Source organism: Geotrypetes seraphini, chromosome 3 (assembly GCF_902459505.1).
Source record: "Geotrypetes seraphini chromosome 3, aGeoSer1.1, whole genome shotgun sequence".
In the NCBI taxonomy this organism is placed as follows: domain Eukaryota; kingdom Metazoa; phylum Chordata; class Amphibia; order Gymnophiona; family Dermophiidae; genus Geotrypetes; species Geotrypetes seraphini.
This window is the reverse complement of record NC_047086.1, coordinates 219,008,493-219,080,581: the sequence shown is the minus strand read 5'-3', so window position 1 is coordinate 219,080,581 and position 72,089 is coordinate 219,008,493. Positions and strand designations below refer to the sequence as shown.

The 72,089-nt window shown below is 43.7% G+C and overlaps 1 protein-coding gene across 1 annotated transcript; it reads left to right on the top strand.

Moving 5' to 3' along the window:
* Positions 1–29,631: 29,631 nt before the first annotated feature.
* Positions 29,632–61,086, top strand: LOC117357249 (tubulin alpha-1B chain-like; the record flags this gene model as incomplete). The annotated part of the gene is made up of 3 exons (XM_033937620.1): positions 29,632–29,869; positions 39,832–39,980; positions 60,139–61,086. Coding segments are annotated over 3 exons (1,335 nt in total), but the record flags the coding sequence as incomplete, so codon positions are not given.
* Between the last annotated feature and the right edge of the window lie 11,003 nt (positions 61,087–72,089).

Below are 72,089 nucleotides of genomic sequence, written 5' to 3'. Positions count from 1 at the left end.
GCAGCTCTACTCGCTCGAGGAACGTCGAGAGAGGGGAGATATGATCGAGACATTCAAATATCTCACGGGCCGCATCAAGGTGGAAGAAGACTTCTTCTTCAAGGGTCCAGCGGCAACAAGGGGGCATTCGTGGAAAATCAGGGGCGGGAAACTGCACAGTGACACTAGGAAGTTCTTCTTCACTGAAAGGGTGGTTGATCGCTGGAATAGTCTTCCACTTCAGGTTATTGAGGCCAGCAGTGTGCCGGATTCTAAGGCCAGATGGGATAGACATGTGGGATCTATCCGCAAAGATAGATAGGGAGGGTCACTGGAGTGGGCAGACTTGATGGGCCGTGGCCCTTATCTGCCGTCTATTTCTATGTTTCTATGTTTCCTGCAGGGACAGGGATAAATTTGTCCCCGTGTCATTCTCTACTTTCACTTTAGGTTTGGTTCAGACATGTGCATGTCTGTAACCTCCTGCCTTCTTTTGAAGCTCGCAGGGGATTCCATCAGTTTGCAAAAGGTGAGAAACTAAGTTAGATCTCAAAAACCAGCATGACATCCTCTCTTTGAACCCTTGTATACAACCTCAGACCTGGTGAAAAAAATGCTCATGTGTTGTCATAGTGCGTTTCTGCAGGACTGAAACGACCTACTGTAACTGAAAAGGGGACCACTATTACTACGTGCCCTTTTTAAGGACAATAGGACCTTGAGGATACTTTGCAGAAGGTCTATCAAAGGGAAATGACTGTAATGTTAAAACTGTTCATTTAATGGCCTCTTTTTACTGCTTCCTTGAGACGCTTTAGTTTTTGCAGCGATCCTCGGCAAACACAATATACAGGCACTTTGTCACTTCATTTTTTAATGGTATGTCCCAACCTTTTTCACCATGGACCCCTGACGAAGGTTTGTCCGAAACACGGACTGTGTCGGGTCCCTTGATTAAAAGGGTTTTGTTTTACTTATTTGCATTTTAATTTTGGTACAATACATTTTTGCCTGCATCTTGTACACAGTCTGCAGTTTTGTTTGTTTCTCCTGTTCTTCCATTTAATGGCAAGACAATTTGAGAGATAAAGGAAGATCACCTTTGTGTTAATGAGTCCTGGAACAATTCACCAAGGAAACTAGAAAAATACATTTTGTCAGGTGTGAGCAGAAATTAGTGTAAGGACGTGATCAATTCTGAAGCAAAACCTAAGAAACTAGGTGGTTCTCAAAACTCACTTGCTTGGGACATAATCTCTTGAGTTCCATTTCTAAAGAAGTGCAAACTCTTTCCCCGGAAGGGGTAAAACGCGAACCTGACGGACCTCGCGGATCTAAACCCGCACGTCCTTAAAAATCTGAGGTCCGTGCCGCTTGTATTTAAGTTTCTGGCTCTGACAGACCTCGGTGACAATTTAGCGCTGACGGATCCGTCTCAGCATAGGGAGGGAAAAGTATTAGGATCCGTCAGCGCTACAATGTCATCGAGGTCTGTCAGAGCCGATTTACTGGGGCTGCAGGAAACCAGTTTAAAGGATTCGTTTTAGAGCCGCTCCAGCACTAGTCTCTGGCTCCGACAGACCTCGGTGACATTTTAGCGTTGACGGATCCTAATACATTTCCCTCCCTATGCCGAGACGGATCCGTCAGCGCTAAATTGTCACCGAGGTCTGTCAGAGCCAGAAACTAACTCCAAACGGCACGGACCTCAGATTTTTAAGGACGTGCGGGTTTAGATCCGCGAGGTCCGTCAGGTCCGCGTTTTACCCCTTCCCCTCTCTCCCATAATGAAGGAAATTTTCCACACCTTCCTCTCAGGACTTATATTCTAAAATATAAAGTGGTAACATTCAAGTCATATCCTTGGGTACCACAGCTGGACAACAAATCTTAACATCTATATATATAAAATCGGAGGTATGTATGTGTAAATGTATGTATGTGTGTGTGTATGTGCTGCGATCACGCAAAAACGGCTTGACCGATTTGAACGAACTTGGTATGCAGATCCCTCACTACCTGGGATGATATGTTCTGGGGGTCTCGTGGCCCACCTGCACATGTGGGCAGAGCTACAAACAGAAAATCAGATTTCACCCATTCATGTCAATGGAAAAAATGTAAAAAGCTGCCATTCTCACAGTAATTCAAAAACGGCTTGACCGATTTGAACGAAACTTGGTATGCAGATCCCTCACTACCTGGGGTGATATGTTCTGGGGGTCTCGCGGCCCACCTGCACACGTGGGTGGAGCTACAAACATAAAATCAGATTTCACCCATTCATGTCAATGGAAAAAATGTAAAAAGCTGCCAATGCAAAAACGGCTTGCCCGATTTGAACGAAACTTGGTATGCAGATCCCTCACTACCTGGGGTGATATGTTCTGGGGGTCTCGTGGCCCACCTGCACACATGGGCGGAGCTACAACCTGAAAATCAGATTTCACCCATTCATGTCAATGGCAAAAATGTAAAAAGCTGCCAACGAAAAAACGGCTTGCCCGATTTGAACGAAACTTGGTATGCAGATCCCTCACTACCTGGGGTGATATGTTCTGGGGGTCTCGCGGCCCTCCTGCACACGTGGGCGGAACTATAAACAGAAAATCAGATTTCACCCATTCATGTCAATGGCAAAAATGTAAAAATCTGCCAACGCAAAAACGGCTTGCCCGATTTGAACTAAACTTGGTATGCAGATCCCTCACTACCTGGGGTGATATGTTCTGGGGGTCTCGCGGCCCACCTGCACACGTGGGCGGAGCTACAAACAGAAAATCAGATTTCACCCATTCATGTCAATGGAAAAATTGTAAAAAGCTGCCAACGCAAAAACGGCTTGCCCGATTTGAACGAAACTTGCAACACATCTTCCTTTTCAGTTTAAGAGCTTGCAAATTCCAGTGAGACTTGCATTCTCTATCACAATCAACAAATCACAGGGAGAGACTATTACATACTGTGGAGTGGATTTAAGATCCCCCTGTTTTTCCCATGGTCAACTCTATGTTGCTTGCTCAAGGGTAGGTTCACCCAAGAATTTATATGTTCTTGCTCCTGGAGTTGAAACTAAAAATGTTGTTTATAATCAAGTTTTGTGTTAGTTGTATTGTATTCATTTTGTCAAATATTTCACATTATAATTTGAATATTGTACTTTTTATAAAGCTGTAAAAAAATAATTTCATTCACCACTATAAAGTATCTTTATTTGAATCCATTTACAGTGTTATTGCTATAATTAAATACCCGTGCAACGCCGGGGCATCAGCTAGTATGCTACTATGGTCATTGGCTTGCCAGCCCATTACAATGACTCTAAAGCAGTGGTCTCAAACTCAAACCCTTTGCAAGGCCACATTTTGGGTTTCTAGGTACTTGTAGGGCCTCAGAAAAAATAGTTAATGTCTTATTAAAGAAATGACAATTTTGCATGACATAAAACTCTTTATAGTTTATAAATCTTTCCTTTTGGCTAAGTTTTAATAATAATATTGTAATTTATAGCTTAAGAGACATATGGTCAAGAAACTGCTTTATTTTACGTTTGTGATTATGATAAACATACCGAGGGCCTCAAAATAGTACCTGGCGGGCCCGCATGTGGCCCCCGGGCCGCGTGTTTGAGACCACTGGTCTAAAGTGAAAGCTGTAAAAAGAATGAGACCTCTACAAGGAACATAATAGTTAAAAAGTTGAGTCTGTGATTCCTTGAGCTGTTCAGGTTCAAGCAAGTCCATGGGAAACAATAGCAGCCAATCTCAAGTTTGTAATACATATAGGGCTCGCTTTATCGCACGCACCTTTTTAGCACGTGCTAACCCCCGTGCTAGCCGAAAAACTACCACCCGCTCAAGAGGAGGCGGTAGCGGCTAGCGCAGCTGGCAAATTAGCGCGCGCTATTACGTGTGTTACACCGCTAACACGGCTTCGTAAAAGGAGCCCTTAATGCAGTAGATAAGCAGCAATTCTCTGCCCAGTTGAGTTGATTCCTTTACGCCTTCCTTCCTTAACCTCCCAAAATTTATGATCTTCAATTTTATCACCATTACAAAATGTTTTATGTAAAAATTTCATCATAATTACAACTGTGAGAAATTATATAAGATGGTCCTCTGTGGTCTGTGAAAGACAGACACTATTCAACAAAACATGATCACAGCCCGAGTTCATCACAGAGCGTTTAAGGGGCCGTTAGTGGAATTCTTGAGACCGCTGATCACCTTGACTCCCCAAAGCAGCAGCATATTCCAGCTATCAGCTGTGACCCTCCATTCATTAAGCTGGGGGACAAGTCCCACCCACGCGGAACCGCACTGCAGTAGCGCGCCGCAGATTCTTCCATATAAGGAAAAGGGTTCTGGCTTCGGCGAAAAGTCCGAACGGGACAAATAGAAAGCTAAGCGGCCAAACTGTGGGCCAACAGGATGCGGCAGAGGTAACTCATCAGGCTGGGTGGGGCCAACAGCCTCACGAGTATTGTTCAGTGACGTTAACGGGCAAAGTAATATAAAGAGCCCCTCCTAGCCCCCAGGTTTGATAAACATTTCATAGAGACTCATAATGGTCGCAAGGTGAGAGGCTCCTTCTAAGCCACCGAGCACCAGCAGCTGCAGCATTATGGTGAATATGAGCGAGGGGCAGGGAAGGGCGGGGTTGCTCCCAGGGTCCATGGGAAATCCCGGCCCGGATCCCGGAAGTTCCAGGGAGCTCATTATTACAGGGACTATCACGTGACTAAGGCATATGGGGCTAGACTGGGGACGGACAACTGGAGTTTGGCTATTGAATTCTAAGCCTTTGTTATTGACAATTTATTGGATTTACAGGTCAATGTTGTTCATAGTCATTTATGTATAGCAAATATGTTTATGCGATTCAGTTGATTAAAGAAGTGGAGGAAGACCACAGATGTGGATGATAAGGATTCTTATTTAGTAAAATCTGGTGAGTGTGTAGTATTGGACTTCTGGTAATACTGCCAAGGACATTGGGGATGCTTTTACTCAGGAAGGCTTTGGTAATTATTTGATTACATTCACTATTAGCTTTAGTGTTTGACAATTAAGGTTGTACCTATCTAGAGAAGACCTTCCTATGCACGCTCCTGGACAAGTTTTGAATCTGTATTCAAGTCAACCAAATATTATATTCTCTGAAACCAACTGATTCTTCTCAGGATTCTGCTCATTTGTTCTCCAAATGACTTATTGGACCTTTGCTTACTAATTTGATTAATCAGTCACCTCCCTCTGGGATTGTTTCTGACTAGAGAGTTGCACGGGGACAGAAATCCCACCTGTCCTCGCCCATCCCCACCAGGATCCTCTCCATCCCCGCCAGGATCCTCTCCGTCCCCACCCATCCCCGCAAGGAATTACCTCCATCCACGCCCGTCCCCATAAAAAGCAGCAATTACTGCTGACGATCATCAATTCCACAGTTTCTTTTGTGTTTGCGCTGCTGTTTTCCTTATGGAATCTCTTTGGTGGAACCCTTTTTTTGTTTTTTGTTCAGGTAATTAACTTATAAACCCCCTCTTTTACTAAGGCTGACATGTCCATTATATTATATGGATGAACCCTGCTTCCAAAGCCTTCCATCCCCGTGGGAGTCCCGTTGGCTAGAAGGGGATCCCCCATGGGAGTCCCATGGGCCAGAAGGGGGTCCCTGTGGGAGTCCCGTGGGTTAAGGGGGATTCCCACGGGATTCCCGCTCCTGTGCAGACCTCTATTTCGGACTCATTGAAGATTGTTGCTATATTTCCAGTTCCTAGAAAGGTAATCTTGATCTTTGGAGTTGGTTTCAAATTAAAGACTGATAGCCTCCCTGCTGGTTCTAACCAAACTTATTGAAACTTACTGAGTATCTGGATAAAGCAGCAATACTGGATCATTTTCAGTGTGGATTCCCCAAGGCACATAGTACAGAAACATTGTTGTCTTCTATTGTCATCATTAGATAGACTGCAAGGGAGTGCTGAAAAGTTCTCAGCCCAACCAAGACGAGAATGACATGGATATGGTTCGATCAATGATCTGAAACAATGTCAAAACAGAGAATTTGGTTTCTGCAAATTGGCACAACAAAATAACACATTTTTCAGCTACAGTGGCAATATAACGCTCAAAATTTAGGAAGTTGGTTGGTTGTGCTGAGACCTTTTCATGGATCAATGCTTTTGATATTTTCTGGTTTTACTAGGTATTTCCACTGCATTTGATATAGTTAGACTTCTTTAAAGACTGCCAATGTTTGGATATAGTTTTGAGCTAGTTTACATCTTTTATGACGAATGGGGTCATTGGTCATATCAAAAATAGATTACTGTAACGCATTATACAAAGGAATAACATTAAAGGAACTACAAATAAAGGAACATTAAAGGTTACAAATAATATAAAACACTGCAATAAAAATAATTACCAAAAAGAAAAAATTTGATCATGTTACTCCCCTTTTAAAGAAAGCTTATTGGTTACCCATAAACCACAAAATCACTTATAAATCAGCACTACGGACACATAAAACATTAATGAACAAAGCTCTCAGATTCTTAGAAAGACTCCTGATTCCATATGTTCCTACTAGATCCTTAAGATCTGAGGAGAAATCTCTCCTTTCAGTCCCTTCCTTAAGATTTACTTACACGCGGAAGGACACGATTCTCTCCGTTACGGCACCACAAACATGGAATTCACTTCTGATATATATCAGGGAAGAAAAATTGCTTAATAAGTTCAAAGGTCTTTTAAAAAGCTGGCTCTTCAAGGATGCTTTCAATTGAGTTTTTTGAATTCTATAAAACTCAAATATTCCTCAGTGAACTAATATCCCTTTAAAAGAAAATTAATGGGTAACAATTCTCTATCCTAATGTTCTAACCCTATATGTTCTCTTTTTTGCTAAATATTGTAGTTCAACCTGTTTCCCTCTTGTTTTATGTATTGTTATAGTCTTAAAGTATGGTTTGTTTGTTGTTTTTTGTATTTTTTACTAAAACTTTGTTTTTATATTTGTAAATCGCATTGGATCACGATATTGCGATCAATTCAAATTTTAAATAAACTTGAATTGGAAACCTGTTCTCTTCCCCTAAACCTTTACATATGGAAGTTCTGCAGGGTTCCACGTTACTAGTGGTTCTTTTTTTATATATATAAATCTTTATTCATTTTAAAGCCAAAAATAAGTGCAACATATATATTATACAGTCATTTTATACTTTAACAGTACTTAAAATCAATCAAAAATATATTATATGACAAATACATTTATCCCCCCCCCCCCACTACATATCCAACAATTTGCACTCAAATAAAAAATATATCTTCCCACCACTCTGGACATGTATTATCAATGGGCAAAATCAACAATCACTACATACAGAAGTTTGTCAATGGCTCCCAAATATCCATAAACTTCCTATAATGTCCTTGTTGTATGGCCATCATACATTCCATTTTAAAAGTATGACATAGATATTCCAATCAAAAAGTATAATTTAATCAATCCCAGTTTTTCCAGTTCCTCAAAATAAGTTGTATGGCAACCCCTGCCATTATAAAGAGAAGTTTGTTATTCCAAGCAGATATTTGGCTTTTAGCCCTCATTAATGTACCAATGTACCCCCTCACTGCTGTCAGATACCTATACCCACTATAACCTCCCCCAACCCTGAAATGTCCTGTCTAAATTAGATTGTAAGCTCTTCTGAGCAGGGACTGTCTATTGTATATTAAAATGCACAGCACTGTGTACGCCTTTCAGCGCTATAGAAATAATAAATAGTAGTAGTAATAGTAGTGGTTGTGTGTGATTTAATGATAGTTAGCAGGTGTCGTATTATGTTATTGTACCTCTATATTAATGCGTGGCCATTATTGAAAAATTCTGAAAATTGACTATTTTACCCTATCAGAAAAAAATGACCTTAGCATATGAGAATAAGGGCACTAAGAACACTTTCTACCACTGATTGGTAAAAGGGCCTATGCAGGGCTATGGCCACAAACATGTGTATGTGTATATAATAAAAATGTCACCAATTTCTTCAAATAATAACAAATTATTACTTATAATGACCGGGGTTGCCATTCAACAAATTACGTACAATTGGAAAAACTGGAGTAGACTAAACTATAAATTTGGGTGGAATTCCCTATGTCATATATATAAAATGGAAAGATATATTGCAATACAGCGAGGGTGTTTTAGAAAATTTCAAGATGTGTGGGAGCCATTAACAAAATATTGCAATGATTAAATGATTCTTTTCCCTTGATTTACAGGTTCAATTATGAGGGGGGAGGGGGGATAATTTTATTATTTTATTAATGTATATTGTACATTGTACAGTATTTGATTATATAATAGGAAGGGTTGGGGAGGGTGGGGGTTAATAGCATTTTATGTGTACTCTTGATGACTATTAAGTGATATATTTATGATCTATTTGTTATATTATATTGATGCACTTATTGTACGTTTAAAAATGAATAAAGAATTTAAAAAAAAAGTCACCAATTTGTGCAAAAGTACACAGTTTGAAATGTATTTATTTAAAAAATTTATCAACCGCCTATTCTTAGGCGGCATTACAAAAATAACATACACAGAATAAAATACACAAGACTTGTACAAACATCTTGAATTACAAATGGATATGTGGTTACATCTTAGGAAGCCGTAATGAAATGATGACGTGTACTTTGCCAGTGAGTACACATAGGGGTAGAATTTGGATGGAGTATGCTACAGTTGACGTGAAAAATATTGGTATGGACATCTACATTCTCTAAGGCTGGTATCCTTGTCCATGCCTGCACACTTAGGGCTCCTTTTACGAAGCCGCATTAGCGGTTTAATGCGCGTAATAGCATGTGCTAATTTGCTGGCTGTGCTAGCCGCTACCGCCTCCTCTTGAGCAGGCGGTAGTTTTTCGGCTAGGGCGGAGGTTAGCGAGCACTAAAAAATGTGCGTGCGATAAAGCCGCCAACGCAGCTTCGTAAAAGGAGCCCTTACCATGTGGTTCCAGAAAAAAGAGGATGGAAGTAATACTCGGATGTCTCAATCCGTCCTCTTTTTTTATTTTTATTTTTTTCTGGAGCCATATGGTTAACCCTACTTACAACAGTATTATATCAAGACAAGTAGGTGCCTAGCTTTCTTTTTTAAATTTATTTATTTATTTATCATTTTTCAATAACATATCAAGTATCCACTTCTACAGAAAGGTAAAGTTAGACAGAAAATAAAGTACAATACAAATTATAATCTACTAACCCATTATGTCTTAACTTTAACTCAAGTCCTCAATCGGATCCAAGATTAAAATCAGTGAGCATTTATCAAAGAAATAGAATTTAAAAAAACCTAACAATATGTTGGCTGAGACAGGAAATCAAACAATCTAAGAGTACTTCAAATTCCTTCTCCTATTTTCAGTCGGGCAGCTGACAAGAAGGTTGTCAGTTGGCTAGGTTCAAAGAAAACATATTTTTGCATTTGAGAAACTATCACACATTTACATGGGTGACAAAGAAAATAAGTTGCCCCAAGAGCAATAACACCTGGCTTTAACAATAAAAATTCACAACAACGTTTTTGTGTTTCTCGTGACAGATCCGGGTACATTTGTATTTTACACCCTAGAAATTCTTTCTATTTCTAAAGAAAAGTCTTAATAACCAATTCTTATCCGGTGCTAAGGCAACTATAAGAAGAAGGATTGCCGGTTTTGTGGCTTCCCTATCTGAAAGTTCCAGCATTGTGGAAATATTAAGCAATTGTTGATCATCTTCCTTTAGCTTTTCTTCCCTTTTAAAAGGTAAATAATAGACTTGGGTGAATGGCGGTAATAGGTCTTTAGTAATTTCCAGCACCTCTATCATATAATGTTTCAACATGTCTCTCGGAGTTGCTGAAGCAACTCTGGGAAAGTTAATCAGTCTAAGGTTATTGTTACGGGAAAAGTTTTCTAAAGATTCCAATTTTCTTCTTAAATTGATATTATCTCTCACCAGTGTTTCTGTAATTTGTTTGGAAACTTTCATTTCTTGGGAAGAATTTAATATCGAGTTTTTCAGGTCTTGTAAATCAACTTTAATATTCTTAATTTCATTTTCTTGAGTATTAATTTTATGCTCTAATTGAGAGAGCTGAGGATTAATTGTTTTAGCTAAATCCGCCACAAGATTCCAGATAGATTCAAGGGTTACCTCTTGGGGTTTTTTCACTGTAAAAGAAAGTTTTTTAGAAGAAGTCAATGTTCTCACCTCCCTCTCGGCTGCTGCTCTCCCGCTCACAAACAAGTTGTGGTGCTGGCAGGTCCCCAGATTCTAGAGGAATACCCTGTAGATACAGGGATTCCACCTCCTAGCTCCTCTCTATGGTCCCATTAGCCTCCGGGGAGAGTCTCTCATCGACCTCCGATGGCTCCTCCACCCGCGGGGAGCTGGAAATCCAGGGAGGAGGGGGAGGCACTCCAGCGTTGGGACTCAGGGTGGTATCTAAGCCCAAGGAGGATTCCCTCATCTTGCTCCGACGCGTCTCCAGCGGGCGTGCCGACGCTCCCGTGATGTCCTGCATTCAGTGCAGGAGCTCGTCTATATTACCAAGAGGAGCCAAACCCGATCGCCAGGAGGCTCCAGTGGCACTGCGCCCTCTCCACTTCGGCATTTTGCAGGTATTATAAAAGAAAACAAGTTTTGATGAGCGCTCTGAAGCGGAACGCTCAGTCCAACGGATAATCTACCATCTTGGATCGCCGCCCTTACCGCTGACTAGGTGCCTAGCTTTCATGATAACATAGGCACCCCATTATAAAATAACCTCCTTACTGTTTTAATCAGAACTGAAACAATATTTCCTGCTTTATGAAAAGCCTGAAACAGCAGTCAGTGTGAACAGTCTTACAGAGCATCTTTGCTAGGAGCTAAATGGAGATCTTGTATGTGTCTTCAAGCATTGATTGTAATGGCAGAATATTATTAACTGAAGCATTTTGGATAGAACTAACCTATGTAGTAATTTTCAGGATATAGAGTCAATTTTTGTATGACATGTTTCTGCAGCTATGAATGTGATGATGTATGATACTGCCAAAAGGACATTTATTTTACATTCATAGCCTGACATGGACCTACATCCCTGACAGTACAGACTGACAGGGACATACTCTCAGCTGGCAGGCCAATGTGTGATGAGGAATATTTCAGGGTGATTCCCTGTCACCACTTTTGCTCTCACTGATGTTAAACCCACTAAGCACTCTTATTAACACTTTGGGCCTTGGGTTTATTCTTAATCCTAGAGGTATTGATGAAGCCCAGATAGCAACATACCTACCGTTGGTGGATGATTTGATGTTGTATAGCTCATGTTATCAATTTGATGGAACAAATGTGAGCAGTGAATAGTTTCTCCGATAACATCGGGGTGATTCTTGGTCTGGACAAATGTGCAAAGACAGACTTCAGTAATTGAAAACTCCTCTCTAACAGAAGACTAGTATAAAAGAACTCGAACAGGAAACTATAAATAAATATCTAGGCATAGAAGAAGGTTCAACAATTCAACACAAATTATTTAAGATCAACAAGGAATAACACAGAAAGCTGAATCTGATATTTGCCCTCATTCATTTTTATTGTAAACTGCGTAGATCTGCTTTGATAAGAGGTATAGCAAATAAAGGTGAAATGTGGCATAAAATGTGAAATATTGAAAAGTGTTCTTCAAAGCACAGCATAAGTTTAAAACTAACAATCAGCTTGCTATCCCTGTGCTCTCATTTTGCTAATGGAATTGTAGATTGTCCTCCTAAAGATCTTGGAAAATGTGTTGTAAGAACAAGAAAACTCCTCTCTGCCCACCAAGTAATCGATAAGAACCAGTGTAGGTTACAATTGTGTATCACAGAAATAGATTACACATAAGGGCTTAGTTTAATGTGTCTTTGCAAAATAGGCTTCCAGATGCAGCCCCAACAGAGAACAAATGCCAACACACATTTACACCTACTTCAAAGAAGATATAAATGTGTGCACGTATCAGTGTATACACACATTTTATAAAATATGCACGTACATTACAACCCCGCTGCTGCCCTGCTCAAACTATGCTCCTAGGAATGTCGGTGCTCAGCTTAAAAGTAGGTACACATTTTCCATGCAGGCACGTGATACATGCATATGTGGTTGCACAATATTATAGAAAATATTTTTCTATGTAACATGGGCTTTACATATTGGTTGGTTTTTTTTCAAGTTTATTAACTTTTAATATACCGACCATCAACAGGTATCTGGCCGGTTAACAATAAAATATTAAAAAGAAGGAAAAATAATAGATATTTAAAAATGATGAAAGCGAACATCAAAGACATTAACTGGACATACTTGAATGTGAGGGTAAAAAGGGAAAGGAGGGGAAAAGTTACATATTTTGAGAAGAGAAGGAGAAAGTGGGAGTAGGGTAAAACATATTGGGTGGGGTCGCTTTTTTAAAGCGGTTGATTGAGTAAGAGAGGAACAGAAAAAAAGAGAGAGAGGAGAAAAAAAAAAAGAGAACTCTAAGCTTTCTAAACATTACCTCTAGAGCAGTGATCCCCAGTCGGGCAACTCGTGGCTTTCACAGTCGGGTTTTCGGGATAGCCCTAATGAATATGCATGAGAGAGAGTTGCATATAGTAGAGTTGACAGGCATGCAAATCTTCCTCATGCATATTCATTAGGGCTATCCTGAAAACCCAACTGGCTGAAAGCCACGAGTTGCCCGACTGGGGATCACTGCTCTAGAGAGCTACCATCTTAGGCATACTTGCTTAACAGCATCAACAACCACAGATACTCAAAATTTGCTGAGGTATGAAAGCAAGGAGTCGGTCTTCATCATTACACTTGGACAAGCTTCCTGATGAGCAGAAGGAATAAGTGCAGAGTCTTATCAGCAGATGGAAAGAAAGGCCTGGCAGTATTTGAAAAACAAAAGAAAAATTTATTTAAAGAATTAGACTAGCAAAGGAGGTAAAAAACCCAGCTAACATGATTTCAATAGTGAGAGAGACAAGTTCTGCCGTACTCCAGGGTAGAGAACGACCCGGGAACAAATTTTTCCCCATCCCCGCAGGAACTAAATTTTCCTGTCCCGTCTTTGCAAGTTTTGTCGCTGTCCCTGTCCCTGCCCCATTCCTGTAAGCTCTGCCTTAACTGCACAAGCCTCGAACACTTATGATTTTAAAGTGTTTGAGGCTTGTGCAGATGAGGATGGAGTTTAGGCATTGGTGGAATGAGGCATTATGACATCACAGTCTGAGCTCTAGAATGTTGCTACTTAGGATTTTAAAGCGTTTGAGGCTTGTGCAGATGAGGACAGAGCTTGCAGGAATGGGGCAGGGGCAGGAAAAGAACTCTCCGGGATGAGATGGAACAGAAAAATTAGTTCCCGTGGGGATGGGGAAAATTTTGTCCTGTGTCGTTCTCTACTCCAGGGAACCTGCCTGTGCAATCGAAAATGCAATAGCGAAACACCACCCCTAGGGTTACCAGATTTTGCCCTCAAAAAAGAGGATGTGTGGCCCTGCCCCTGGCCCCACCCCATTCCACCCACAGCCCTATCCCGTTCTGCCCCCTTACCCTGGCCCCACGCAAACCCCCGTCTCTTCGGGGTGCATCTGGAGGACATCTACGCATCGCATCACAGTTGCGTATACTAGGATGACCTCTAGACGCGGCCCCCAGCTTGATGGTTTTCAAATCCCGGACAAAGTGCCGGGTTTTGAAAACCCATCCGGACGCCTGGACAATCGTTTAAAAAAAGAGGAAATGTCCAGGTAAATCCGGACATCTAGTAATCCTAACCACCCCCCACAGACACCCGCTCAGCTTCGAGGGAACAGTGCAAGATAAACACTATTCAATAAATATGTGCCTAGGTAGAATGTTGCACAGAAACGCACCTATATGCTAGCAATCTAAACGTTTATCTGGTTGATATTAAAGACAATTTAACTGGCCAGAAACAGCTACTGACCAGTTAAATTACTTATTGGGGGCTATCTACTAATTTTCAATTACCGCTGAAGATTAGCACTTAGGGGTAAATTCTCTATTACTGCGTTTAACTTAGGCGTGCTTTGGACGTCCGAAGTAAGTGAATAATTACAGAGTTAAGGGTCTTAATTAATGTTAATTGGGAAATAAACGGCACATAGACGTCCCTAAGAGGTAGTTGACGGACTGATGTCTATAGAAAGCATAGTCGCGTCTCCAGCTTTAGACGTGGGCGTTCCGTGGGCGTGCCATGGGCGTGACAAATGGAGACGCTAGATAGGCGCTTCCTGAGCGGACGTCTGCGTCTAAATATCGTGTATTATGTAGGCGTAAGAAACCCTGGTCTAACTTGGATTTCAGTGCCGTTTCAACTTTCGTAATTGCGGCTCTTTGTTAGACGCGAGGCAGACGTCCGCTGTGTTTTTTCATCAATAATTCCAATAGTGAGTTTGAATATGTAATTTTCATCTTTTCTCTGTCCTAATAAATATAATGACACCATATCAATGGAACACATTATATTGCATGGATAACAAACCACATTTCTGCCCAAACAATAATATAATTTACACATGGCTTTTACAACCCCCTTTTTCTTCTCAACAAACAGCACTGCAATCGGCTCTCTTTTGAAAGCAAAGAAAAATCAGCACACATTATCAGCACTTAAAAAGAGAATAAACAGATACACACCTTAACATTCAGCTTCCCTCATTGCAAAATGGAGGTCTTCAGTTGCACAAAACTGACCTCATTGTGACCTCATCAATCTGCACCTTCAAAGTAGTATGCCACAATTAAAAGATGTGCTGGGTGTAGAACTCACAACCTCTGGATGTTAGGAGCACAGGCTCCTAACACATAGAGCTACAGCTGCTTCTACTTAGGTCCATCTCACCACCCTTTCATATCATACTTGACTAAGATTTGGAAGGTTTTCAAGTAGAAAACAAATATCAAATATGTATTAAAGAATTGCAGCACAAATGACGCTGATCGGTAAGGGCAAAAAAACACCACTTTTCCGCGTATGACGCCTAAACGGAACAGATTACTTACAGTCATATATCCATTAGTACAGTGCTTAGAATGAAGATTAGCGTGTGAGAAAAATGGAGCTCCACCTCACATGTATTCAAGCACACTTGGGAATATGGGTTTGGGGCTCAGTGAAAGCAGTGCTTTTAACCATTGAGCTACCACTCTTTTGTCTCAGCCTACTATGACATTATAGCTAAACTCCTTTTCCCTTAGCACTTCACTAAGATATGATATGACAAGGGAGCCAGAGACATTGGCGCAAAAGGTGCTGTAGCTCAGTGAGGCAAGGCACTCTACCAATCTTCTGGGCTTTGAGGGTTCAAATCCCAGCCTGTATTTTACTTGTGGCATATCTACCTTCCAGGTGCACCTTGATGATGCTTTCCACTTCTTATAGGAGTTGAATATAACATTACTGTACAACTTTGCTGTGTAGCAGAAAAATAAACTTTTCCCCCTTCCATGCTAAGAATTTGAGTTCAACTCATCTTATATTTCTCCTTTTAAACATGGCATACTTTGTTAGTTTTTATCATGGTAAAGTATACATTTCTGAAATGGTGAAGAAACAATAATATACAACTGCAGTGTTTTGTCTCCTAGCAGAATTAACTGCCTATAAGAAGCGGTATAAGCAAATCAAAACTGCTATCAGCACAAGAAAGCATTTCTAGCTCAACACGGTAATGCTCTTGTTCTGTGCTCTGACCTCTGAAACTCCCTGTTTCAACTCCCACCTTTGCTCATTTTAATAAGGTCCTAGTTTTTTCCTATTAGCTCTTATAACAGGGTCTACATGGTAGACTTTGCCATTTATAAGGTGCACATTTCCCTTTCCAGGCAAAACTAATAGAGCACGTAATAGAGCACATTAACCAGGTGATCCACAAATATCATCTTGCTGTCAGATGAAAGGTTTCCTCTCATCACTGCTTAGGATGTCCGAGCCATGGTAAGTTGAAAATAGGTTTGCCTGGAAAGGGAAATGTGCACCTTACAAATGGCAAAGTCTACCATGTAGACCCTGTTATAAGAGCTAATAGGAAAAAACTAGGACCTTATTAAAATGAGCAAAGGTGGGAGTCAAACCAGGGAGTTTCAGAGGTCAGAGCTCAGAACAAGAGCATTACCGTGTTGAGCTAGAAATGCTTTCTTGTGCTGATAGCAGTTTTGATTTGCTTATACCGCTTCTTATAGGCAGTTAATTCTGCTAGGAGACAAAACACTGCAGTTGTATATTATTGTTTCTTCACCATTTCAGAAATGTATACTTTACCATGATAAAAACTAACAAAGTATGCCATGTTTAAAAGGAGAAATATAAGATGAGTTGAACTCAAATTCTTAGCATGGAAGGGGGAAAAGTTTATTTTTCTGCTACACAACAAAGTTGTACAATAATGTTATATTCAACTCCTATAAGAAGAGGAAAGCATCATCAAGGTGCACCTGGAAGGTAGATATACCACAAGTAAAATACAGGCTGGGATTTGAACCCTTAAAGCCCAGAAGATTGGTAGAGTGCCTTGCCTCACTGAGCTACAGCACCTTTTGCTCCAATGTCTCTGGCTCCCTTGTCATATCATATCTTAGTGAAGTGCTAAGGGAAAAGGAGTTTAGCTATAATGTCATAGTAGGCTGAGACAAAAGAGTGGTAGCTCAATGGTTAAAAGCGCTGCTTTCACTGAGCCCCAAACCCATATTCCCAAGTGTGCTTGAATACATGTGAGGTGGAGCTCCATTTTTCTCACACGCTAATCTTCATTCTAAGCACTGTACTAATGGATATATGACTGTAAGTAATCTGTTCCGTTTAGGCGTCATACCCGGAAAAGTGGTGTTTTTTTGCCCTTACCGATCAGCGTCATTTGTGCTGCAATTCTTTAATACATATTAGATATTTGTTTTCTACTTGAAAACCTTCCAAATCTTAGTCAAGTATGATATGAAAGGGTGGTGAGATGGACCTAAGTAGAAGCAGCTGTAGCTCTATGTGTTAGGAGCCTGTGCTCCTAACATCCAAAGGTTGTGAGTTCTACACCCAGCACATCTTTTAATTGTGGCATACTACTTTGAAGGTGCAGATTGATGAAGTCACAATGAGGTCAGTTTTGTGCAACTGAAGACCTCCATTTTGCAATGAGGGAAGCTGAATGTTAAGGTGTGTATCTGTTTATTCTCTTTTTAAGTGCTGATAATGTGTGCTGATTTTTCTTTGCTTTCAAAAGAGAGCCGATTGCAGTGCTGTTTGTTGTTCACTTTTGTTTCCTTGCATCCTAACAGTTCTCAGAAGTGGTGGAATTTGCTGTTTCTCCTCAGCATTCTGCAGCCACAGGTGCATGAGATACTTTCATTTGCTCCTAACTACAAGCCATTCTAGTAGGAATGTGTTTCTTTTGATGCAATATAGGCATTGGCCAACAGCTATGAGTTAAATCAAACTTCAGAGGGCTTGGACAGGTGTTGAAGAATGATCCAGTTAGGGGGGGATGTTTTTGGTGGGGGGAGGGTGTTCAGCATGAGAGAGAACAGATTGCATTAAATATTAGACAATGGCTGCACATAATAAAAGCTGAAGCAAAATATTGATATGTAAAGGCAAGGCTAAAGAGTTACCAGGTGTCCTGGCTGAGAAATGAATATAAACTATTTGCTAACCTTACTCAAGACTTGAACCCCCTGATGTATGGAAGATGAAAAGCAATGCCTTAAGGCATAGAGCTATAGAGGTAACTTTGTTTAGAACATAGAGCTTCGTATCAAAGCTTAGAGATGTGAAGGAAATGACTACAACGTCACTACAGCTGTATATGGCAAAATGACATCCAATGCACATCCAATTAGATTTGAATACTAACGGTTCCTATGACGTCAGCCGCTAATTAGGCGTGCTTAGTATATAAAAAGCTTTAGCACAGCCATTTTTCCTATGTAAGACCCCCTCATGTGAGTTGGTGTTTGTGGAGTTTCGTTTCCTCAATGATGAAACTTTGTGCTATGACTTGCCTGTTCTCCTTTATACTCCCTTCTGCCTTTGCCACTCCTCCCCACCCCCATTATCTGTATTTCTTTAGTTTATGGATTTTTCTGGGTGTTGGTGTGAGGGATTGTTGAGGACTTAGGTTTTGTGTTAAGAGTGGAGGGGAATCAATTGTTAGGGAAAAGAAGGGGCCAGGCCAGGTTATACACAGATGCCCACACCCACCACTCTCCCTGCTTTCATAATGTCATGGTCTGCCCCACCTCCATTTTCCATATCTGCAACTCTCCATGCAAGAAATTTGATTTCCGTTTTGGAGCCATGTTGCAAGGTGAAGACATCTTTTCAGGCTACTTGTACAACACGTTCAAACACCCCCCCATAGGACAGCCAATGAGGTGTGATGGGCGTGGTTAGGAAGCGGGACAAGCAACCGCACCCGAACGGCGCCCAATAGGCATAGAGAAAGTTTTCCCGCCCTGATGACATCAGACGCTACATAGGCATGCATGGGTATAAGAAGGTCCAGGTGAGCAGTGTTTCCTTTCTATTCTGTCCTATTGCTTATGCAGATGTTTGAGACTTTACTCTGTCTTAGTCTTTTACATTTTTTTTTCCTATCTCTGCCTCCCATTTCTCTCTATTCCACAGAGCCATTAACAAGCTACATGTCATTCTAATATGTTGTTTTATCTTTTCTAGAAGCAGCTCAGATAGTAAGTCCAGGTGAGAATGATATTTTGTAAGCTACTTAGGTGTCCTTATGATAGAACTAAAGAAACCAACCAGCAAAAACTGACTTCTCTTTGTGGGCTTTCATTGTGTGCTATTGTTTATAATAGTTATTTTATTTCTGATATCTCCTACTCTCCATTCCACAGGGCTGACAAAAATGACTGAGAAGACTGATAAAGACCATGCTGGTAGATATTTTGCTGGTAGAAAAATGGATATGTAAGTAAAATGGATGTGTTCATAAATCTGAGAGGGTTTACTCATAGAGTTAAAGTTAATTCTTTGTAGAATCAAATTACAGGCAAGTTAAAATCAGGTGAGGAATGGTTCTGTGTACTAACTCATTGATAAGAATAGGTCGGGTGTGTTGGGGGGGGGGAAACACTGCCATTCAGTGGACATCCAATCAGTGTACATGGTTCAGGTGGAAAACTCCTAATGGCTGCCATTTTTAATAAGGAGTCTAAAGGTATGTTAGCACCTCTGTTACTTCTAGGTGTGTGTTCTGCCACAACTTCAGTGTTTAATTTTGGAGACATAGGTCTTTGTTAACAGTTTCTCTTTATTCTTCATTTCAGGTTAACTATGCTCATCACCTATGTGTTTGCCAGAGAGAGACCAGACGAGCAGCTCAGCACACCAGCTTGCACCTAGCCAAACAGTTGTAGGTGAGAATGATATATGGTAACCTTTATTTGCTTACTCTACTATTCTTCACTTGAGTCACTCTTCTGATGAGTGAAATAAATGTTTCACACTTCTATTGTTCTCTTCACACAGGTATCCTTGATGACTTTCTGGAACAATAGTAAATTGATAATGTTGGCCTCATAGAACACCATGGCACGCATTCCTGCTGTTATATGCACACAAACTTTTTGTTTTCAGTTAGTCTATTCCCTCACATGAGTTCTAAACAGTAGCAGTGGAGGATTACAGGTGATATTAACCCACACCATCAGCGAGTTAAGGCTATTGCTTTAACAACTATACCACGGTGACATCTAAGCAGCTCAACATAAATGAGGTTAACACTTTGCTTCAGGGAAGGGAGGACAGATATGGACCTTGGGGGTTGAACCCCCCTGTTTGTGAACCTTGTGTAAACCAGCTTCTCCTCTTTTCTGTTTTCAGGTGTCTTAGACAGGCAACTGCAGTATTGTCAGATGGAGTTTTGTATTACTGAGAGCAGTGCAGCTGTGAGCATCTTTGTGGTTTCCACACCTGCTTAACCAAAATAGTGCAGCTCAAGAACCAGGAGGATAGATTGAGGTATCTGGCCTTTACTTCCATCACCTTCCGTGAAAGGAAGAAAAACCCACATGTCTCATTTGGATTCTCCTGGTGTGGAGCCAACTCTTACTAGCAGTAACCCTATTCCTCAACAACAAATCTACCACAGTGACTTATATTCTCTTCCTTATGTAGCCATTTACTTTGGAACAGGGACTGGCTTACTTTGCACATCATAGCTGAGATGTCGTCATCTACCTACAGTTGCATATACCCTTGCATTCACTTGCTTCTTTCCTAGATTCTGCAATGATTTGACATCAGAGTGGCTAGCAGGTAATAGAATGAATGACAGACCCCAATAAAGATTGTCAAACTTTCTATATGTCACCTTGTTGTTATATTGAAAAGGGCCCATTCAGCAGTCCCTCCTGAACCCCTATCTACCTTGGACTCTGTACACTAAACTGCTGATGCTACAAGGTTAAAACCACACAGGAAAGTTTAAACTATAAACAATTTTTTTATTCAAATATAAAACTTTTAAAAATTTAAACTTTTGAAAAAAATAACTATTTACATAACACATAACGCAGGGAAAGAGGGTGGGTGCCCCCCAAAAGCAGCTTGAGCTACCTCAGGCAAGGGGGGCGGAAGAGGTGCAGTTATTGAGAGGGTGTATGGCTGCTGGCACCATGCCCTCTTTCGGCTACCAGCCGCAAGAGGGCATGTTCCATCCTCTCAAAACACCCTCTCAATACCTGCACCTCCTCCAAGAGGGCAGAGTAGGGCTCCATCTCCCTGCCCGCCCCCTCCTGGTCCTGAGGCTGGTCGGGCTGCTTCTGGGGGGGAACAGCAAGGAAAGGGGGTGGGATGGAATCAGGAACAGGAAGGGCAGGAGAGTGAGGGGAAGGGCTATGGGTGGGGGAAGGGGAAGGTCCAACAGGGGATGGTGGTGGGGGTCCAGGGAGCAGTGGTGGGGCAGGCGGTGGGGGTCCAGGGGGCAGTGGTGGGGCAGGTGGTGGAAGTCCAGGGGGCAGTGGTGGGGCAGGCGGTGTGGGTGGTCCTGAGGCTGCCAGGGAGAATAATCCCCCTCCTCCTCCTCCTCCTCTTCTTCCCTCTCCTCTTTCTCCTCCTCCTCCGCAGAGGACCAGGGTGGGGCTCCCTCCATTAGTTGCGGTGCCTCCTGAGGGGGTGCCTGCGCTGCTGCTTGACAAGAGAGAAATAGGATACAGTCAGATATGTCCACAACACTTTTGAACATGACATTGTTTACTACGTTATTTTCTTCAAATGCTAATAACAGGATGCAAAGCACCTACTCCACTGTAAACATCAAAATGTAGCGTAAGTAAGTGAGGCAAGTAGAACACCATAAAGCCATTGTGACATGAACGTCCAAAACGATTTCAAAATTCTAACAGCTTCTATGACATCAGACGCTACTTTATGGTTAGGGTTAGGGCTAGAGTTAAGTAGCTCAGTGAGTAAACGCACTGTACCAATCATCCATAGGTTGTGAGTTCAACTCCCGGCTTGTCTTTTACTTGATTATAACATGAGGGGTTTATGCTGCAGGAGTGTGTTGTTGGGGTGTTGCAGGGGTGTCTAGGATGACAGAGAATAGTCACTTGCGTTTTCAACAATGCATTTGAATTTCTTAAGACGAAACCTTAGTGAGCCGGGGGAGGAAGGTCACCGCAGCCTCGCGCCTCAGATGAAAAGGTTAATTTTTTAGGGACTGTGTAAGCTGATCTGGGACAGTCTTCAGCGACTCGGAGCCCTCCTCCCGGCTGGGCAGAAGGAGGAGGCTTTGGAGGTGGTGGTTTTGGTGGTGAGTGAGGGCGGGAGGGGGGAGTCGCCTGGCTGCTGCATCTGCACTCCTGCTGGCCACAGACCTACTGATAAACATAAGAACATAAGAACTGCCATCTCCGGATCAGACCTTCGGTCCATCAAGTCCGGCGATCCGCACACGCGGAGGCCCTGCCAGGTGTACACCTGGCGTAATTTGTAGTCCACCATATCTTTATATGCCTCTCTTAAGGAGATATGCATCTAGTTTGCTCTTGAAGCCTAGGACGGTCGATTCCGCAATAATCTCCTCTGGGAGGGCATTCCAGGTGTCAACCACTCTCTGAGTGAAGCAGAACTTCCTGACATTAGTCCTGAATCTGTCCCCCCTTAGCTTCATTTCATGTCCTCTAGTCCGTGTCAAATTGGACAATGTAAATAATCTTCTCTGCTCTATTTTGTCGATTCCTTTCAGTATTTTGAAGGTCTCGATCATATCCCCACGCAGTCTCCTTTTCTCAAGTGAGAACAATCCTAGTGTTATAAGTCTATCCTCGTATTCCAGTTTCTCCATACCCTTCACCAGTTTTATTGCTCGTCTCTGCACCCTCTCCAGCAGTTTTATATCCTTCTTTAGGTAGGGAGACCAATGTTGGACGCAGTATTCCAAGTGCGGTCTGACCATTGCCCTATAAAGCGGCATTATAACTTTCTCCGATCTACTCGAGATTCCTTTCTTTATCATGCCCAACATTCTATTTGCCTTCTTTGCCGCTGCCGCGCATTGTGCCGACGGCTTCAGGGTCCTATCTATCAGTATACCCAGGTCCTTTTCTTGTTCACTCTTCCCCAGAGTTGCACCTGACATTGTATACTCGTATTCCTTATTCTTATTGCCTAAATGCATTACCTTGCATTTCTCCACATTGAACTTCATCTGCCATTTCTCCGCCCATGTTTCTAACCGACACAAGTCGCTCTGGAGTTCCTCTCTATCCTCCTGCGATCTGATTGCCCGGCACAGTTTTGTATCGTCTGCAAACTTGATGATCTCACTGGATGTTCCTTCCTCCAGGTCATTGATATAAACATTAAAAAGGATCGGCCCAAGTACCGAGCCCTGGGGTACACCACTAGTCACTTTCTCCCAGTCGGAGAACTTCCCATTTATGCCCACTCTCTGCTTTCGGTTTTCCAGCCATTTTCCTATCCATCTTTGTATATCTCCCTCTATGCCATGGCTTTGTAGTTTCCTGAGAAGTCTTTCGTGTGGAACTTTGTCGAACGCTTTCTGGAAGTCCAAGTATATTATGTTCACTGGCTTCCCACTATCAATTTGCTCGTTCACGGTCTCAAAAAATTGGAGTAAATTCGTCAAACATGATTTCCCTTTCCTGAATCCATGTTGACTGGGTTTCATCAAGTCGTGTGCGTCCAAGTGCCGGACTATGCTATCTTTGATCAGTGCTTCAACCATCTTGCCGGGGACAGACGTAAGACTCACAGGCCTATAGTTGCCCGCTTCCCCTCTTGATCCTTTTTTGAAAATTGGCGTGACGTTCGCTATCCTCCAGTCGTCCGGTATCTGTCCAGTTCTGATTGTCAGGTTTGCAAGTTTTTGCAATAACTCTCCGATTTCAACCTTCAATTCCTTTAAGACTCTCGGGTGAATTCCATCCGGTCCAGGGGATTTGTCACTTTTAAGTTTGTCGATCTGATAGTATATCTGGTCTAAGTCCACTTCAACTGTGGTGAGGCTATCTTCTATTTCTCCTGCAAACACTTTCTCCGCTTCAGGTATTGTTGAGGTGTCCTCCTTCGTAAAGACGGACGCAAAGAAGGAATTTAGTTTGTCTGCGATTTGTTTATCTTCCTTGATGTACCCTTTTCTTCCCTGGTCGTCCAGGGGTCCCACTGCCTCTTTTGCAGGTTTTTTTCCCTTTCACGTATCTAAAGAAGGGCTTGAAGTTTTTGGCCTCCTGGGCTATTTTTTCCTCATATTCCTGTTTTGCATCCCTCACCGCCTTGTGACATTTCTTCTGATCATCTTTATGTTTGTTCCAGGCTTCGGTTGTCTTTATGCATTTCCATTTTTTGAAAGAGTTCTTCTTTTCTTTTATGGCTTCCTTCACCTGTATGGTAAGCCATGCCGGTTCTCTTTTGCTCTTTGTTCTCCGATCTTTGGGAATCCTCGGAATGTAGAGATCTTGTGCTTCTGTGATAGTATTTTTCAGTAGGGACCATGCCTGATCTACCGTTTCAAGTTTGTCCACCATCTTCTCGAGTCGTTTTTCTACCATGGCTCTCATGCGATCGTATTTACCCTTTTTAAAGTTTAAGGTGGTGGTTAAGGTTTTGGCATGTTTCCCTTTTCCGATGTTAAGTTTAAAGTTGATTACATTGTGATCACTCGTTCCCAGTGGAACCATGACTTCCACTTCTGTTATCGGTCCCGTGAGGCCATTTAGGACCAAGTCCAAGGTGGCGTTGCCTCTTGTCGGCTCTTTTACCATTTGTTCCAGGAAGCAATCCCCTAGCACCTCCAGGAACTTGGCCTCCTTGCCGCAGTTGGAGGTTGCTGGTTTCCAGTCTATCCCTGGGAAATTGAAGTCTCCCAATATAATTACATTGCCTGTCTTGCATTCTTGTTTGATTTCTTTCATCATTTCTGAGTCAGTTTCCTCCGCCTGTCCTGGGGGATGATAGTAAAGGCCAATTTTCGTGTCTGCTCCATATTTACCAGGAATTTTGATCCAGAGTGACTCAAGCTTCTCTTTCGTTTCTGTTGTAACCATTTCAGCAGAATCTATTTCCTCCTTAACATATAGAGCAATACCTCCACCTTTCTGCCCTACTCGATCTCTTCTATACAGTTTGTATCCCTATAGTACTGTGTCCCATTTGTTTTCTTCATTCCACCATGTTTCTGTTATGCCAATGATATCCAATATGTCATGTCTTGCTATTGTCTCTAGTTCCCCCATTTTGTTACCTAGACTTCTAGCATTCGTATACATACATCTAAGTTCCCTTCGTGTTACCTTTTTGGACCTTCTACTCTTGGCCATTCCTATAGTTTCAATTACGGTATCCTTTACTGCTCCTGTGTTATCACCCTTGTTTGCTGTGTGGTCATCCCCTCCTGTGTCTGAGTTGTCCCTTCCTGCTTTTTCTCCCTTATTGGCTGTGAGGTCGTCTTCTCTTGTGTAGGAGTAGTAGTCCTTGGCTTCTTCGTCGGGGCATCCCGCTATCCGTGCCATCGACCGGTGGTCGACTGTCGGCTTTCCCCTATCTTTCAGTTTAAAGCCTTCTCGATTGCCTTCTTCATGTTGCCTGCCAAAACTCTTGCTCCTTCCTTGTTGAGGTGTAGTCCGTCCCTTCTGTAGTACTTGCTTTTTCCCCAGAACGCCGTCCAGTTGCGCACGAAGTCGAAGCCTTCTTCTTCGCACCATCGTCTCATCCAGGCGTTGATTACTTGCAATTCCCCTTGTCTCTTTCCATCCGCTCTTGGTACTGGGAGGATCTCAGAGAAGGCCACCTTCACCTCCCTGATCTTCAGTTGTCTTCCGAGTGAGCGGAGCTGGCCCTTCAGCTCTTCCCTGTCATACTTCCGCCCGCTCACATCATTTGTTCCCACGTGGATAAGCACAGCGGTGTCCTCTCCCCCTGCGCCATCTATGATCCTGGAGATCCTGTTGGTCACATCCTTCACTCTTGCTCCAGGCAGACAGGTGACGACTCTGTCCTCTCTTCCTCCTGCGGTGTGGCTGTCCACATGTCGTATAATGGAGTCGCCTACGATGATCCCCATCTTCTTTATTCGGGAGTTCCTTGGGGGGCGTAGGTCCACGTCCTTGGAGTAGGGCCAGTCTTCTTCCTCCAATGATACTCTTGAAATTTTTTCCTGTTCTTTGGGTGGGGCGATGTCTTCCTGTGCTCTCACTATTACTCCTGGTGTGCGGTTGTCTCCTACCTCGTCTTCGGTTTCTTCTGTGTTTGCATGGGTGTCTTCTCTCCTCACATGGGTTTCCTGAGTACAGTTTTCCAGCCCTGGGATCTCTACGTGGTGCTGATGAGCTTCCTCTATGAACATTTCTAGTTCCTTGACCTCGTCGTTTGGGCTGTATTCCACTAGAATCTTCTCCTGTGCTCGGATTCTGTCTTCGAGCTCCATCACTGTTCCTTCCAATAGTCTTACCTGACATTTCAAGCTATCCATCTCCATACATCGATTGCAAATGTATGCCTGGATCCCCGAAGGGAGGTAGTCATACATATTGCAGCCGATACAGAAGACCGGAAAGCTCACCTTCTGATTTCCTTGGGCTTCCATTTCTTGCTTCCCTCGTGTGTGCTTGTGTCCCTTGCCTGCTGCTTCCTTATGTTGCTTGTGTCCTCTCTCCCTCTGCCTGCTTGCTGCCTCCTTGGTATACTTGTGTGAATGGCTTGGCCCTTTGTGTCTGTCTCTTTCTTTCCTTTATGTGCTTTCCTTTTGTGCTTGTCGCTTCTTTACCCCTCTGACTTACTCAGAGCAGAGATCACAGAAGCATGCAGGTATGTGTGCATGCGCGGCTAGGGTTTTATTATATAGGATATACACCTATCGCATCTCAGTTTCATCACAAACACATTAGCGAGACTATATACACAATACATTACAAAGTTGAGCTTGGGTTTGATAAAATAAACAGCATAATTTTGACTCTGTATTACATTTATTGAACCATACTTAAGAATATGGGTGTTGCATCCATGACAACGGTGCTTTACACCATTGAGCTACCAGTCTTTTGCCTCGACTGACTGTGATATGATAGCTAAGTAGAGTATACTTTAGCACATCACTAAGGTATGCTATGACAGGGGAACCAGAGACACAGGTGTAGGTCAGTGAGTAAAAGCACTATATCGATCATCTGTAGGTTGTGAGTTCAACTCCCGGCTTGTCTTTTACTTGTGGCATATCTACCTTCCAGGTGCACCTTGATTATGTCACAATGAGGTCAGCATTGTGCTGCTGGCTACTTCCTCTTCCTGTGAACTAGAAGCCACATTCAGGTCTAATCTGTGTTTTGATTCTGTTTCTAAGTTGGGCCAGTATAAGTTATGGGATTTACCTTTGTTCTGAAGAATGAGCTGATTGTAGCAATGTTTTAAGACCAGGAGAGTGTTCTTTCGAGCAAGATATCACTTCTAAACTATCCTCTCTGAAATAATGTCTCTGGGAAATCGAGAGAAAGCTTATTGGATGACTTAGGGTGCCTTTCCTGCCAGTCTTTGTGGAACTTAAACGAAGTTTATAAGAAGTCTATATGGTGTTCAAAGTCCTATCCTTTCCACTTCTAATAGGAGGTGAGTATGACATTCCTGTACAGCTTTCTGTGTAGCATACATCTACCGGTTCCCACCTTCCATACTGATAATGTAAGTTCAACACCCACTTGGTACATTTCATCTTCTAGTTCTCCTTTGAAACATAACATATTTTTTTTCCTTGTATTAATGGTAAACTGTACAATTCTGATATCCTAGAGGAAAAAGATACAACACAGCAGTGTTCTCTGTCTGCCATTCCCTACCTCACTGATATTGCTAGATCAACTAATATATAGTTTACAAAATGGTATACTGTGTTTTGGTTATCCTTTTCATCATCCTATACTTACAATACTGAATGAGTGATAATAAAGAGTATAAAAAAAGTATAATCTAAAAAAAAAAAAAAATCGTACCCACGTCTATCACGGGTCCATTGGAGACGTCTTAATGACGTTTCAGAAACCTGCGTCTATCTTGCGCCAAGCGGTTCTAGAGACGTCTACCGCACGCCTAAGTACCGTTTGATTGACACTTGCATTTGCCGGACGTCTAAAGCACGCCGAAGTTAGACGTACTAATAGAGAATTTACCCCTTAGTGCTATTCTGGGGGCATTCCAAGGACGGAGTCAGCTCCTGGCTCGTTAAGTGCCAATATTCAGCCTTAACTGGTCAGGGTAACTGCATAAATAGGACCACATGAAACACAGTCCTATCTTTATGTGGCAACTCTTGGCCACTTAAGTTCTGAATATCCATTTACACGGCCACGTGTTGGTCGGCGTTGCATACACCGGATATTCTGTGCCAAAGTCTGGACATGGCCTGGAATAATGCCGGTGGTGGTCAACCAAACAGTCATCATCACCAACTGAATAATTACCCAATGTGTATGGCATGCATGTAAAAGTTAATGTCTACATGACAGAATTGCCCTTTACATTTGGTTCCGAGCGAGAGTCGGTGGGATTTGCAGCGTTCAGAAGATAGGACTAAATGTTATATGCAGCCTGGAAATTCATCCATTCAGTCTAGCTTTTGAATTCAAGTCTGAGCTCTTCTACGAAACTGCGCTAGCGGTTTTTAGCGTGGTGAGCCACGCTGAATGGCCCGCGCTGCTCCCGACACTCATAGAGTTCCTATGTGCGTTGGGAGCAGCACGGGCCATTCAGCGCCGCTCTCAGCGCTACAAACTGTTAGCGCAGTTTAATAGAAGAGGGGGTGAAGGCTGGATTCTCTAATATTGCCGGTAAAATCCAGTGGGTCGCTGTAGCGGCCCTAAATCTAACGATTCATAAAAGATGAGCTGTTCTCAAAGAATCGTGAAATGAGGTTCGCGGAGGGTCCCCAAATTTACATGAGACAGCGATTGGCATATGCACAGAATAGTCCACGGAAAGAGGCATGGGTGGATAGGAAGGGTGGAGAACTACCAGCAAACGCTACATCATTGTGTTAATCATAGGCATGCCAGCACAATTGAAGGGAAGGGAAAAGAGGGGAGATGCCATCATCGGCTTTCAACAAGCAAATAAAATAATAAACATAAACCGCTTTTAAGAAGCAATCCCTAGTCTTGGTGTTTTACCCTCCCCCACTTCCCTTTAATTAATTTGTTTTAAATGATGTAATTATTAACTTTCCCCTCCCCCTTTCCCCTCAAGCTCATGTTCGTATTTGTAATTTGTCTATTTAATGTTCATATTTCCCCCCCTACAAAAATTTATTTTAACCTTTAATTTTTAACAACATAAACCGGCCAGGTGCACGTCGATGGTCGGTATATTAAAATTAATTCAACTTGAAACTTAATATCCGGGCTCGAGACGTGTGCTTTCTAAAAAAGGTCTGGGAGGTTCGTCGATCTCCTAGATGAACTCGTCTTTTTATGAAGACTTGGGATCCCTATGTTCAAAAACTTTCACCTAGGGCAAGAAGTCTAATTCTCAATGAATTACATTGAAGTTATGGTTGCCTTAATTGCATTCCAGATCTTGGCAGTTTTTTGTCACCTTGCATCCGGGGAGGGGGAGGGGGAAGGGAAATGGAATGGAGGGCAGGGGGAATGGGATGGAGGGGGGGAAATAGGAAATTGGTGGGAGGGAGGGGGAAAGAGGGGGTGTGATAATGAGGGATTATGGTTTATAATATAAAATGACTGGAGGAATGATAATATTATTTGATAATATGTATTATATGGAATGGAATTTTTAAATATGTGAATTCATTTGTAAGGAATATCTTTATATATTATATGAATGTATTTTCTTTTTGTTACTTCAATAAAAAAAATGTTTAAATCTATTATGGAATCTAGGCACTTTGGTTCCATTATACAATAAGTTTTTATTGCACAGCCCTAGGATGTCTAAATGGAGTGCCCACTTAGAATAACCCCCTGCTTTTGAAAATTGGGCCCAAAATCTTTACTGTATGTCAGTAATTTGTAGGTACCAATAAAAAAGAATTGTTAAAAAAATACAAATTATAAACATTTTGTCTTGCCACAGCGTGAGTGTATCTCCATCCACATTGGCCAAGCTGGTGTCCAGATTGGCAATGCCTGCTGGGAGCTTTACTGCCTGGAACATGGGATCCGGCCTGATGGGCAGATACCAGGTTACATGACCTATGGAGCAGCAGATGATTCTTTCAGCACTTTCTTCTCTGAGACCGGAGCTGGGAAATATGTTCCCCGGGCTGTGTTTATAGACCTGGAACCAACTGTCATTGGTGAGTGTGAAATAGAGAGTTGCACGGGGACAGAAATCCCGCCCGTCCCCGCCAGGATCCTCTCCATTCCCACCCATCCCCACAAGGAATTACCTCCATCGCCACCCGTCCCCATAAAAAGCAGCAATTACTTCTGACAGGATCATCAATTCCACAGTTTCTTTTGTGTTTGCGCTGCTGTTTTCCTTGTGGAATCTCTTTGGTGGAACCCTTTTTTTGTTTTCTGTTCAGGTAATTAACTTATAACCCCCCTCTTTTACTAAGGCTGACGTGTCCATTATATTATATGGACGAACTCTGCTTCCAAAGCCTTTCATCCCCGTGGGAGTCCCGTTGGCTAGAGGGGGGTCCCCGTGGGAGTCCAGTGGGTTAGGGGGGATTTCCCGCGGGACCTCCGCGATCCCCGTTCCCGTGCAGACCTCTAGTGTGAAAACAGCAGTCAGGTCTTTGCACTGGCACAGTAGGATGACCCATTTAATTTGGTAGTGCATGGGATACCATATTTTCACGCATATAACGCGCACGTTATACACGATTTTTACAAACCGTGCATAACCGTGCGCGTTATACGTGTGAGTGCATTTTACAACTTTTTTTTTTTCAATCCGATCCGGCATCCCCCCCCGCTCGCGTCACCCCCTCCCCCGCGATCCTATATCCCCCCCAGTACCGCAAAACATCTCTTACCCGATTGGGCACCGGCACCAGTACCAATGCACAGGATGTGCCAGTGCCAGTGCCCGAAGATCCTCCCTCATTGGGTTGGGCTGGGCTGGGCTGGGCGGTGCGGTGCGAGAGAGATCCTCCTTCTTCCTGCGCCAGGCTGGACTAGGAGAGAGAGAGCGAGACCAGAAGGCTTTGAGCATGTGCAAATGCTCAAAGCCTAGTCCAGCCCGGCGCAGGAAGAAGGAGGATCTCTCTCGCACCGCACCGCCCAGCCCAGCCCAGCCCAACCCAATGAGGGACGATCTTCGGGCACTGGCACTGGCCCATCCTGTGCATTGGTGCTGGTGCCGGTGCTGGTGCCCAATCGGGTAAGAGATGTTTTGTAGTGCTGGGGGGGATGTAGGATCGGGGGGGAGGGGGATGACGCGAGCGGGGGGGGAGGATGCCGGTTCGCAGGGGGAATGCTGGATTCGAATGAAAAAAAAATGCTCTCTCGGGTAAGCGAGCGGGGGGGAGGATGCTGGTTCTCAGGGGGAATGCCGGATTCGAATGAAAAAAAAATGCTCTCTTGGGTAAGCGAGCGGGGGGAGGATGCTGGTTCGGAGTAGGCGGGAGGATGTTTTAGCATGCGCGGTATACGCGTGTGCGCGCTATATTAAATTTTTTTTACATAAATTTGTGTTCCCCGCGCGCTATACCCGTGTGCGTGTTTTACACGGGTGCGCAGTATATGGGTGAAAATACGGTAAATATGCTGCTGTTAAATGTACCAAGACAAAAGTATATTCTTCATAACTGAAATGAGTGGGATGATGAGCTTTTTGTCCATGACCACATAATTGGGAAACAGTTAAGTACACAGGGTATCACACTGCTCACCTGGTCAACAACCCTGGGCACCCACCCAACCAACATAATAAGGCCATCCAGACCCTGACCATTCTTCCTACTTCCATAACAAACAAAACCACTTAAAACGCACGCAGATTGTGAAACATTGAAGCAGACCTTAGAAAATTGGAAGACTGGGAGTCCAAATGGCAGATGAAATTTAATGTGGACAAATGCAAAGTGATGCATATTGGAAAGAATAATCCAAATCATAGTTACCAGATACTAGGGTCCACCTTGGGGGTTAGCACCCAAAAAAAAGATCTGGATGTCATTAAGGACAATATGATAAAACCTTCCACCCAATGGGTGGTGGCAGCCAAAAAAGCAAACAAGAAGCTAGGAATAATTTAAAAAGGGATGGTTAACAAGACTAAAAATGTTATAATGCCCCTATATTGTTCCATGGTGCGACCTCACCTTGAGTATTGCATTCAGTTCTGGTCACCTTATCTCAAGAAAGATATAGCAGAACTAGAACAGGTTCAAAGAAGAGCGACCAAGATGATAAAGGGGATGGAATTCCTCTTGTATGAGGAAAGGCTAAAAAGGTTAGGGCTCTTCAGCTTGAAAAAGAGACAAGTGAGGGGGAGATATGATTGAAGTCTACAAAATCTTGAGTGGTGTAGAATGGGTACAAGTAAGAATATAACATAACAATTGCCACTGCTGGGTCAGACCAGTGGTCCATCGTGCCCAACAGTCCGCTCATGCGGCGGCCCCCAGGTAAAAGACCAGTACTCTAAACGAGTCCAGCCTCACCTGCGTACGTTCCAGTTTAGCAGGAACTTGTCCAACTTTGTCTTGAATCCCTGGAGGGTGTTTTCCCCTATAACAGACTCCGGAAGAGCGTTCCAATTTTCTACCACTCTCTGGGTGAAGAAGAACTTCCTTACGTTTGTACGGAATCTATCCCCTTTTAACTTTAGAGAGTGCCATTTCGTTCTCCCTTCCTTGGAGAGGGTGAACAATCTGTCTTTATCTGCTAAGTCTATTCCCTTCAGTATTTTGAATGTTTCGATCATGTCCTTTCTCAGTCTCTTCTTTTCAAGGGAGAAGAGGCCCAGTTTCTCTAATCTCTCACTGTACGGCAACTCCTCCAGCCCCTTAACCATTTTAGTCGTTCTTCTCTGGACACTTTCGAGTAGTACCGTGTCCTTCTTCATGTATGGCGACCTGTGCTGGATGCAGTACTCCAGGTGAGGGCGCACCATGGCCCGGTATAGCGGTGAATCGATTTTTACTCTTGTCAAAAATTACAAAGACTAGGGGACATGCAAAGTCACAGGGAAATACTTTTAAAACCAATAGGAAGAAATAATTTTTCACTCAGAGAATAGTTAAGCTCTGAAACGTGTTGCCAGAGGTTAAGGTAAGAGCGATTAATGTAGCTGGATTTAAGAAAGGTTTGAACAATTTCCTGAAGGAAAAATCCATTGCGACAGACATGGGGGAAGCCACTGCTTGCCCTGGACTGGTAGCATGGAATGTTGCTACTATGCAGGTTTTTGCCAGATACTAGTGACTGGATTGGCCACCATGAGAATGGGCTACTGGGCTAGATGGACCATTGGTCACTGGTCATTCTGGGGGGAGACATGCTGCTTCTTGGCTATGAGTTGGGGGAAGGGGCTCGAGGGGTTCAACTTTAAAAAGTAATATTCAGTGCTGGCACCTGCATCGCTCAGAAGCCTAATTTAAGACAGCTTTTGAGCTGTTTTAAATTAGTCTGCTGAGTGATGTGGGTGCCAGCAATGAATATTACTGGTACCCGCATAACACAGGGCTCCTCCTTAATGCTGCCCCCCCCATATTGCTCCTAATCTGCCCATTTTATTTTATTTTTTTGGGGGGGGGAATTGGTCAAAGACAATATTCAGTGGCACTGCCTGATTCAGTGCTATTGAATATCGGGGGTTAGATGGTAACAGGGGATTTAAGTGGGCAGAAGCCTCTCCTGCCCACTTAAATCATGTTGCGAATCAGCCTGTTTATTCCCTTTCTCTTTTTGATTTTTTTTTTTTTGTTCAATATTTTTATTGTTTTATAGTAGTAAACAATAAGAAAAGTTATACAACAACTTTAAACATAGGTGTGACGAGTAACACAGGTATAGGGCATTCCGGACACCATACAAACTCTCTAAATTATCCTCGGAAGGTAATAACAGATGTTGGTCCTGTAAATTGGATGTTGGGTCTCTTGACCACAAGATATATATTACTGTCCCATAACATCCAAATATTGGTCCCAAATTTGGGACTTCATTTCTCAAATTTTACCAATCAAGGAAACTAGCGAAAATACTTTTTGGTGAGTTTGCTCTAAACTCTACTCTGTCTCAACATCATATTGTTCTCTTCCAATCTCTAATTATGATAACTATCAAAACCATATTAAATGATTGGAAACATCCTTTTTGACTTTTAAAAGTTTACATTTAGGTACACCTGATTACTTATCAAAGTTTTTGGTACCATACAGTCCAATTAGAAATTTGCATTCTTCCAACACTCGGCAGTTGTCTCTACCCTCAGTTCACCTGGCAAGACTGACTTCAACATGAAATTCTGTCTTTTTTGCTTCTGCACCATATTTAAGGAGTTCTCTTCCTATCGAATTACATCCTGAACTTTCTTATACTAAATTTAGAAGCTTTTGAAAACCTATCTTTTCAGTTTAGCATATTCTTAGAAGATTATTATTACCTACTCTAATTAGACCTTTTGGTTGAAACCTAGGGAGGGATTCCAGATCTTAATTTTTTAGGAGGTTATATTTATTTTATCTTTCCTTTTGTTAATGGGGTTCCTTTCTTTTGGTTTTAAATTTGTAAACCGCTCTGCTGTTACTGCGAAGGGCAGTCTATAAGTACTAATAAACATTAACATTTCTTAATCTCCCCCATCACAGTCCCTCCTCTCTCCCATTCAAAGAAAGAGCATAGAAAAGTTATAGCTACTAATTCAAAGATGGACTTTGGGATCAGGCCCACCCAACAAGGGCACATCACTGATGTGGCTGATGGGGCTTCCCAGCTGAAGACGTCTAGTTTCTCTCTCTCCCCTCCACTGCAAACATCCGGCATTTCTCAATACCACCTTCCAACACCCCTGTACTTTATAAAGCCTTCAAATCATTCCTGGCAACGAGCGGTGACTCAGACCTGCTGCTTGCACTGACCTGGGCCTTCCCTCTGATGCAGCTTCCTGTTTTTTCAGAGAAAGGATCAGGTCAGAGGGAAGGCTCCAGGCTGGTGTGTGCAATGTTGCTGCTCACTACTGGCAAAGAAATTAAGGAGTTAAAAGGAACGAGGGGGAGGGATGATGGTGTGGATGGGGAGAGATGCCCAGTTGCTTGGGGGAAGAGGGCAGGAGCCCACCCACTTTGGGCTCAGACCCGCCCAAAATTGGATGTCTGCCTACATATCTGCCTCCATCTAACTCTTGGACAATGACTGTAACCTTCAAGAAATGACTTAAGAGAAGATCAGAAGGCTTCAATCGGAACATAATGGTTCAATCTTTCTATGTTTTGGGCTATTAAATACTTTAAATAATAGAACCATCAACTACCTTTATTATATTTGAGATATCTTTGTCCAGTGCCATTCTTTTCTTTGGTTATCTCCAAAACCTTAGCAGAATCCAACTATGGTCTTTATTGTTATGTTAGATGCCATTGACTTATTCAAGTCCTAGCGACTTGATGAATTGCAGATCTAAAAATAAATCAGTTTTGTGCTAGTCCAGTAAGGTCCTCCAGCATCACCCCCATGGTTATTTTCAACATGTCCAGCCATCTGATTGCAGGTCACCCTCTTCACCTGGTTCTTTCCAGTTTTCATTACCAGTCCTAAATAATTCCCCAAGTCATCTGGCAGTATATTACCTAATCCCAAACAAGTAGTTTTTGACACATAAGAACATAAGAAGTTGCCTTCTCTGAGGCCTCCCAGAGGTCCATCCTGCCCAGCGGTCCGCTCCCGCGGCGGCCCATCAGGCCTAATTGCCTGAACAGTGTCCCTGACTAATTTTGTAACTGCCACTAATCCTCGAATCCTATCCCTATTACCTACCTTTACTCCTATCTGTACCCCTCAATCCCTTTGTCCTCCAGGTACCTGTCCAGACCCTCTTTGAAGCCCTGTAGCGTGCTCTTGCTTATCACATCCTCCGGTAGCGCGTTCCATGTATCCACCACCCTCTGAGTGAAAAAGAACTTCCTGGCGTTTGTTCTAAACCTTTCCCCTTTCAATTTCTCTGAGTGCCCCCTCGTACTTGTGGTTCCCCGTAATTTGAAAAATCTGTCCCTGTCTACTCTTTCTATGCCCTTCATGATCTTGAAGGTTTCTATCATGTCTCCTCTAAGTCTCCGCTTTTCCAGGAAGAAAAGCCCCAGGCTCTTCAGTCTGTCAGTATATGAGAGGTCTTCCATACCCTTTATTAGCTTAGATGCTCTTCTCTGGACTCTCTCAAGTACCGCCATGTCCTTCTTGAGGTACGGCGACCAGTACTGGACACAGTACTCCAGGTGCGGGCACACCATTGCACGATACAGTGGCAGGATGACTTCCTTCATCCTGGTCGTGATACCCTTCTTAATGATGCCCAACATTCTGTTTGCCTTCCTTGAGGCTGTGGCGCAATCAGATTTAATTTGTTTTGTTACAACCATGACTTTATCTAAGTCAGATATAAATACAAACTGCTCGATACCTTACTGCCTTCTAAAGGACATACCAACTAGATATCACCAGCATAAGACACACTGATGAACCAGGTTTCCTTATTATTTTCCCTAGTGATTGAACTAAAGTAAACTAAAACTTAAATTTATAGACCATGTCATCTTTATGAAAAATAAAGCTTGACTCCATTTACAGTGTATAATATTAAGAAGTAAAATAATAAGAAGGAAAATTTACAATTTAGTGAATAACCAAGTTTTTAGATGTTTATGCAAGATTTGAAGAGAATCTAGTTCTCTCAGACAAAAAGGGATGTTATTCCATAGCTCAGTTAGTTTGAAGAACAGAGACTTCCCCAATTTGCTAGTAGAGGCTATGCCTTTCAAAGAGGGAAAAGACAATTTAAATTTTTGCATAGTTTTAACCAGTCCATATTTTTTAGCGTTCCAAGACAAATCCATCACGAAAAGCAGTACCTAGTGCAACTGTTTATTTATGCACAAGTAGAGGTGAAGCCATTCTGAAATGGTGCTTTGAGTGCTTGTCAGGACCCGACATGTGTATTTTTTGTGTACAAGGGATTTAATATATGGCTAGATACTACTACTACTTATCATGTCTATAGCACTGCTAGACGTACACAGCGCTGTCCATTAAAACATTTAAGAGACAATCCCTGCTCGATAGAGCTTAAAATCTAATCAAAATGGACAAACAGGGAATTTCTCACAGAGGGGATGAACTTATAAACTTCCACTCACTTTATAAGTGAGTGGGAGTTAGAAGATAAAAGTTGCCTTGAGAAAATGGGCTTTTAGCCTAGATATGAATACAGCCAAAGATGGAGCTTGACGTACTGACTCAGGCAGTCTGTTCCAGGCATAGGGTGCAGCAAGATACAAGGGCCAGAGTCTGGAGTTGGCAGGAGAGGAGAAGGGTACAGATAAGAGAGATATACCCAATAGTTTAAATCTTACTTCGTGGATCGATCTTATACCGTGTTCTTTAATAATTCCAGTTCAAATGCCTTCTCGAATTCTTTTGGAATCCTTCAAGGATCCTATCACTGCTATTGTTTAATATTTATCTTGCTCCTTTACTGACGTTATGCAAATCTATTGGCCTCACAGCATTTTCTTATGCTGACGATATTCAGATCATTCATCCCATCAATACTGTAAATAATTCTGAAATAGACAAAATATATAAGAAGTTAAATATAATAAACGATTGGCTAAGGGGAAATATGCTTTCCTTTAGTATTTCTAAAACAAACTGTCTCCTCTTTCTCTGGAAAGATGGTCTACAATTAAATTCTCCCATCTGCATTGACAAACTGTTATTAACCAGATTAAATCATTTAAAATTTTAGGTATAATTATTGATTCTAAACTCACTTTCAACATGCAAATAGGTACTGTTAGAAACTGCTTTCACAAATTGAGAATGATTAGATCACTATCAATTATTCTGGAACCTCCATCATTAATTATACTGATTCATTCACTTGTAATGGCGAAAACTGACTACTGCAATTCTCTATATAAGGGTATATTACAGAAAGAGATTTGGCGTCTACAACTCATCCAAAATACCGCTATTAGGATTATCACAGGATCTAAGAAATACGACCACGTCACTCCGTTGTTGATAAAGGCACATTGGCTCCCTATCCCCCATAGAATAACATAAACTCACGTTGATAACATTTAAAACACATAAAATCAATGAACCAGCATTTATAAATTGATTATCCCACATGAACCGTCTAGAACACTAAGATCCTCAAACCAACATCTTTTTTGTACCCTCATTGAAAATAATCGGCACTCGACATACAACAGTATTTTCTGTAACTGCTCCCACAATTTGGAATTCTTTACCTTTATATATTCGATCAGAAACTAACTTAGAGAAATTCAAAGGTGCTTTAAAATGATTTTTGTTCAAAGATGCCAAAGAGCACCAGGTACCCTTTCTGAATGCACTGCATAATATGTGTCTTCCCATTCCCTGTGTTTGTTCCTTTTATGTTTTCTTTCTTGACTTTCTTGTAGTTCCTCCCCTCTCCCCTTCCCAAGTATAATCAGTATGGTTTGTCCTTAGTCTGTCGATGTCTTTGTTTTAAACTATTGTATCCCTTATTTTTATTAATATTGTATTCTCGCCTAGAATTTTGATAGGTGTGTAATCAAATTTTAAATAAACTATGAAACTATGAGAGGAGAGATACTGAGGAGCTGCAGAGTGAATGCACTTGTAAGTAGAGAATGACACGGTGACAAAATTCATCACCGTTCCCATCCCCGCGGATAACTGCGGGAAACCATCTTCATGTCATTCTTTAAGGAGAGAGGGAAGAATCAGAGTATAATTGGGCACAACCACTGACCCGCAAGCTTTGCTTTGAAGAATGCTGGTGTAGAAGGACTGAGGTTGAAATAGACACTAGAGAATGACAGTCTCTGGTATCCAGAGCAGATATTGTGATGTCATAATGCCTCATTCTACCAATGCCTAAGAACCAATCACATCAGTGATGTCACAATGGCTTCATTATCCTTGGCTCACATAAGAATCAGAGTATGAATTGGCACAGCCACTGACCCGCAAGCTTTGCTTTGAAGAATGCTGGTGTAGAAGGACCGAGGTTGAAATAGACACTAGAAAATGACATGGGATTATTTCCCGCGGTTATCCGTGGGGACGGGAACGGTGATGAATTTTGTCACCGTGTCATTCTCTACTTGTAAGCTAATAAAGATAAAGGGGATGAGACTTATATATTGCTTTTTTTTCTGTGTGGTTACAATCAAAGTGGTTACATATTTTAGACAGGTAAGTCAATGAAGTCACTTGCCAGAGTTACAAGGAGCTGCGGTGGAAATCAAACTTACAACCTCAGGGTGCTGAAGCAGCTGCTGTAACCACTAGGCCACGCCTAGTTTGAATGAGGTCACACTCAAAGCAGTTTACAATCTAAAATCAAGAGAGAAAAGGAAGGCCATCAATCATAAAGAAAAGAAAAATAAAAAAAAAGTCACTGCACCAATACCACTCCTGCAATAAACTGGGGGCAGAAATTCAAGGTATGAGGGATGATAAGCCAAAGGCTTGTTGGGATAGGTGAGTTTTTGTTAAAGCAGTTCTAAATTTTAAATAAGAGGGATCCTCACGAAGGTTCGAGAGTAGAGAATTCCATAAGGATGGGACAACACACAAAAAAACCAGGGTGGTTTGTAAATTCAAATTGCTAACGATAGACGGAATACATAGACGAGACTCATGTGCAGAGTATAAGGAACAGAGTGGACGTGGTGAAGTAAGTGGTGGTGCACGTGTATTACCAAGCATTAGGGCAGGGGTGGGCAACTCCGGTCCTCGAGGGCCGGAATCCACTCGGATTTTCAGGATTTCCCCAATGAATATGCATGAGATCTATTTGCATGCACTGCTTTCAATGCATATTCATTGGGGGAATCCTGAAAACCCGACTGGATTCCGGCCCTCGAGGACCGGAGTTGCCCACACCTGCCCTAGTGAGTTTGCATGGCTGGGTCTTTGGACAAATATTTCTGTTTCTTTTGCTTTTTTTTCCCCCTACTTTATCTTTAATCAATGAGTCCACCATTAGAGTAGACTAGTCACGTAAAAGTTGCAAGTTTTTCTTTTCAAAAGGTTTGTAAAAATAAATTAGCTAAATGTTCTCCTGTAGATGAGGTGCGCACTGGAACCTATCGTCAGCTGTTCCATCCTGAGCAGCTTATCACTGGCAAGGAGGATGCTGCAAATAACTACGCCCGTGGACATTACACCGTTGGCAGGGAAATCGTTGACCTAGTTCTAGACAGGATTCGCAAGCTGGTAAGTGAATCTGTGCTTTGAGATCTTTAAGATTTGAACTTTTATAAGTGGTAGAGGTACATAAGAACATAAGAGTTGCCTCCGCTGAGGCAGACCATAGGTCCATCTTGCCCAGCGGTCTGCACCCGCGGCGGCCCATCAGGCCTATTGCCTGAAACAGTGGTCCCTGTAGAATTACCAGATTTTACTGAAGGAAAATCTGAACCCATAGTCATGCCCACAGGCCTGCCCCATTCCGCCTGTGTCATTCCCTGTTCTGCCCCCTAGCCCCATCCTCTGACGGCATCCGCAGACGTGCATGTGATGTCACTGCGTTGCGTCCACGCATGTGTGGCTGCCCTCTCCCGATACGATTTTTACAGGAAGCTTTTCAAAATACGGACAAAGTGCCAGGTTTTGAAAAGCTGTCCGGACCCCCGGGGAAATCCAGATGTCTGGTAACCTTAGATAAGGGGCACACACTAGGGTGCAGGTATGTTCCTCAATTCCCTGAATAAAGTGAATCTTGCCTCAGCACAGGACCGACCTAGAATTTCCTGAGCAGAAAGGGTCTTGCAATGATGCTGCTTCAAGTATGAAGGTGGCCTTCCTCGACTGCAGCACTTCTCCACATTTAAGGCCCCTTTTATCAAGCCACATTAGGATTTTTTATCGCCGGCTGCTGCGGTAAAAGCTCTGGCAATTTAAAAAAAGAAAACCCCAACGCGGCTTGATAAAAAGGGAGGTTATAAAGGTGCACACAACACCTTTATACTTACAACAGACATGGAACAAGAATCTTTAGGAAAAATCAGACAAAAAAACAGAAGTCTCTTAAAATAGGTGAATAGATATTTAATTGAAGAGAGTGACCAACATACCTAATGGAGCTAAACATAATTGTTATTTAAGAACAGAAAATGCAGTGAGTGGATGGTGGGGGGGACCTCTAGGTAGAAAAAGCACCTTCCCTGTCATAGCCAATATTTTTTTTGCAGATATACATATGGGAGGTTATTTTATTGGTACTGGATAGATGTGAATCCACGTTACTGGTGATTTTATATCTGTATATGGCATAATGCAGAGTCCAATGCACAGAGAAAGGAGGGACTATTTTGGGAGTGTTCCGAGCGTTCCTTTCACATATGGTCAATCTGAATTTTATAAAGGTGACATAGGTGTACATGGACACTCTTACCCACAGGCATTTACACCTGCTTCCATTACTCAGAGGCCTGACTAATCTGTCTTTTGTGGCCTGGGGCTTGGAGGAAAGTTTGTTCACTATTCTGATTAGTAAATTCATCATCACTGGGCGATTGAGTCTGTGAGTTTGTATGCAAATGATTTGCAGCTCCGTATACACAACGTCCTACACTATCCACCAGTTTAATGCAGTCACTATATATATTTTTCAGTAAAGCATACTGGATTCCTAGCAAGTTACATAGGGCCCATTTAACAAATTCAAATAAATGCTGGCATTGTAATGGAAATTTGGGTGACCTTAAGCATATGATTTATGACTGCCCAAATATTCAACCATTTTGGAGATCAGTATGGAAAACCATATGCACTGTACTTCCAATTTCTTCTCAGTTATCTTTTGATATTGTTCTTTTTTGTTCTTTTGCTTTGCCTGATGTACTGGACAAATGGCATTCTAAGTTACATGATACAGTGGAACCTTGGTTTGCGAGCATAATTCGTTCCAGAAGCATGCTCTTAAACCAAAGTGCTCGTATATCAAAGCGAGTTTTCCCAAAGGAAGTAAGGGAAACTCGCTTGATTGGTTCCACATTCCCCCTCCCACGAGGCCACCAGCGCTGCTCGCTTCCACCCAACCCCACCACATCCCAAAAAGACCTCATCCCTACCCCCTAGGCCATTGGCGCACTTCTACCCCACCCCTGAGAACTGGAATCTCCCCCCCCCCCCAAGAACTGGCATCGTCCACCCAAACCCAAACCCTTACCGTGATCTGGCACCGGAACACAGCACCAACCCATAGGACATGCCGGTGCCAGAAGGCCTGCCTTTTGCCACTGATCTCTGCTGGGCTGGGTCTTGAGCATCTGCGCATGCTCAAGGCCTTCTGGCTCCCGCTCTCTCCGATTAGAAGCGAGAGCCAGAAGGCCTTGAGCATGCGCAGATGCTCAAGGCCCAGCCCAGCAGAGATCAGCAACAAAAGGCAGGCTCTTCCGGCACCGTCATATCCTGTGGGTTGGTGCTGCGCGCCAATGCCAGATTGCGGTAAGGGTTTTGGCAGGCGGGCGATGCCAGTTCTCGTGGTGGGAACTTGCAGGCGGGGTGGAGGCGATGCCGGTTGTCGGGGGTAGGGGCTCAAAAATCGAGTTGAAGCTCGGTTTGCGAGGCATGATTTGCAAGAGTGTTTTTGCTCGTCTTGCAAAACACTCGCCAACCACGTTACTCGTAAACCGAGATTTGACTGTATTCTTATGGCTCTTACTCTGCAAATGATTGTCTCACACTGGAAGTCAGCTCAATTATTAAACACCTCTTTTTGGTGGGCTACGGTCATGATGATTCATAAATATGAATTCAAAGCCAATTCCCTTATTAATAAGAGCTTTAAAACTAACAAAATATGATTTCCAATAACAAATGTCTCTTCTCATTTTTGAGGTAATTGTTACATTTCAGCTGGTAACTTTGCGTATAATTTCTTATCCTAATGTTTTACTTATTGCTTGTGATGCTTAATTTACTAAAATGAGTGCTAATCGAATCTTATCTAATCTTTGGTCTTTATCTAATTGTATGGCTACATATGTATATTTAAAATTGTCTAAATAGATGTTTTTAGTCTTCTCTGCATCTATGTTTCATATTTATAAATCATTTGTTCTGTAAAATCTCATTGTATTTTATTTAATCACTTGTTATATGTTAAACTTCAATAAAATTTTTTAAAAATGAAACTTGATAGTGAATCAATTGCTGTTTGAAAATCAGCCATAGAATTGGCCAACATCAATTGAGTCGCTATCTTTAGTGAATCTGGGCCATAGTATGTTCGCCTCTCTTTCCTAAATTGGTATGGACCTGAATATAGGAGCATACTGGGTTAGTAATGGTCTTAGAAAGATCCTTATTAATGTGCAACATCAAAAAACCTGGTAACACCTCAAATATATTTTATTCATTGGCTTTTATATACCATTTTCCTGATAAAATATCATCTCAAATTGTTTACATAACATAAAAGAACCCAATCAAAAACAGAAAAAGAATCATATAAAGACCTCTAGTAGCTTGAAGGACTAAGGCCTAGATTCACTAAACTCAACGATCTGGATCATTGTTGGGCAATTCGTGCTCGAGTTTTGCCGAGCGACCAATTCACTACAGATCCAGAATGCAAATGATCTGATCGGACGCACACCCACAGATCACTGTAGAGCGATCGAGACGCTTGCGCAGCTTATCCTTGTTGGTTGAAGATGCTATTTGCGCATACGCTTGCTCTTCGCACAAGCGAGCTCAAAATAAAGGGGGAGGGGTGGCTGCAGTTTACTTGCTGGCTCTACAGGTGGACATTTTAAAAGGAATGATTTTTGTGCAAAACAAACTAAAATTAGGACTTATACGAATGATCGTTATATAGATCCTTCTTAAAGTGCACTGCTGAGCTCTCAGAGACCTGTGCTGTTCAACTACATTAGTATTTGAAACAGTGCTTACAGGTAAATGGTTTCTTTCATCGAGCTATAGATAATATAAGTGCAAAAAAAGGCAATAGTGCAAAAAATTCTCTTAAAGTGCTGAATGCAATAAATATCAAATAGAATAAAACTTCTGCACTTATCTTATTAGAAGTGAATTGTGGCCAGCGCCATTTTTTTGAGTGTTAGCGGAAGCAGAGTTACACACTAAAAGTTTCATGACCCCTGAAGAAGCCTGTATTGGGGCGAAACGGGTCCCGTAGGGCGTTTAGCCATTCAGCTACAAATTTTGGCCACAATTCACTTCTAATAAGATAAGTAATGTAGTTGAACAGCACAGGTCTCTGAGAGCTCAGCAGTGCACTTTAAGAAGGATCTATATAACGATCATTCGTATAAGTCCTAATTTTAGTTTGTTTTGCAAACCAAGGGGGCTTAGTCCATTGTAGAGGTTTGAATGATTTTTGTGCAGCCAGATCATGGAACAGAACACGCTTTAAACCCGTGGGTTAAATCCACGGGCTAGCACTGCGCTTTTTGCAGACTATAAGGGAGTTCATATGCATATGTATAGATATTTTACAGTTTAGAAACATAGAAATAGATGGCAGATAAGGGCCACGGCCCATCTAGTCTGCCCAACCCAATGACCCTCTCCTACCTTTCTCTGTGAATAGATCCCACATGTCTATCCCATTTGGCCTTAAAATCAGGCACGCTGCTGGCCTCAATAACCTGAAGTGGAAGACTATTCCAGCGATCAACCACCCTTTCAGTGAAAAAGAATTTCCTGGTGTCCCCGTGCAGTTTCCCGCCCCTGATTTTCCACGGATGCCCCCTTGTTGCCGCGGGACCCTTGAAAAAGAAGATATCTTCTTCCGCCTCGATGCAGCCCGTGAGATACTTTTTATATTGATGGTTGGGGTTGTAACCTCGATACTGGAATTTCAGGGCTGCAGAAAGCAGGAGAGTCGGCAAGGACAGTAAGCGACTGGTCCTCAGCAGTTGCTTTATTTCGGATCTTCTGCTTACTGAATCGATGGCTTCCTACTTATGCATGTCATTTCCCCTCATTTGCATGGGCGGATCAGATTGGGTGGGAGATTGATCGGGCAGAAGGTTAGTGAATCGGGTCGGGGAACGATCGCAAACTGGTCGGGACATGATCGGTGAGTTTAGTGAATCTAGGCCTAAGAAGATAGATATTAAAACAAAGAAAAGACTTCAGTGACCAGACTGCTCATTGGTAAATCACTGAAGCTAATCATCTTTCTTCACATCAGTGGTCATAAAAAACCCCCCACGTAAATAATATATTTTTTGTTATTTAAATAGTTCATAGGCTGACTAGCATAGAAACAGAAATATCAACCAACAAACATTCATTTTCTATATTGTCTTTCTATGGCACAATCAAAGCAGTTTACATATTGCATTCAGGCACTTTCTCTCTCCCCAGTGGAATCACAATTTGTTTTGTACCCGAGTCAAAGGAGGGTTAAAGGGCAAATTCTATAAGAAGCGCTCAAAAGTTAGGCGCCGAATTAGGCACCATTCAGCGCGATTCAAGTAAAATTGGGTGCTGTTTAGTGAATCACGCTGAGCGGCACCTATTTTGGAGGCGCCCAATAAATAGGCCAGCTCGAGGAAGAACTAAAAGTTAGGCAGCCATCCGAGCGCTTAAGCACACTTAAGAGCAGCGGTTCTGTAATAAGGCGCCTAACACGAAGCCACGCCCACGCCTAACATGCATAGCGCCTATTTTTTTGAAGGCCGCCTAAATTTTTAGAGGCGCCTTGTTACAGAATCGCTCTTTCTTGATAGGCGCCTAAGTTTCAATTAGTGCTGATTAAAAAGCTTAATTGAGCTTGTTGTTCAATTTCGATAGGCGCCTATCTGGATGGGCACCTCCAAAATAGGTGCCTAACATTAGGCACTGGTTACAGAATTTGGGCCTAAGTGACTTGCTCTGAGTCACAAGGAGCTGCAGTGGAAATTAAACCCAGATCCCCCAGGTTTTCTGCCAATTGCACTAAGCATTAGACCACTCCTCCACTCCAAGGTCTGCTTAGTTTGCAAAATAGTGGGGTTCAAATTTGACTGAACTGCAGCAAGCGTCAGCCACTAATACAAGTGTCATCGTGCTTTTTCTCACATCATGGCTGTATTGTTGCACTGGGATCTCTATTTGAGGTATTATTAGCTTTTTGGTGTTTCAGCCTATGGGATTGCCAGATCCAGTAAGCAGCTGTAACAATTAAAATTTTCCTACCCCTGGGAGCAGAACGACTGATGCAGCTTTACCAACACGATGGGCAGGCAAATGGTGGACAAGAAAGGTGACACAGAAAGTAAAGCTGCTTACCGTAACAGATGGTCCCCCAAGCACAACAGGAGACTAGTCATCACGCATGAGTGACATCATCTGATGGACCTCTGGTTAGAGCAGTGTAAACAAACTTAAGATCTTTTAAGAGTGCATGACTGAGCATGCGTGAAGTTCCCACATCAGTGTCATTGTGTGTGTTCATCTCAGCTCAAACCAAAACTTATACAAGGAGAAACCAACTACTGGGGGGAAGGGGGGGGAGAGTTGTGAGGACTGTCCTTGCTGTCCTTGGAGAATACCTGTTACAAGTAAACCACTTTGTTTTCTCCGATGACAAGCCAGATACCGGTCCACACACAAAAATGCCTAGCTATAAAGGTTTCTTTTAAATAAAAGGAGAAAACAGAAAACATAATGCCAGTAGGCAGTCTGAAAATAATTTTTAAAATGGTCCCTGCAGTCCCCATTCAAACAAGGATGTGATGTGAATGTATGGACAGAGGTCCACATTGCAGTCTTGCTGAAAGGCTAGTGACTGATGGGCCAGCAATGCTACTACATTTTTGATACCATGAACCTGGAGATTTCTTCTACAGTCCAGCATAACAGAAAGAGATGCAGACTGCTGTCCAGTCAGAGAGTGTGCATTTAGTAATGGTAGAAACAGGTTTCTTGAAGTTGAAAACAGAAAGCTGGATGGAATTGGAGAATTTGGGGCTCATTTTCAAAAAAGAAAGATGTCCAAAAAACATTATAAACCGGTACTTGCATTCCAAATCACCAGGACGTCCAAGTGCTGATTTTTTATAATGTTCTTTCAGGGTGTCTTGCGAGGCATCCTAGCAGCTGTGTGTCCAAACCTTAAGGGGTGTATGTTAGAGGCATGTTCTGGGCGAGCTTTGGGTGTGCTTAGACTTGGATGTCTTGAGGCGATAATCAAACGTTTCCCAAGATGTTCTGGATGGAACTCAAACGTCTGGAGCTAGACCTGTTTTAAAAGCATCGAAGTGCAATAAAGGAAACCAATCTGACCAGATGACCACTGGAGAGATTAAGTAATGACCCCCCACACCCCCCCAGTGGTCACTGACCCCCATCCCAACCCCCCAAAATCTGAATGAAACAGTACTTACTTGTCTCTAGAGTAGCAGCACCTGGTATGGGAAATCCTAGTACAGCATCACACAAGAGGCATGTAACATACATTTAAAGTTTACTCGTGGTGCTAAGCGCAGTTCAATACATGTAACAGAAAAGTAACTAGTGTGGGTGATACCATTCATTCACGTGTCACATACCACATGCTAGATATTGTATATTTAATAAAATAGCAGATGATATTTACACACACATACCCTTTTGCAAAACCGCACAAGAGGTTTCTAGCGCCAACCAGTACACTGAATGCTCTGCACTGCTCCTACGGTCCTAGAGTTTCTAAATGTGTCAGAGCAGCGCAAAGCATTCAGTGCTTCAGCCGGCGCTAAAAATCTCTTGCGCGGTTTTGTAAAAGGGAGTGGGGTGGGGTTAATGTGAGCAAACACCAGCTTTTTTTTTTCCTCTCTCTCTCTCTCTCTTTTTTTTAACAATTCTTTTTACTTTTATTTTCCTCACCTACGGGTCACCCTGCCATGTTCGTTTCTTTTTCACTTACTGTTTTTATTTGTAAACCGCCTCATTCTCCCCTGTGAATAACACACTAGTCAATTCCTCGAATCATACCAACCAAAAAATATCCAGACCACTAAATAAGCATCTACCACATGTATCCAATAAACTTATCCCTTCAATGTTAGGTAATCCTCCTCAGCTACCCGAATATATTGTTATTCTCCACTGTTTCCTGTAAGTACTTGAATCTTTACTATGTAATTCCATAGGATAAATACAGATATCCTCTAATTTGTAACTATCAACTGTATCATGTAATGTATATGAATCTTTGTTATATAATTCTCTCGGTAATGTCCAGATATCTTCTAATTTGTAATCCGCTTAGAACCGCAAGGCACAAGCGGAATAGAAATCACTAATGTAATGTAATGTAATTTGCTGAATCGTGAAAAGCGATGTCATACCAATAACCATAAAACATTAAAAAAATGCATGTGGGAAAGAGGAGCCTGAACTATAGCTGCGTGATGCAGGGCTCCATATTAGGAGTCACCGCCCAGGAAATGGATCTAGGTGTCATCGTTGATGATATGTTGAAACCCGCCAAATGACATTCCTACTCCCACTTCATCCCGAGCTACTGGAATCAACTGCCCCCACAGATCAGATCCCTTGAAGGATGCCTCAACTTTAGGAAAGCGATAAAAACATACTTCTTCACCTAATTCCCCTGCCCATGATCGATGGATTACAAAGAAATGTATATTGGGAAATTATTGTACTGAAAAATCTTGCACTGTAACTATGGCAAATTGTAACCTGTAAACTGTATGTTATGGGGCTCATAATCAAATAAAAATACGTCTAAAAACTCACCTAGGTTGGCACTTGGATGACCTAAAAGACAGGTCATCCAAGTACCGATAAACAAAACGGAGTTTTAGACATATCCAGAGGCTTTTTAGGCCTCTGAATCCCACTGTACACCCGGAGCAGAAAGGGGCGTTTTTGAAGGTGTGGTGAGGGCAGGAGATGGACCAACCTACACTTAGTCGTACTGCAGGGATAATCAAATGTTTTACGAGGCTATCTGGACAGAACCTATACGTTGTGACTTAGACGATGTAAAACCAAGTCTAAGGGCCAGATTCTGTATAGGACACCCGGTCTCAGAAGCCACCTAAGCAACTTTTGAGATTCGCACATGGGCATCCTGTTTAGAATCGCCTAGCAGCACGATTCTCTAACCAGTGTCTATCATAAGAGCTGGTTAGAGAATTGGGTTGTTGCTGAGTTGATCATGGCAACGGAATCTCCCTACTGCAATCAGTTTAGCGGCCATGGCAAGGAACCCGTCCCCCCCGAAGACTACCCCCATCCCCTAAGACTTCTGGATGATTAAATGCTGAACGTACAGGTAAATGATTTTTGAGGAAAAAAAATATTGAACGTATCTTTTGAGAATGGACCTTTTTCCACTGCCGAATTTGGGCGACTAGAGCCCTATATCCAAATCGTACTTGGATGTTTCTTTCGATTATGCCCCTAAAAGTATATTAGTATTAGACCCCTAGTATGTGTCGTTAGGATAAAATCTTGTATCATAAATTTGTACTGTAATTTTGGCAAATCCAGTGTAAATCGTAACCTGTTAACTGTATATTATGTATGTTTAACCTGTAATCCATTCTGAACTATTTGGGGAAAATGGGATAGAAAAATTAATAAATTAACCCTCTGCTTAGTGTGCAGCGGCAGTTAAGAAATCAAATAGAATGTTAGGAATTATCAGGAAAGGAATGGAATGCAAAAGATGAAAATGTTTTGATGCCTTTGTATTGTTCTGTGGGGCGATTGCACCTCATATGCTATGTGCAGTTCTGGTCACTGCATCTCAAAAAAGAGATAGCGGAATTAGAAAAGTAAAGAGAACAGGAGACAAGATGGTGGCTGCATCGTGGAGGGGCATAATCAAAAGAAACATCTAAGTCCCCTTTTGGCCTAAGTCCCTAGATGCAGAAAGAAGGCAGCAAGGAAATGTCCATTCTAAAAAAAAAAAAAAAAAAGTCCAAAATGAGGGCTTTTTTGAGATTGGCCTACTTCTACGTTCACCAGTTTAATCGCCCAAACCACCACTATGTCTATGCTTAAGACACATTTCCAAAATCGCCCAAATCCCAAACGCCCAAAACAAGACCTTTTAGGCGAAGGAGGGGCCAGTCCTTCACCTAAAAGCAGGATTCTCTAACTGGCGTCTGTCATAAACAATGCCGGTTACAGAATCCTGTAACTGTCCCCCCCCCCAAGATCGTGGGAGCCAAAGCCCTCTTGCCGAAAAACCTCCCCCGAACCTTTGAACCTTGCGATCAATGGCAGGAGGGAGCCTAAGCCCTCCTGCAGGCAAGAACCACCTCCCGCCCCCGAACCTCGCAATCAATAGCAGGGGGGAGCTCAAGCCATCCTACTGGCAAGAACCACGCCCCGAACCTTGCGATCAACGGCAGGAGGGAGCCCAAGCTCTTTTGCCGGCAAGAACCACCCCCCCCCAAACCCGCAATGCCTAGCATGGAGGGAGCCCAAGCTCTCCTGCCAAGAGGCAAGCACCCCAACTCTGAACCCCCTGACCGGGCAACCCCCTCGGACCCCCCGGATACCCCCTCCACACACCCCCAGACCCCCCAACCCCCACCTCCCCAGACCCTCTAACCTGAAAAGTTGGCTGGCCAGACGGGTCCTCCCTCCGTCCATCTGGCAGGCCTGCCTTCCTCCGAATGGTGGGCCTGCCCCTTCCCAGTGCATTGTAAGATGCACCAGGGAGGGGCCTAGGCCAACCGGAATTGGGCTAGTTGCCTAAAGCCCCTCCTGTGGGTGTGGCCTTAGGCACATGGGTCAACCTAATCTTGGGGTTTTTTTTTTATTGATCATTCCTTGGTTGTATATGAAAAAAATGTGCAATAAAAAGAAAAGGTACAAAGGACAAAAAAATGCTTTGGGGTGGTCTACGCCACAAAGGCGGTCCTACCTTCCACAGCAGTGGACCTAGGTGCCTACAAAAGTCAATGGATATGGAACAAAATAGTGGAACCAGGCCCTGGAGTCCAGGAGTTAAAATATCACAATTGATTAATGTTCATGCTCTTCCGGAGTCTGTTATAGAGGAAAACACCCTCCAGGAATTCAAGACAAAGTTGGACAAGTTCCTGTTAAACTGGAACGTACGCAGGTGAGGCTGGACTCATTTAGAGCACTGGTCTTTGACCTGGGGCCTGCCGCGTGAGCGGACTGCTGGGCATAATGGACCACTGGTCTGACCCAGCAGCGGCAATTCTTAAGTTCACAACAAATCAATGTCACAATAAAACCAAAATCCGACAGGTGCCAACAATATAAAAACATCAAAATTGTACTGTGTACTGTGTACAATTTTGATGTTTTTATCTTGTTGGCACCTGTCGGATTTTGTTTTTATTGTGACATTGATTTGTTGTGAACATAAATCAATTGTGATATTTTGACTCCAGGGCCTGGTTCCACTGTTTTGTTCCATATTATGTACTAACTTACATTTGGAACAAGCACTTAGAAGGCTGCAATTGCAACAGTAACCCATATTAAAATATAGGCGACATGCTCATATAAGACTATTGTATCAAGCCTCTTTCATGTGGAATTCAGTCTAGAAAGGAATTATTTATGTTTTTGTAGAAAGTTAGACTTGTATGTTTGGGAAAAAAAATATATTTGCCGTAAAGTGTGGGAAAGGGCTTGACCGCTTGGGAACGGGAACTGGTATACTGCCTTTTTGGGGCTTTGGCATTCCAAGCTGACATTCAAAGTGGTGGGCACTGAAGGTGACTTGCCCAGGGTCACAAGGAGCAGCACCAGGATTTGATATCAAAATCTCTGAGTGCAGACCTAGGCAGCAGCTCTACCAGTGAGCCATACCTTCTTCCCTTGCATCATCGTATGTGTCCTAGCAGTGACTAGCTTCTTTATTGTGATCGACGTAGTCCCTCTTGTGGTATTCTGTGGAATATAAGAATATTCCACAGAATACCACATGGTACGCCCTCACCTGGAGTACTGCGTCCAGCACTGGTCGCCGTACATGAAGAAGGACACGGTACTACTCGAAAGGGTCCAGAGAAGAGCGACTAAGATGGTTAAGTGGCTGGAAGAGCTGCCGTACAGCAAAAGATTAGAGAAACTGGGCCTCTTCTCCCTCGAACAGAGGAGATTGAGAGGGGACATGATCAAAACATTCAAGGTACTGAAGGGGATAGACTTAGTAGATAAGGACAGGTTGTTTACCCTCTCCAAGGTAGGGAGAACAAGAGGGCACTCTCTAAAGTTGAAAAGGGATAGATTCCGTACAAACGTAAGGAAGTTCTTCTTCACCCAGAGAGTAGTAGAAAGCTTGAACGGTCTTCCGGAGGCTGTTATAGGGGAAAACACCCTCCAGGGATTCAAGACAAAGTTAGACAAGTTTCTGCTGAACAAGAACGTGCGCTGGTAGGGCTAGTCTCAGTTAGGGTGCTGGTCTTAGATCAGAGGGCCGCCGCGTGAGCGGACTGCTGGTCATGATGGACCTCTGGTCTGACCCAGCAGTGGCAATTCTTATGTTCTTATGTAAATATTGTATTAGTGGACACCTCTGTTTAGGTCTCCCGATGCCATGCAGTGACTGCCTATTCAATGGTGTAGTAAATGGGCAGGGGAGCAGTCCACCCTGGGCGTGGTCTTGTTAGGGGCACCGGCACCTGTCCTCCTCTCTGCTCCCCCCTCAGCCGTGTGTGCCCCTTCCCTTCCTTCGTACCACTTACGAACGTTCTGCTTGCGTTGGCGTCACCTCTCTCTGATGTCACTTCCGGGCCCCACGTCTAGGAAGTGACATCGGAGGAATATCTGGCGCAACATGGGACAGCAAGTTCGTGAGATTGCTCGCACCTGAACAATGAAAAAAGAACGGGAAGGGGGGGTGCGTGGCAGGAGGGGGAGGGAAGGAGTGGGGGGAAGGGAGGCCACCAGCCCGGGCACCGCTCGCCCTCGTTACATCACTGCGCCTATTCTTTATCAGCATCTGGACACCCAGATTCCATTCTAGGATGCTGGTGTAACTTGACATCTAACTGGAGGCGCTTTAATATGGCAAGGATGTGTGTGATATTAGAGAATGACATGGTGACAAAATTCATATCCGTTCCCGTCCCCGTGGATAATCGCGGGAAACCATCTTCCTGTCATTCTTTAAAGAGAGAGGGAAGAATCAGAGTATGAATGGCCACAACCACTGACCCGCAAGCTTTGCTTTGAAGAATGCTGGTGTGGAAGGACACTAAAGAATGACAGTCTCTGATATCCAAAGCAGATATTGTGATGTCATAATGCCTCATTCCACCAGTATCTAAGAGCCAATCACATCAGTGATGTCACAATGGCTTCATTATCCTTGGCTCACATAAGAATCAGAGTATGAATGGCCACAACCACTAACCCGCATGCTTTGCTCTGAAGAATGCTGGTGTAGAAGGACCGAGGTTGAAATAGACACTAGAAAATGACATGGGATTATTTCCCGCGGTTATCCGCGGGGACGGGGACGGTGATGAATTTTGTCACCGTGTCATTCTCTATGTAATATATAGAACCACCAATATAAGCCAAAATGACACTGAAGGTGATTATTTTTCTTTTTTTTAATTTCTCTCTTTTTTTCTTTTATCATATAAACGGGAACAAGCCTCAGATTATTGAGTTTTCACCCATTCAGGGTTCTTTCGAAGAGAAAGACAATTCTTTTCTTTTACTCATATTAACATCACTGGCTTGAACCCATCCTCCCTACCTTTAATTTAACATTGGATTTAATCTTTATTTCTTCAATTACTCTTCAATCTCCAATTAATTTATACTAAAACGTACCTAACTAGGTTACTATTTACTTTATCATAAACTCGATTATTTTAAATACTTAATTCTTAAAAACTTTATAATTCATTAATACTTAGAACTATTTAAACCTCAAAGTTCATTTCAGAAACTCAGAACCAACAGAAAGTGCATTTGTGCAAAAATGTGTACTAGTGCTTTAAAGTGCTATATCAAAAGTACATTTGTGCTGTAAATTTTTTTTGGTTCCATTCAAACTTTTGGAACTCTTAGAACTTAGGGCTCCATTTATCAAGCCGCGTGACTTTTCATCACACGTTAACCCCCTGTGCTGGCCAAAAACTACCGCCTGCTCAGGAGGAGGCGGTAGCGGCTAGCACGTTCGGTGGTTTAGCGCGTGCTATTACGCGCGATAAACCGCTAGTGCAGCTTAATAAAAGAAGCCCTTAAAGTACTTAGCTCATGCTCTTATGCTCTTTAAGAACCAGGAACATTGCTTGCTACTCGCAGTCCAATGTGGTCTACGTTTCGCGGGATCAAATTACATCCTCGCTGCATCAAGGAAGAGTCTTTTTATCAACGCTGGAAAATAAAAATCCAAACAGTTACTATCTTTTTAAAGAAACCAGCTAAATACTTGTGCCCTCTTATAAAACATATGTTTTTACCTTCTCTGGGCTATAAACAAACTCCTGCCGGTTCAGAGCGACAAGGATAATAATAATAATAATAACTTTATTTTTCTATACCGCCATAGTCAAGCGACTTCTAGGCGGTTCACATTGAAAGAAGGCTGGACAGACAGCGAATAACAATAAGCCTAAATAGAAAACTTACATACTAATTGGAGTTCCATGGGTAAAGAATACATGAAAAGGAGCTTCTTGAGAGAAAGAAAAGGTGTTTACAGAGGGGGATATCCTAGTGAGAGGGAGAGGACTGTTTTAGTCAATGAATTTGTTGAATTTGTCGACTATATTCTGTTAGCCGTTCACCCAAGTGGCAGCACTGCTCATGCCCCTCCCATGCTCCACCCTGGTGAATGCTCCTCTTGCATATACGCACTATGATTCTCATTATTGAAGCATACAGATGTCTCAAATGGCTGGAATATATATCCATGTGCCTGAAATGTTCAAATCCCAGTTGTGCAAAAGCAGAATAAGAACGCCCAACATTACAGTCTGTCCAGCTAGCAAGGGGGGGAGGGTTTCTGGGCAATTTTGGGTGGGATTAGGGAGGGTCTGAAATCTGGATATCCAGCAGTGATTACTGAAGGGAAAGAAATATGAATGTTTAAAAAGGTCATCCTTCTTTAGACCTGTTCCTATCCACTGGAAGAAATAAAGCACGGTATTTCCTTAATCCCCCAGTGGTTGCTTCCTCCCCACCCCACACTTCCCAGTGGCGTAGCAAAGATGAGAGGTGCCCGATATGATGGTGCCCCCTGCTCCTTCCCCAACCGCTTGGGGTGCCCCTTTCCTTGTACCTTTAGTTGTTCACTGTGTGACCAACAGCTTCAATGGCATCAGCTCTCCCTCTGATGTCACTTCCTGTGCATGGCACCTGGAAGTGACATATGCGAGAGCCGACATGGTCACAAGGAGCATGTTGAAGTTGTTGCTTAGGTGGTGGTGAATGACTAGATGTACGGGAAAAGGGAGGGGGGCGTGCGGCGGGGGGGAGGAGTGGGAAGAGGCGGTGACGGAGAAGAGGGGTGCTGGCGCCCAAACCATGATGATGCCCGGGGCAGACCACCCCCCCTTACTACGCCACTGCTCCCCGTCCCCCCACTGAAACTGAAAGGGGATGCTTCAGATATTTTGGGCATTCTTAACAGAGGACAAAGCAAGTTTGAGGAGTGGCCTAGTGGTTAATGCAGTGAGCTGTAAATCAAAGGAGCCGGGTTGAAACCCTATTTCTGCTCTTTTTGTTTATATATACAGTACTCCCATGAAATTTGCGGGGGTTACGTTCGTGGAGTGACCGCAAATATTGAAAAACTGCGAATATCGGAAGAGTACTGTAATCGGCATTCCCCCCTCCTCCTCCTCTCTTGCTTCGGCCCGAGCTGCGCTGCTTACCTGGTCGCCTTAGTCGGCAGCGTCTCAGCTTACAATGTTGCCGGTTGCTGCGCACTCAACCTCTTCCTCCTGCACAACCCCGCATGGGAAGTGCGCTCCAGGTTTCCGCGATAAGAGGCTGACGTCGGGAGTGATGCGATCGCCATGATGGTGGTGGGAGGAGGGAATTTGTAGTTCTACTTTCCCCTCTCGCTGCGTTGTGGGACGGTGCACGGGAGGCGTGTGGCCAGGGAAAATGGAGAGCTTCTCCATTGGTCAGTCATTTGTGTTATTTTTTGACTGGAAGAGGCGGGCAGAAAACACTGCACATGACTGAGTCCGTGAATCTCCAACAGCAAATTCGTGGGGGGTGTAATGTATATATATATATTTTTTGCAATTGTGAGTCTTCCTGAAACAGAAAAATATCTACTGTACCTAAAATATAGAAACATGATGGCAGATAAAGTGTAGTTACTTACCTGTAACGTAGGTTCTCCGTGGACAGCAAGATAGTCAGCCACATATGGGTGTTGTCCCAACAGCTCCCAATTTGCGGATAAGCTCTCCAATAGCTCTGAGAGATTATTATTTTTTTTTTTATCTCTGAGCACGTGCAGTGCCCGGGCCCCACTGGGCATACCCGAGCCCTACCCATTTCCCCCTGCTTCCCCCTAATCCCCAGTCTTTAGTTTCTGCCCATTCCCATCAGTCGGATTTTTCCACAGGCCAAATGGCCCATCCAGTCTGCCCATCCACAGTAACCATTATCTCTTTCTCTCTTCGAGTGATCCCATGTGCTTATCCCAGGCCCTTTTGAATTCAAACACAGTCTCTGCCTCCACCACTTCTGGGAGACTGTTCCATGCATCTTCCACCCTTTCTGTAAAAAAGTATTTCCTTAGATTACTCTGGACCCTATCACCTCATAACTTCATCCTATGCCCTCTCATTGCAGAGTTTCCTTTCAAATGAAAGAGACTCGACTCATGCACATTTATATTACGTAGGTATTTAAACATCTCTAACATATCTATCTCCCTTCTCCTGCCTTTCCTCCAAAATATACAGATTGAGATCTTTAAGTCTATATGCCTTATGATGAAAACCACACTGCATTTTAGTAGCCTTCCTCTGGATCGACTCCATCCTTTTTTATATCTTTTTGAAGGTGCGGCCTTTTTGAAGCCATCAGCACGCTTAAAGGCTACAGAAGTAGTGTACATTCAGCTACAATAAGTATGCTACTTTTCCTGGAGAGCTCACAATTACAAAATGAAAGAGTTAAAAGTGAGATTTGAACCTTAGTCCCACGATTCATAGTCCACTGCACTAACTACTAGGTTGCCCCTCTGCTCTACGAGGGCATCTGTGTGGCCATTTTCACAGAATGCTGCTATACAGACATAGATGTCCCTTGTCCCCTTCACCCTCCTCCCCAATTATAATGTGGATGCTGCAGTTTCAAAAATTGATGTTCATGCTGGATGTCATCAGCACATGGATGTCCATCTCACGTAATTTTTGACGAGGAAATCTTGACACATTCCCATTCAAAAATACATGTGAGACGGACGTCCATTTAGGATGTTCTGAGTTGGGCATCCTTTCAAAAAGGTGACCCGTCAAAAGCGCGCCGGACAATAGCGCCCCAACAATCACGCGCCGACATAGGCGCGCAGGTCAAATGTGCACCGTTGTCGTATCTGCTTCCAGGCCTGCCCGTTTGTGCTCTGAGGGGGAGGGGTACTCGCGCTCCCATTGAGGGTGTCTGTGGGGGAACCCCCCCACTACAGTAAAACTTCTGCTCTCCTTACGAAAACTTCTCTTTTCTGCTCTTCCGCTCTAAGGGGGGGTGTGGTGGGGAAAACATCCCCCCCCCACACTCCAATCACGCCCTCCTTCAGGCCCATGCCGATGCGCTCGATTGCCGCTAACACCCCCAACACAGTTACAATTCCGCCCCAAAAATCCTGCTCCCTTCGTGCGCACACTTATCGGTGCATGCATTTGACGGAGTGGAATTGTCGATGTGCAATTGTCCGGCGCGCTTTTGTTGTTGTACCTTCACCTGTACCGTTTAATCATTTATTTGTTCCAAAATGTATGAATTGCTTTGTGCTTTACGATGTACTCCTTGCTAAATTGCCGAATAGAAGACCGTGAATAATCACAGAGATGGTGTCGCTTTTATCTTTGCTCAAAATGCTGCACTGGTGTCCTTCATTGCCTGTGTCAGTGCAGCAGAATCCATTGCATGCATCGTGAGTGGCGGCGTAGTAACGGTGAGCGGCGCCCGCGATGGTGGCACCCCTCCCCCACCCTGCTATGCGTGTGTGTCCCCTTCCCATTCCCTGTACCTTTTTCACTTCTCCAGCATGAGCGGCATGCCCGCGTCGGGGTCAGCTTGCGCTTTGACGTCACTTCCTAGGCGCAGGTCCCGAAAGCGGCATCGGAGAGAACACTGGTGTCAACGCGGGCAGCCAAGGAAGTAAAAAAGGTACGGGGAAAGGCGAGGGGCGCGCGCGGCAAGGAGATGAGCAGGGGACGGAGAGGAGGAGGGGCACCGTGCCCATAGGAAGACTGCGCCCGGGGCAGACCGCTCCCCCCGCACCCCCTTTACCACACCACTGATCATGATGATAATGGCTTAGTGGGCTCTGTGAGTATTTAGCACTGAGACTGAGTAAGGCTTCTTCAGCACTGATGTATTACTAGCATCCAGTGCAACTTTGAATTCCATGGAGGTTGATGCTGATGGACCTGTATTGCACTTTGGAGCCAAAGAGCCTTTCCGTATATTCTTGATGACCTCAATGATCCTTAGCTGTCATCTTCACATAAATGAAACTGCTGGGGAATATTTAGCTTCCTACCACACAGGCCCAGAATGTCTCACGTGGTACTGCCACATTGGGAACACTCTTTTTTATTTTCTTTTTTAATGACTATCTACTATGGATTTGAAATACAGTAAAACCTTGGATTGCAAGTGACTTGGTTTGGAAGTGTTTTGCAAGACAAGCAAAACATTTGATTAAATTTTAACTTGATATACAAGCAATGTCTTGCACAATGAGTACATACAGTATACACGCATCACATCATCACATCTGAGCCGATGGTTCTTCTCTCTATGACGCTGCAGGAGTGTAGTGACTGTTCTAAATGAGCGAGGTCTTGCAATACAAGTACATATATTTTTTGTGTTGTGGAACGAATCGTCCGAGTTTCCATTATTTCCTATGGGGAAATTCGCTTTGCTATACGAGTGCTTTGGATTACAAGCACGCTTCCGGAATGAATTATGCTCGCAAACCAAGGTTTGACTGTACTGCTGTTGAAGCTGCTGGTCATCTTAATTCTTTGTGTCACTGAATAAAAAATAGTTGTGCTCAGTGGTATAGCAAGGGTGAACGCCCCTCTCCTGACTCCACCTGCCACGCACATGTGCCCCTTTCTTAACTTTGGCACGAACAGCCACCAACTTGCTGCCTGCATCAACTTCGGCACTCTCTCTGAATCACTTCCTAGGCACGGGTCCCAGAAGTGACGTTGGAGAGAGCGCCGAAGCAGATGCGGGCAGCAAGTTGGTGGCTGCTCATGCTGAAGTTAAAAAGGTACGGGGGAAGGGAAGAGGTGTGTGCAGGGCAAGGGGAGGAGTAGGAATTGGGGGGGGGCAGAATGGGGAGGAGGGGTGCTGGCGCCCCAAGCCAGACAGCACCTGGGGTGGACGTTACCCCCCCTTACTACGCCACTGGTTAAACTGAAATAAAATGACTCCGTATTGAGAAAAGGGAGCAGTCAGTGCCTCACAATATACTAATACTGCTGCAGGCTGTGACTGAACAAAATATTAACAAAACTACTCAAAGGAGGAAATGGGAAAAATGAACTGAAAGTCTATCAAAAAAAAAGAAAGCTAAAATTTACCTGACTGCAAATTGAGTAAAATGTGACCTCTGGGCTTCACAGAAAAGTAGAACTGAGGTGGTCTCATGCAATGACACTGATGCAGAAATTCCCACCTGTGAGCAGTAGAACATTCTAGAATGCTCCTAAGCTTTGTTGCTCCAGCTTGGGCTTCACTGGTTGATGGCACCCGTGTGGGGAAGCTGCTATCCTTCTTTTCCTAAAGAAATGATCCTTCCATCCATAGATGTTATGTGGTTTGTTAGTATGTACCGTACTATAGTTAATTGAAATGATTTAGGTGTCCTTTGTGGGTAAGAAAGATGGTGCTTGTACCAGGTTTCCAGGTCTTGCTGAGTCTTGTGAGGTAAAAACTGACGTTTCAGCCACCATGCTGTGGCTTTCTCCAGGGTATGCTAAGAGATTCAGTTTGTAAATAATGGGTTCACTGACCTGATTTACAAAGACAAACTGCAAACCTGAAAGCATATCCTGAAAAAAGCCAGAGCATGGCGTTGGTTTCTACCTCACAAGACGCAGCAAGATCCGGAAACCTGCTACAAGCACAATGCCAGCTGCGGAAAACCTGAGAGGACAAGTAAGATTGTAGTCAACACATATTTTTATATTCTGCAGTGTAGAGTTGGTTGCTGTTGTATACATGGATTCTTTTGTTTCAACAGGCTGACGAGTGCACAGGTCTCCAGGGCTTCCTACTCTTCCATAGCTTTGGCGGTGGCACTGGTTCTGGTTTTACTGCTTTACTGATGGAACATCTATCCATGGACTATGGCAAGAAATCTAAGCTGGAATTCCCTATCTACCCAGCTCCTCGAATCTCCACAGCTGTAGTTGAGCCCTACAACTCCATCCTAACCACCCATGCGACCCTGGAGCATTCTGACTGTGCCTTCATGGTAGACAATGAGGCCATTTATGACATCTGCGCCAGGAACCTGGATATTGGGCGTCCAACCTACACTAACCTGAACAGGTTGATAGCTCAAGTTGTGTCCTCAATCACAGCCTCTCTCAGATTTGAAGGTTCCCTGAATGTGGATTTAATAGAGTTCCAAACCAACTTGGTGCCTTACCCACGCATCCACTTCCCTTTAGTCACTTACGCCCCGGTAATTTCTGCAGAGAAAGCCTTCCATGAGCAGCTTTCTGTAGCTCAGATCACAAATGCTTGCTTTGAACCAGCCAACCAGATGGTGAAATGTGACCCACGCCACGGAAAATACATGGCTTGCTGTCTACTGTATCGTGGAGATGTGGTACCCAAAGATATCAATGCTGCTATTGCCACCCTAAAGACCAAACGTAGCATCCAGTTTGTGGACTGGTGCCCAACTGGATTTAAGGTTGGCATCAACTACCAGCCTCCAACTGTGGTGCCCGGAGGTGACCTTGCTAAAGTGCTACGTGCTGTGTGCATGCTAGGGAACACCACCGCTATTGCTGAAGCCTGGGCTCGTCTGGATCATAAGTTCGATCTGATGTTTGCCAAGCGTGCCTTTGTGCACTGGTATGTGGGTGAGAGTATGGAGGAAGGTGAGTTCTCTGAAGCCCGGGAGGACATGGCTGCACTGGAGAAGGATTATGAAGAAGTTGGTGCAGATAGCTATTAAGATTAAGGGGAAGAAAAATCCAAACAGAAGCTGCTGCTGTTCTCTTCTTCCATTCTACTGTCATTTCCCTTGTGGTTTTCTTCTAGTCCTGTGACGCTACATCTATAACTACTACTGTACTCTGAAAATAAACTGAAATGGCTCTTCATTCTGTTTCCTTTTTTTAAAAAAATTTCTTTATACATTTGTTACAATTTTTATTTTTATTTTTTTTGTAAACATCTATAAATCTTTATTAATTTTTAAATGTTAACAGTGCCATACAATGAATTTAAGACAGTCAAATGCAAGACATTATCTCACATTCGTGCCGTACTTCATTCTCCTAAATTATGACTAGTCTTACTGGTCCTCAGCGGGCCACCAAGCACTCAAACAGTGTCAGGTCAAAAGCGCGCCGGGACAAAGGCGCGCCCAGACAATTGAGAGCAGCGCGTGGCCCCACGCCGCTCTAAATTACTGTTTTTAGCGCTCTGACGGGGGGGGCGTGGGGGGAACCCCCCCCACTTTACTTAATAGACATCGTGCCGCGTTGTGGGGGGCGTTGTGGGGGGTGTGGGGGGTTGTAACCCCCCACATTTTACTGAAAACGCGATGTCTATTAAGTAAAGTGGGGGAGTTCCCCAACAAAAACCCCCGGAGCCCCTAAAAACTGTAATTTAGAGCGGTGCGGCGGCGCGCGCTGTGCTCAATTGTCGGCGCGCGCTTTTGTCTTTCGCGCCGTTGTCTATGAACCACTCAAACTACTCTCATTGTGCTGGGCTTTATGCTCCCACTCGTCATCGGATCCAGTTCAATAAATATTTTGATTGTTTTCATAATTATAATTTGGCAAACTTAAATAAATATGCGCTAAAAGTACTTTGCTGTGCAAAAGACGCTTTTCAACGGGGGTAGAATCACCAAATCACCAACATGTTTTGCCCGTGTAATTCAAAGGGCTTTCTCAAGGCTACCACTCCCTTCGGAAGAATGATTAAAGGTTTTCTCCTTTCTGTGGGGAATGCTAGGGTTGCCTTCCGAACCCTAGATTGCGCAGGTATGCCTCTTCCAAGGCTTCAGGGAGGTTGAAAAGCGACTTTTGCACAGCGAAGTACTTTTAGCACATATTTATTTAAGTTTGCCAAATTATAATTATGAAAACAATCAAAATATTTATTGAACTGGATCCGATGACGAGTGGGAGTATACAGCCCAGGACAATGAGAGTAGTTTGAGTGCTTGGTGGCCCGCTGAGGACCAGTAAGACTAGTCGTAATGTAGGAGAATGAATGTGAGATAATGTCTTGCATTTGACTGTCTTGGATATTGAAGTGTTCTTTATTCAAACTCATCTATATAGTGCCTATGGTTACATACAATGAATTTAAACATAAACACTACACAGAACGCACTTTAAATACACAAATAATTTTTTTAAAAAAACAATCATTTTCTCCCCCCTCCTCCCCATAATTAATAGAAGTACATATTTAATTTCAATAATATAGATAATTAAGTATAGCAAACAATAATTCCCCTCCCCCCACCCACCCACCCTGGATGTGTAAGGAAGTCAAATAAAAGGAAAGGTACATGACAATTACAATTTAAATAACAAACATAAAGGAATATCCATTTCATCAGCAGCATAAAAATGCTCATAAAATAAAATTCAAGGAAAATTATATCGGTGATCTAGTCCACATCATTTAGCTCGCTAGTGCTGTCGCTAGGAAACAAGTAACTAAACCAAAATATCTAACATGTGGCGTCAGACCGGTATCATCTTGAAAATTAGGTAGACCTCAGAATGGAGCCCCGGTTCCATCCCCGTGGGCCTGGAAGGGGTCCCCGTGGGAGTCCCGTTGACTTTAGGGGGATCCCCGTGGGATTCCCGTGCAGACCTCTAATTTACACCCAACTCGCGTGCCTGGACGCTATTCTATATAGGGCACTGATTTTTCCCAATGCTTCTTTTTTCATGCCAGTTTCTGAATCCAGGCTATAGAATGGAATTCAGTGAAAGGCCCCCCAAATTAGATGCTGAGTTTTTGGAGAACTTATATTTCGACAACAGCAACGATTTATTATTTCTATAGCGCTACCAGATGCACGCAGTGGCACCTAAGGTCACATTCTGCCCATAAAAATGCCCACTTCAGCATTAGGCACCGCTAAGTGCCATGCGATAAGCACCTATCGCTCAATTATTATTTTTTTCCCCAATTATTGAGACTATTAAGGGTATTTTGCCTAAGAGGCACCTAACTTTAGGCCCTGTTTATAGAATCAGTCCCTTTGGGCCTAACCTTGGATATTAGCAGCTGAAAGCTGGTATAAATAGTGGTGCCCAACAAACGGCACTTAAGCACACTTTATAACATTGTGCCTAACTTCTGGAACACCCCTGCCCACTGTCATAATAAGGGGTGTGTGGAGAGGGCGGTTCGCCCTGGGTGCAATCTTTGTAAAGAGCGCAGGTACCCGTCCTCCTCTCTACTCCCCCCTCTTCCCGCCCCCCTAGGCTGCGCGTGTGCACCCCTTCCCTTGTACCCCTCTAATTTCTCCTGCACGAGAAGTATTACGAACATGCTGCCCGCATTGGTGCTGCCTCTCTCTGACCTCACTTCCAGGAAATGATGTCAGAGGGATAGCTGATACGCAGACAGCAAGTTTGTGCTGTTGCTCTCACCTGGTAAATTAAAAAGGTAAGGGGAAGAGAAGGGGGAACGTGCAGCAGGAGGGGTCGGGGAGGAGCATGGGGAGGCAGAAAAGAGGGCGGGGAGGGGTGCCACTTGCCCTCGCTACGCCACTGCCCCTGACCCAACCACATCCCTCCCATGGCACACATGGTATAGAATAGGGCGCAGGGCAGATCCACATGTAAATTCTAATTACTGCTACTCATTGATTATCCTATACAAGGGTGTAGGAGCCTGAGCGGTTCTCAAAAGTAAAACTCTGTGCACACACTTACAAACACCCAGCCTGGACACACTTTGAAGGTGCAACAAAAAGTTTCATTGGTGACAAGCCCTAAGCCTGTTACTTCACAGGCTCACATAAAGAAGTGAAGTCTCTTTGTTTTAAATTCAGTATAAAGTCTGCAACTGGCCTTGGATTGCAGGTTCCCAAGTGCTAGCTTTGGCCTCAGGCTGACACAGGGTTCAACAGTCTTTTAGTTATCTAGATCTGTTAGAATAGGGCTCACCGTCTTTAAGCAAATAGGTAGTTGGCCATAATGTCTACCGTGTTTCCCCTAAAATAAGACCTACCCCCAAAATAAGCCCTAGTCCCAGAATTTGCCAGCAACTCTTCAACCTTCCCCCCACCGTGCAGCTGAACCTCTGCCGACCCTCCATCTTTCCCTCCCCGCCGACCGCAAGCGAGCCCTACCTTCAACCGAAGCAGTGTCGGGCCGGCAGCACTCTAAACAGGCTGCTTGGCCTTGTCCATCGGCGATTTCACTCTTCCACGTTACTGATGTTTGGTAGAGTGAAATCCCTGACGAACAGGGCCAAGCAGCCTGTTTAGAGTGCTGCCAGCCCGACGCTGCTTTGGTTGAAGGTAGGGATGGCTCACGGTTGGCGGGGAGGGAAGGATGGAGGGTCAGCAGGGGTTCAGCTGCACGGTGGGGGAAGGGGGGCTCAAGGGTTCTGCTGCATAAGGGATAGGAGGGAGGGAAGGATAGAAGCTGGGCAAGGCTGCACGAAGGATGGGAGGGAGCAAAGGAAGAAGCTGGGCAAACTGGGGATGGGAGAGAGGGAGGGGAGGAAATATGCTGTACATGTGGGGGAGAGAAAGGAAAGAGGAAGAATTGGGGTGAAGGAGAGGGAGGGAGAGATGATCATGTGCCTTTTTTGGGCCCCAAATGAATATAAGACACTGTCTTATTTTTGGGGAAACATGGTAGTAGAAGGAGTCAAAGCCTGTAGTTAGAATCATAGAAGCCAACTTTTCAAAATGATTGGGGGGTGCTCAAAGGCCCCACCTCAGACCCCTCCCATGCTCCACCCCTGACCCCCCCCCATTTTCCCAATTCATTTTTCATATATACACACAATATAATCTTATTAGCAATACATAAAGGATAACCATAAAATTAAACTACACTGTAGGCTTCTCAACATTCATTCCTACTAGAACACCCAGCCTTGGTCACACATGCAGAACACAGATAACCCCTAGGCAAATACAGGACCACAAACTAAGGGCTCCTTTTACAAAGGTGCGCTAGTGTTTTTAGCACCCGCACCCGATTATTGCACGCTATAGCGCACGCTAGCTGAAAAACTACCGCCTGCTCAAGAGTCGTCGGTAGTGGCTAGCGCACGGGGCATTTTAGCGCATGCTATTCCGCGCATTAAGGCCTTAACACAACTTTGTAAAAGGAGCCCTAAAAGTATTAATATACACAAAGTAAAACCTAAGATGCCAGACTCTACATGCAGTACAACTCCAGAGAAATACAAAGAAATTAATTTCTTCCAGAGCAGTGCAAAATGACAGCAGATATAAATTCTCAAAACTGACACATTTTAATCGCTAAATTGAAAATAAAATCATAATCCCTACCTTTGATGTCTGGTAACTTTATTTTTCTAATCATCTTTTCCCAATCTCTGGTTGAACTTCCTTCTGTCTGTGTTCTTAACTGTGTTTCTAGGGCCTTCTTATTCTTTTGCTGTTTTTCTCTACTTCACATTCTGCCTTCATTCATCTTTGGCATTAACTTTTAACATTAAACTTTTTCTGGTTTTCTGCTTTATCTCCTCCCTCCCTCCTTTTCTTTCTCGCTCCCCTTCTCCCCCCGTACCTGGAAATCAGGTGACAGCAGGAAGGATGCCCGGTCCCTCCTTCTCCTCAGGCCTGCCACTACAAAATGGTGGACCTTCCCCTTCCCAGTGCATCCTGGGATGCACAAGGAGGGGCCTAAGGTCCTGATTGGATCAGATGCTTAAGACCAATCAGAGCCTTAGGCTCCTCCCTCTGTAACTCAGAATATAGAGGGAGGAGTCTAAAGCCCTAACTGGCTCAGTCAAGCCACATTGCCAGTGAGCACGGAGGAGTGCCAAAGATTAGGCAGGTGATTTACTCATAAGAAATTGTTTTGTATTTGGAGGACAAGTTCATCTGCAGAAGACATTTGGTTCCAGGTCAAACAAATTTGCCCGCAGAAGACATCTGGCTTTGGTTCAAGGAGATTTGTTCTGAGATAAGTCACAACTGTAGAATGTAAGATGTGAATGCTTTATTGTTAAAGTTTTTTGTAGAAGTTGTGGAAAAAGTTTAAAATGACATGAGGTTGGTAAAACATGCATTTGATTTTTTGAAATGTAGAAAATGTAAATGTTTAAGAAGTGGAGGTGGAAGAAGATCTCTTTTTTCTTAAAGGACCCACGGCAACAAGAGGGCATCCGTTGAAAATCAGGGGAGGGAAATTTCATGGCGACACCAGAAAATATTTCTTCACCGAAAGGGTGGTTGATCGCTGGAATAATCTTCCACTATAGGTAATTGAGGCCAGCAGCGTGCAAGATTTTAAGAAAAGATGGGATTGGCATGTGGGATCTCTTCATCGAGGAAGTTAGGGGGTGGGTCATTAGTGTGGGCAGACTAGATGGGCCATGGCCCTTTTCTGCCATCATTTTCTATGTTTCTATGTTTCTATCTTTTTTTCTGTTTAAATTCTTTATTGATTTTCAAGTAATAACAGTGCAATACATTGAATCTGAACATAAACAAATCATGAAAAGCACTTTGAACATACAAATATTTCAAAAACAATCATTTTCTCCCCCCCTTTAATTAATCAAAAACAGAAATGCATATATACTTTCAATAATCTATTTATAATCAACTAGTCTTATAGCCCGTTACATTAATGGGTGCTAGAATATATGTGTGTGTGTGTGTGTCTGTCTTTATTTATTTTTCTCTCTCCTTAGCCGCTTTCTGTGTTTTTTTTTGGGGGGGGTTTCCTTGGCTGTCCACAACCACCCCTTGCCTGCTCCCCATCCATTATCCCTTCCTTTTACCTCCCCTGTGTCCTCCACCACTCCATCACTGCTCACCTTATCCAGCAGCAGCCTCTTTGTTTTACTTCCCCCGCTAGAATAGATTAGTCTTATCCAGTATGGCTATTCTTCTTATGTCTTACCCCCTCTGTTCAGGCTCCCATTTCCCCTTTTACCTTCCCTATTTCCACCTTTTTTCACCAACTTAAAAATCTGTCCCCTTTCTCTGTCCTTCACCTCCATAGAACTCCCTCTTCATTCCCCCTTCACTTATTCTTCCAGCTCCTGTCTTCAGCCCCTTTCTCTCACATGCCCCCTTTTGTAGCCCCCCTTCTCCCATCTCCTCCTTTTTTCATCCCCAGCTCCCTTCTCTCACACATTCCTTTATAGCCCCCAAACCCAACCCCCTTCTTATACCTACTCTTCCAGCCCTCAGTTCTCCTCGAACGGTTGGGAGTGATCTATCCCTCCCCCCTTTTCTGGGCATCCGATCTTGCTCCAGGGGAGTTTACTTGGGGTGGGGGGGGGGGTCACAGCCGCAGGCATCGGGAGTAGTTTTTGTTGTTTGGGGGGAGGGGAGGTTCGGGAAATCGGGGGTGGCGCTGGTCTGTTACATGTGGGTGTCGTCCGACTCCCCTGGAGCAGGTTACTGTTCCATCCGAAGGTGAACGCCAGTCCCAACTCTGAGCGATCCTCCCAAACTGATTCCCCACTTGACCTCCCTTACCCGGGTTGCGTTAGCCAGCGCTAATGTGCGCGAGCGGCTCTAGCACCGGCTTCTCCACCCGGACCCTGAGCACGCGCCGCGCTCCGCCCCTTAGCTACCCGGAAGTACCGGGCTTCACTCGCCTGCTCCCAATAGGCCAAGAGAGAGGGGGGGAGTGGCTGCCGTGGTGATCTGGCCGACTCCCTGGTGACAGGAGCCGCGGCAGCACCTTTAAAGTGAAAAAATAACTGTGGCAAGGGAGCCGGCCAACTGGCAGTTCAAGTTGGAGCTTTGGTCTGGCCTGCTCCCTGCCCGCCTTGCCAGATTGTATTTTTTTATTTGAAAGACGCGGCGGTGGCTCCTCTCATGATCCTCACCTGCGTCGGAAGTCTGACCCAGGCGGGGATCGTGAGAGAAGTCACCGCCGCGTCTTTCAACTAAAAAATACAATTCGGCAGGGAGCAGGCCAGACTGAAAAACAGCAAAGAGCAGCATAGTAAGGCAAGGAGCAGGGCAGAGGGAAGAACAGCATGGCTGACAGCCGCCGCGTCCGACATCAGCCTTGGGGAGGAGAGAGGACTTCAGGCAAGGAGCAGGGCAGAGCAAAAAACAGCAAGGGCCGACAGCCGCACGGAAAACGGACGCACGCTTAGGAACTGCGCATGCGCGGCTTACCGTTTTATTATATTAGATGGTAGTGCTCTCCCCCCTTTCCCTCCCACCCTGTGCATATCTTTTTTGATGGACATTACCGATATGTGAGGAAAGGAGAGGAGGTTTTTTTGCCAATGAGGTTGCTCCTGATGTGTGAATAATCTGTTTGTAGAGCAATATATTGCAACAGGTTTAAGTCTCAGGCTTTTCCTCCTCTTCTCAAAACTGTAGCCTCTTATCACCACGAACAATAATATAAACATTTAAGGGTTTTGTTGTATGTAAATAGTTGGATTCCCCAGGGGTCTGTGCTGGAACCACTGCTTTTTAACATATTTATCAATGATCTAGAGATGGGAATAACTAGTGAGATAATTAAATTTGTTGATGACACAATGTTGTTCCAAGTTGTTAAATCACAAGAGGATTGTGAAAACTTGCAAGAAATCCTTGCGCAGCTGGGCAACAAAATAGCAGATGACATTTAATGTGAGCAAGTGCAAAATGATGCATGTGGGGAAAAAAGAACCCAAACTATAATCCTGTGATACAGGGTTCCACATTAGGAGTCACAGCCCAAGAAAGGATCTAGGCCTCATTGTTGAGGATACATTGAAGTTCTCAGCTCAGTGTATGGTGGCGGCTACTAAGAAAGCAAATAGAATGTTAGGAATTATCATGAAAGGAATGGAAAACAAATATGTATTGCTCTCTGGTGCAGCCGCACCTCAAATTTTGTGTGGAATTCTGGTTGTCCCATCTCAAAAAAACATATAGCAGAATTAGAAAAGGTATAGAGAAGGGTGGCGAAAATGATAAAAGGGATGAGATGACTTCCTTTTGAGGAAAGGCTAAAGCAGTTAAGGGCTTTGCACAGCCTGGAGAAGAGATGACTTAGGGAAGATATGATAGAGATCTATAAAATAGTGGAGTGGAGCAGGTAGATGTGAATTGCTTGTTTACCCTTTCCAAAAATACTAGGACTAGTGGGTGTGCAATGAAGCTACTAAGTGATGAATTCAAAACAAACTGGAGAAAATATTTCTTCACTCAACATGTAATTAAGCTTTGGAATTCCTTGCCAGGAAATGTGGTGAGTGCAGTTAGCATAGCAGGGTTTTAAAAAGGTTTGGTTAACTGCCTAAAAGAAAAATCCATAAAGCAATATTAAGATGGACTTGGGGAAATACACTGCTTATTTCTGGGATAAGCAGCATAAACTGTATTTTGCTGTTTGGGATCTTGCCAGGTACATGTGACATGATATTGGAAACAGGATACTGGGCTTGATGGACCTTAGGTCTATCCCAGTATGGTAACTCTTATGTTCAGGGAAAAATGCTTGAGTACTTGAATAAATTCATGTACACCGTTCTGAGCTCCCTTGGGAGAATGGTTTAGAAAATTGAAGAAATAAATAAATAAAACATGCCAGATTCATGGAGGGAAGAAAGGGGGGGAGATATGTTGGGCTCTTTAGAAAGCAAGATAAACACTGTGGCCTAGATTCACTATCCCTCCGATCCGTGTCCAATTGGAGGCAGGCCGACCGATTCCCCAACCATCTGCATGCAAATGGGGGCGATCGGAAGCACACCTCTAACCAACTGCATGGATCGCTAGAGCCCTGACACTAGTGACAGGAAAAGCAGCCTCCTGTTACTTCTGTCAGGGCTTCTGCTGGCTTTTAAAATTTTTTTTATTTTGGGCAGATATTTTGCGTATTTTACACATGCAAAATATCAGCCTGATTTAAAAAAAATTACCCCCCTCCCTCTCCCGACAAGTGTCCCTTCCCCTCTCCCTCACCAAACCAAGAAATCATCCTGACGCGAGGGTCCCACTCCTGACCGGCCCACCGCCTCACCCCCCGACCGGCCCATTCCTGGTCAGGCCTGGCCTGGCCTGGTAGGGCCTGCCTGCCTGGACTTCCCCCCATCCTCCCCGTCCTTTGAAAATAGTTGGGAGCAGGAGGGGTGCCCGGTCTCTCCTGCTCCTTAGGCCTCCGTCATCTCATCTTCGGGAGCAGGAGAAAGCGCAAAGTCCTCCTGCTCCTGCTGCTCTCCCGGGCCGCTATGCAATACAGGCCTTAGGCCATGCCCCAGTGCATCATGTGATGCATGGGGAGGAGCCTAAGGCTCTGATTGGCTCAGGCATCATAGGCTCAGCCCTTGGGAGGGGCCTGTGGTGTCTGAGCCAATCAGGGACTTCCTTAGGGCTGGGCCAGGGGAGATTGATTATCGGGGGGGTTGGCTCTCGGCCGTTTTATGACAGGCCTGCCTGTCTTTTTTTTATGGGGCAGATGTTTTGCGTGTGTAACACATGCAAAATATCTGTGCCATGGGAAAAACAAATGAATAAAAAAAGACAGGCAGGCCTGTCAAAAAACCTGCAGACCTGTCGGTAACTCAGTTATCGACAGGTCTGCAGCGGTCGGGTTTGCCAATAGTTAAACCCGATTCAAAATAGCCAAGCAATTGTTAGTGAATCAATCACTTGGCTATTTTGCATGGGGTTTTACTAATTTGCATGGGAGGATTGGGATTGGATTCTACAGGCATTAGTGAATAGTGTAGGAGGGAAATCTGGTCGAAAAGGGGTCGCAAACCGATCGGTACACGATTGGTTTGCTTTGTGAATCTAGCTTTGTGTTCAGTTATCTGTCAATCAAATCACAGTAACTGATTAAGGATAAAAAAATTCAAAAGGGCCCTATTGGCACATTGTTTGTAATGTGAATCATCAAGGAACCGCAAGCACATAAGTAGGGCAGGGCTGATTTTCCCCCTCAATCCAGAAGAGGTGCTGTGAGAGGACTTCCAGTGAGACAGAGAGATTCTCACTTGGGGCTAGATTCACTAAGCCCAAGGATCCGATCCGATCCGATCCATGGGCGATCTGATCCGTGGCCGGGGGGCTGATTCACAATGCGTCCTCATGCAAATTATTGCAATCGGAGGCATGCCCCAAACTGACCACATGGATCGCTGAATAGCGATTCTGACACATGTGCAGACCATCTTCTTTGCCTGTAGATGGTCTGCGCATGCTGTCCGTGCAAGCTGGAAGAAACTGTCGCAAGCCCGTGGTTTTAACTATTTAGTCCGTCTAAACTGAGGGGGGCGGGGGACAAACCAATCTCTGCATATTTTGCATGTTTTAAAAGGAGACTGAAAGGAGGAGACCGAAGTTCGTGCTGCCCCGACTCTCCTGCTCTCTGCCACCCTTCCGCAAAATTCAGCCCTACTTTTAAAACCACGGGCTCGCACTGCGGGGAAAGGCAGCAGAGAGCAGGAAAGACTACCTATTTGGGCAGAAGAAACATAAAATGATACTTTCCAAGCATGCACAGTTTGCAGGAATCAGGAGGTAACTTGAAAAAAGGTCAGAACTTGACATATCACGTCTTTCCATACTTTTATAAACATTTTTTGTAGGGTTACCAGACATTGGGGAAAACTCGGACATGTCTTCTTTGTAGAGCATTGTCTGGACTTTCCAAAACCTGGCAGTTTGTCCGGGTTTGGGAAAGCCCTGAGCTCTGGGCATGTCTGGAGGGCCTTCAACAAGCATGCGCGGATGACGTCACATGCATCTGCGCATGCTGGAGGCCCTCGAGACACAGCCTGGAGGTCAGGACAAAA